Below are 72,089 nucleotides of genomic sequence, written 5' to 3'. Positions count from 1 at the left end.
CCTTGTTGAAGCCTCTGGTCCCCAATCTATTGCTTAAATTACAAAAAGGATGCCTAATTTAATAGCAGAATGATACTATTAGGAAGCTTCACCAATTTTTATTTTTATTTTTTAACAATTATCCAGGGTAACCGAGTACAAAATGCAATCTTAAGCGCTCATGATTGCAAACAACGCTGAGTAGATCAAGCCTATCTTCTTCTATTTAGAGAAAAAATCCACCACCCGAATGTCCACTATAGTTAAACACGATTGAAATCGAATTTGAACTGGTCTCTAGCCTAACTCTTTATGGTAAAGAAAAACAGACTACATATTATACGTGTCCTTTACATGTTTTAATTTTTTGAATATTTACTGTAACATCCCATTTTCTAATTCGATTAATAAATGAAAATAAGAGTTGTTTTGGGTCGGGCTAGTGTTGGGTAAATGAATATGGGTTATGGACTTAGGTTATTAAAAAAGAAGAAAAGACCATGGGCTTAAGCCCATGATCCATAAATATATAAACATTTAATCACCCATTAATCATTCATTTCACACATATTCCATACACCACCAAAACACACACTTAGCTCTCTCTCATCTTGATCTCTCTCTCTAGTCGAAATCACCAAGTAAAACCAATCCCGATCCAAGGTATGATAGTATTTTGTTGTATGAGCTTAAACCCGTTAGATACAGTAACGAAATGACGAGCCGACACCGTTAAACCGTTAACGTCACGAGATCCGGGTGGAATTGGGTATAAACCGAGCCAAAGATGAGCTTAGGGATCACCTAGCTCAGATCTGGATCGAATGGGGCGAAAAACGGTGAAAAACGAGTTAAAACTCGTTTTTCCGGCGAATCCGCGGTTTTCCGGCGATGGCGCCGGAAAATTAACACGAGGTAGGTAATGTCAGGGAATGTTCTAACATTCCCTGACCTAACACTAGTTCACTAACGGGAATTTAGCGAATTAATGGTGATTCGATAATTGATTCGCCTTATGGAGCAAAACGAACTAGCTCTAGTTCGTGTCCGGTTCGTTAAGGGAAAAGGGTAATGAATTACCCTTGATTCGTATTGCCAGTTCGTTAGAAGAAGATAAAGAATTAGATGGACCGATTCGTTACCTGGACTGGTTCGTTATGGACTGATTCGCTAAAAGTCCAGTTCATTAGAGGGATTCAATTCGTTACAGGAACCAGTTCGTACAACAACCCGATTCGTTAAGAATAATGTAACAAATTAGAAGTTTAACATAATGACAAGAACAGTCCCTGGACTTAGTAAAGAATGATTTAATTACAAAGAAGCCCTTGAACTTTTATGTAGCAAACTAATTAATGATTAAAAATGCTAATGGAAAATGTGATAAGACAGTTAATAGAAATAAAATTTTTCCAAGCTGACCTGGCAGCTTAACCCCAGCCAGGGGCATTGCCCCTTGACCCCGCTAGGCGATGCCGTCCCTAGAACCCTGCTGCCAGGGGCGCTGCCCCGGACCCCCATTCGTTGTGGGTTATAATTAAAGTAGAAACGATATGGATAGCGATAGATAATTGATACGTGTAATTGTTATACAGTTAGTTGTTGTAACACCCCGCAACCGCAGTGGAAACGTAAACGAGATGCAACAGATACCTCTGATATCAACCACATTGTTTATAAAGAAAACTGAATACATTAATATACTTCAAATTACATTATCTTGTATTTCATTACCGTCTAGGTGATACACACATCATACAATACGATACATAATTCTATTTATTATAATGTATCCTAACATTCCGCACGCAAATCTTACACACATCAAGCACTTAGCACGTAAGCAATCACTTCATCTTAGTTGTACCTGAAAAGCATGTGAGAAAACGGGTCAACTACGAATAGTTGGTGAGTTTCACAATTTGAGTAAACCGTGATAAATCCATATCATGATATAATATTATCTGGGGACACTGTTAACCCAGTACTGTACTCATTCTGGGGGCAACGTTAACCCAGAAACACTTCCAAAGGCATCTGGGGACACAGTTAACCCAGTAACACTTCCAAAGACATCTGGGGACACAGTTAACCCAGTAACACTTCCAAAGACATCTGGGGACACTGTTAACCCAGTACTGTACCCATTCCGTACGATTCCCGTACAATCAAATATTTATAAATACACGCAAATCCATGCGTTCAGTATGTATTTAAACATTTCAATAGTAACATGCTTCCGCCCCGGGAAAATATTTGAAAACAATTCAGAAAAAGGGGCTCGTGAAACTCACCTTAGCACATACAAGCAGGTAACAACAATCATTATCACTTAACACGTCCAATCTGTAATATGATCCCTACGATCGTTACTATACACTCATTATTAATATAACTTTAACCAAGTTAACCGGTACATCTGGGGACACTGTTAACCCAGCACTGTACCCGTTCTGGGGGCAAGGTTAACCCAGAAACACTTCTCCGGACTCAGATTGTGATGTCGTTTATAGTTCAACAGTCAAATTTTCAACTAGCTTGTTTTCCCCGTTTTGCGTGCCTAGCACGGTTACCCGTTTTTATGTTTCAAAAATGAGTTTGGTCACACACGACCCGAAAATAGTGTTTGATTGATAATTTAGTTTAATTTGTGAAATTTGAGCTCGGTTTAGACGCCCCGTTTGGCCGCGGGACCCGTTTCCGTCTTTAGCGTACCGGAACTGTTAAAATATGTTAAAATTACTCAAATCATCCGAATTATTTTCGGATGATTCATTTTTACTTGTTTAACTCAGTAATATAAAAATAGTTCATTTTTAGGGTTTATATACACCAGTCAGCTCGTTTAAGCGAGCTTTACCGGTTTACTCGTTTTAAGCTTTAAAAGTTCGTTTTTGCACAAATAATTATCCGTTTATTCTTGGATCTTGAAATTTTGCAAAAATGACTTTTTGACAGTGGGGAATTTTATAAAAATATTTCCAGAATTAATTTTTATATTTAAAATTTATTTATCTATTTTTAAACACCATTTAAACACTAAATATGTCGTAAATACCAAACGATCTTAGAAAAATCCCAAATTTCTCCTGGATGTCCCCTGCCATCCACATAGTCCCCTGTAATTTTTCCAGAACCAAAATCGTCTTTTACATGCCATTTTTACTAAAACCGAGCTAGAAAACTCTAGAACTCGTTTAACCGAAAAGCCTACTTAGACTTCTCCAACGGACCTCAAATTTTGTGTGTGACTTATACATGATATAAAAAGCTCATCTGAACTTTTCCAGAATTTTTCATGATATTTAACTATTTTTCACCATTTTTGGCCAAAACAGAGCATTAAATTCACCAAATATTCATCCTTTATCCAAAAATTACCAAAAATTCACAGAACTCATATTTTCATGTGTTTAACACCTCTGTAAAATTTCATGACCTAACTCTAAAGCATCAACAATCTGTCCAAATTTCCCAAAACCGAACATAACCGAATATACCTTTCGTTTTCCGCCACTACAAGCTACAAACTCGTTTTTCCGCCTTATCTACCACTAAATACAGAACCTACATCCAACATACCACAATACCAAGCAAGTTACACTCACGATCAAGCCTCTTACACTATAGTTTCGGTTATGATTCAAAAACAAAGATTTAAACCGTAAAAATTCGTTCTTGGTTCGTTTAACTTATTTCTTGGACCACGATCCCTTGTATAACCTGTATACATCACTTGATCATGCAAGAATCGGTTTTCATCTTTGAAACCTAATTTTCTTGCAAACAAACTCAAGAAACGAAGATGAAAACGAATATAACTCGATCATTACCTTGTTTTTCTTGCTAGAACTCTCGGTTTTTAGGTTATGAACTTGAGAGAAATGAAGATTGTTGAGGGTTTGATGAAGAAAAAAGAAATGAGAGCATGGGGTAACACCCCCTAGACCGATCGGAACAACTAAAGGGGTGGGGTGGGACCCACTTCTTCAATCTTAGCCACATATTCGGATTTCCGTAATCTGGATAATGTTTTGGATAATCTGGTTCAGTTCGTTTTTCGGTTAAATGTTTAATTGGGCTTAAAACGAGGCTAAAACGGTCGTTTTTCGGCTTAAAAATGAAATTTATATAAAACCACTTTACAAAACTTAAACCATGACTTCCATTAACTTAAAATACAATGTTATTAATAATTGCGCATCTTTTTCGGCTTGATCGATTGTCTCTTGCTCGGTTTGGTATTAAAGGTTTCGTTTAACGTACCGACGTTCCATTAAATCGAAAATTTTTTTTCTGTGCCGTACTTTACTTATCCCGAAGCATTAATGCTTCGTAACATCACTAAATATTATAGATATCGTCTATAATTGAACCCTCGATTCGTTCGGGTTTCAATAACTATCGATCGATTGATCGCATATTCAATACGATGAATTATATATTCACGTACAATCAATACAGTGAACCATGTATTCTCGTATAATTACTATGGTAATTCATGTATCCGACATTAAATATGACGTAACTATTATCTACCGATTAGGGTATACCGGGTTTCGTCGGAATCGTTACATTCTCCCCCCGTTAAGAAATTTCGTCCTCGAAATTTTTCACGCTCACTACCCCTTTCCGAGGGAAAGGTGGGGGTTTTTCCTTCAGAATACACCCTCGCGTTACCAGGTATAATCTGGTCCTCGCTGTGAATTCCACTTAATCTTAATCAATAAAGCTTGGTGTGTCCAAACTGTTTAGTTTTCCCGTCTACTATCTCTACGGAATTATTTATGATATCAAATATGACTTCTATGAGTACCTCCATTACTAGTACTTTCGTTGCCTCATCGCTTAGGTACTTTTTAATCCGTATACATGGCAAAACATCATGTATAGTACTTAGCCCCTGGAGTACTTTAATCGATAAACTAAATGACAAATCATGTAGATAGTCTCATGAGGTCCAATATATTAAGAAGCTATTTTCGGTTTTGCCAAACCTCATATCACCTCTCTAAGGTGATGCCTTAAAAATACCTTGTCACCTCTTTCCAGCGACAATGGTTTCCTTTGAATGTTGGCATAAATCCTTTGCCAATCTCGCGCTGCTTTCAACATATCTTAATTATTATAAATCCTATTGGTTGTTTCTCGAATCAATTCAAATCCTATGGCTTGAGTGACGCCCATTTTCAATTTAACAAATTGGTGATGATCACTTTACGCATAGAAAGCTTCAAGCTCTCGATGCTTCCTTCCCCGTCTTCCAATATTGGAAGTAGGATGACTATTTCGATCTGAGATCATTGAAAATGGTACTCCACGACGAGATACCATTTCACCATCAGGAATTTGGGCGAGAATTCATTGTAGTAATCATCATAGATTGGAATGAAATGCGAGGATTGGTTAATCGATCCACGATTACCCAATTTTCCTCATGCCTTTGATATATCTTGGGAATTTGCGTCCCGAAATCCAATGTAATTTATTCCCACTATCATTGGCGCATTTTCTGTCGTTGTGGCGTTCCCAAGGGTTTTCGGTACGTAGCCTTATCTCTTGCATAACTTAAATTTTCACCAACATACGTAACCATATCTTTCTCCACACTCGGTCATTAACAAAATCCTTTCAGATATTGTAGGTTCCCAGCCGGATCTACACGAGATATCACGTACTACGCAGGTGCGGAATCCCTACGTAAGACGTTACGAGTATAGAAAACAATACGATTAACACACGATAATCAAACACGTTGTATACCAACCTTAAACACGTGATACGAAGATCACTTGATTACAGACTCTCTCTGACTCGAATACACGAAAACTGAATGAATGATTAATTTCTAATAAGCCGTAACATATAGCTTATATAATCACGACAACTTCGCCTGGCATGTTCAGGCGAAGTTGTCACTAACTTCGCTTGTCTAACAAGTTCGCTCATATAAGCGAACTTGTTAGCAACTTCGCTTATACAAAACATAAAATATTACAAACGCGATTACAGACACTAGACACTGAACTACTGATATCATGCACCAACAGACTCCCCCTTGGCAGTAGCTTCATCTCTTTAGCTTCAAACACGTGTCTTGTAATCTTCAACCTTGTATCTTCACGCATGCACTCCTTCTCTAACACAAACCGACACAACTCTTTGATATTTCCTTGATTCGTCTTTCCAAGCAGGAATATAAAAGATTTTCTTCTCATTGAGCACCTGCAGATCAGCTTGCGATAAGTTTACCAAATGCATCTGATCGTAAACTCTTAGCACTTCTTGTTCATCCTCGTCTTCCATCACCGCCTCAGCTGTCTCACAATCTACAAACCACCACTTTAGGTCGTTAAGCACATCCTTGGGCATAAGCTTCATCGGTACTTCTTTAAGGCACCGGATCGGTTTATACTTCATGACCATCCAAGGCTTTCCATCAGCTCTCAAACCTCTATCCTTGTCTTCAACAAGTTTTCCCTTTTGTGGCTTCAACAGCTCAAATTTCTTCTCTTTTATAATTTCTTTCCATACAATTTTCCCAATAACTCTAGCCATATTATCGTCACTTCGATTGATTAACCCCAATCTAGCTAAGTCTTTCACTTCACATTCCGGCAGTGTATTCAACGATCTTAACAGTCTTTTAAAATACTGAACACCGTCATACCTTTTAATCACGAAGAGCCTCAACTGCTCATCATAGATCCAGCAAATAATCCCTTTCTTCTCTTCAGCATAGCCTTTAATGTTGTAACTCTTCTTAAACATTGTAGGGACCGCCGGTTTCTTCGTTTTGACGAACCACTGTGCATAGCCTTCCTTCCATCTAGGCTGCTCTTCCCATTCAGACTCATCGCTTCCAATCTGTTTACTCATATCAGCTTTCTCAACATCTGGAATGTCATGCTCCACATTCTCTTCTACTATCTCTCCCTCTTCAATCTCATAATCAATCACAATATCTTCTCCAATCTTCTCTATCACATCACTTGGTAGAATATCATCATCACCAACCAAGTCATCATCCATCTCTTCTACGTCCACCACCACCACATCATCACCACCAGCTGCAGATGTCGACTCCCCCTGAGTTGTGGAAGTTCCAAGAGCTTGAGTAGTTCTTGGTAGCTCACCACCTGCATCTTTCGACGCATTGGGATCATCGTCTCTATCATTTCTTCTCTTGGTCCTCAACTCGTCGCCTTTACAGCTCGTCTCCCCCTGAGATGCCAAGAACTCCTTCAGAGCATCTATGATCTTTCCATGTTCTACCAGCAGGGACGACTGCATCTGATTCTCTGCAACTAGGCGTTGAATAGCCTGGGTCTGGATAAGATTCACCCTTGATTGTTCTGCCACGACCCGTTCAAGTGCTGCTATTCGTTCTGAGTCTGAGAGGGTTGCATCGAAATCGAACCTCATATGTGAAATGTCTTGAGTGTACTGAGGAGGGATTTCCGATGTCACAGGGACCTCAGAAGTAGAAATAGACGTAACCGCAGGTGGTATCGTCACCGATAGCCCTGCAGTGGCCACAACAGTCGACTCAATAAAGCGTGCCACGATCTCCGATGGAGTAACTGTCGGAGGCGGCAACGAAACGATCACGGGAGTCGAAAGTTGGAAAGTAGTGGGTGGTAGGCCAAATGTAGATGAGGTAGCCACTACGGGAACACCCATAGCGCTTGGCCTTGTAACCTGTAGAGATGAGGGAACCATTGTCATACCGGATAGTGCTGGTGGAGTGAAACGTACCACCCTAGAGCTTTCACCAGCTCCTGATCCTGCACCTATCCGTTCCCTTCTTGACCTTCTTATCAACTGTTGTACCTCTTCCTCAAAGTCTGACTCGTCATCATCATCTGTTCTCTTTCTTTTCCCATGTAGTCTTTCTCGAGTCACCATAATCCTTCTCGCCTCTGCCACTTCATCATCAGAATCTGAGCCAGCTACCGTTGTAGCTGCCCTAGTAACATGCACAGTCGAGGCACGTTCAACTGGGACCTGAACGTTCTCCTCTGGATCCACTCGATCCATATCAAAGAATCCTTGACCACCAAATTCTACATCAAGGTCCACTTCCTCCTCCGGTGACACAACAGGAGCAGCAGGTATAGCTTGAGGTGCTCCTGCCTGTTGTGGTGCCGGGTCCCTAAACTCATCCCCACGAGCAGGCACATACTCCGGGTTGATTAAGTACCCAAAGAGTGGAGTATGGCGAGGACGAAGCTCAGGTTTGCTCCTCGCACTGGAGGATCAACACTGGGCGAAGATCCGTTTGTTCACACTCTCTACATATCGGATCGGACGACGCTGAGGAAGTGTTGGAGCAACATGATTCAAGATCATTTGAAGGAATCTTGGATACATGATGAACCGCTCACGCGCCATCGCTCTTCGTTGACGATCAATCTCGTAAAAGACCATCTGACTAAAGCTGAATCGCTTGTTGTATGTCAGAGCAGTCATCGCTGACTGCATGGTCACGCCCATGCCATCAGTGCCCGCCTTTCTCCCTGACATGCATACTATCATAACATGCATGAGAAAGCGCCACTGGTCAAGCAGAAATCCCTTCCTTCTCTGCGAATCCCCCAAGGGACCAGAATAACCCATCCTCAAAAATGCCCCATCGCGGAAAGGAGCTACAAACTCCATCGGGTCATCCCTTGTTTCGTTTCCAAACCGCAGAGCCGCCCGTATATGTTCAGAAGAGAACTGAACAATTTGATTGTTGACGGTTGCGCGCATCACCGGGGGCTCGACTCTACAGTCGTATTCCACGGTCTGCCAGAAATCCTCAATGTTGGGTAAGGATATCGGCAGAGTTGTTGTAATGGCGTGGAATATCCTCGAGCGTAAAAGGAATGTGATGATTTCGCGGAAATCATCAACTCCGCTCGCTTCCGGGTCTAAGGAGATATACATGTTGTGACCCGGGAAGAACTGTCTTTGCTGATCACCTCCGTCATCACCGCCTGCACCACCTGCTCCAGCAACAGCAGCCATATCTGCAACAAACAGGTTAAGTTAGATAAACGTTAAAGCGAATGACAAGTTCGCCTGTTACCATGAGCGAAGTTGTGATCAATTCTGTATAGGCGAAGTTAAAGGTGAGGCGAAGTTGAGAAACAACTTCGCTTCAACTTGAACTTCGTCTGAAAATAGTTAAGTAAAATGGTCCAGGTGAAGTTACGGATAACTTCGCGTAATCACAACATCGCCTCATAAACTGTTTCAAAATAAAAAATCAGGCGAAGTTAAACCTCAGGCGAAGTTACGGATAACTTCGCCTAAACTTTAACTTCGCCGAATTCGAATCGGCAACAGTTAAGGTTGTTGAACGACGTGTAGATGATGATTTCGGAGATCGAGGACTCCGAAATACATGATTTTATGAAGGTTTATACGTTCAAGTGGTTTACTATCACGTAAAAACAAGTTTGAAATCAGGTTTTTAGGTTTCAAATAACCGAGGTCACAAAACGGGTCGTATCGACCTGTGATAATCATTAACGACAATGATTATACGAATATGGAACCCTACACACCTTGAATCGGATTAGAATCGAAGACAAGATAACACAGATTGATTGATGAAATCGAATCGATAAGTTCGCCTAGGTTTCTGTGAGTATAAGTTCGCTTGGTTTTAAAATAAATGAACAGTTTGACCTTTAAAGTCCTTTATATAGGGTCACAGATGTATCGGCGAAGTTGTGGATAACTTCGCCTATAAGGCGAAGTTATGCAGAACTTCGCTGATATTAAAATTTTTCAAAACAAACCCCATAATTTGAACAATTTGCAACTAAGTTAGAAAACATCCTTTAAAGCGTTAAATGAAACAATCAAGACGAAGTAACCAGGTATAAAATCAAACAATTACAAAAGTAACAAAAAGTTGAAAAATTAAAGTAAACGGGATCAAATTTCAGTCTCGACAGGGACTACCATGTTTTAGAAAAGATCCGAACAGGAATCATACTAATTTCGTGACTGTCACACAGATCCGTGTTCAGCTGTATTATTACATAAAGAAACAGGTTGTAAGCAGGTAATATACTTAAAATGGTTTTCATCGTTTCTGTGATACGAGTTAGGTTCAATTAAGCTCAAAACTTAAGTGGGCAACAACTCAGAGATTATGATACCTCCTATCTATTCTCAAAGCGTATTTGGCTTTCCCCAAGTCACTCCGAATTGACCTTGACCCGTAGTGTCTGATTAAGTAGGAATTACTCTTCGATCTTAGACTCTGCTTCCCGTTCACCTTCTTGTGTCTTGATTGATAATCATTATCATTATGAACTCTAAAATTTTTTTTTTTTTTTTTTCAATCTAACATGTATATACACAACTTCAAGTAGAAAATAACTGCAAGTCCCGAATCTGGATCACTGCAGTGTCTTGACACGCTATCTTCACGGGAATCAGAACACTCACGGGCTCGTGTATGACTGGGTAATCGCTTTTCTGCCTATCATACGGAAAGATATGTATGAAGACACACAACTCTTAAGGAGTTTCCACAAAAAATCGAGTAGATTTAGTTAGTATCACTTCTACTTTTACGCACCATAAAAAGCTACCATGACATACAATGACTGTTCTAAAGACTTTTAAGCCTAATAACTTCACTAGTTAAGCACACAGAATCAGTATATCTATCACTTTCCACGGTTGGATCAATTTTCTGTTAAACACAGTAAAGGTACTTCTTACGAAGTAGTAGACTTGAAAAATAATTTCATCTCCCATTTTGATGGGAGAGCATCAAGAAGCTTCTCAACAATCTCATCTTCTTTGTATGCAATTGAATAGTTGCTGAGTTCAGTCATCAGATGATAATATCTGGTGATGATATCATCAAGTGATTCGTTTTTCAGATACTTGAAGACCGAGAATTGGGTTTTTAGAAGTTTAATCTTCGAAGCACGAATTCCCACATTGCCCTCAAAACGGTTTTCAAGAGCTTCCCAAAGCTCTCTAGCAGTCTTATACTTTCTGAAGGTGTGCAAAATCTCTTGTGGAAGAGCCATTGTAATTGCTGCAATGAGCTTTGCTTTCGGCTTCATACATCTTCTTCTCTTCATCTTCCATTTCTTTGTACTTCTTGATCTGATCACGACCTTCATACTCAGTAGTAGGTGGAATGTAACCATCTTGTATACATACCCACATCTTGGCATCTTGATACTTGACATATTGTTCAAAACGATCTTTCCACGCTACATAATCAGTTTTCTTAAGCATCTTGGGTGCTTTTGTAGCCGAACCTGCTTCTACTTCCATCTTTACTAATTCGGTAATGTTTATCGAAGACATCTTTCTCAAAACTCAAAGAAATCCGAAAATCAAAAATTTTATTTTCAAACAGCACAGTAGGCGAAGTTGTGGATAACTTCGCTTAAAGCTTAACTTCGCGTGAATTTGTAACGTCGCTCACTTTCTTAAATTCGCCGGATTGGCGAAGTTGAGAATAACTTCGCTTAAGTTGAGCGAACTTGGGAGGTAGGCGAAGTTGTGGGTAACTTCGCTTGAGGTAAGCGCATTTGAAGAGGTAGGCGAAGTTGTGGATAACTTCGCTTAACCTTATATCTTCGCCGAAACCCTAGTAACAGTGACGGCAACTTCGCCTGATGAGCACGAAGTTTCTGCAGATTAGATTTCTGGGTTTTTCGAGGTTTGTGAAGGTGTTATGGGTTGTTTAAGCTTGTAGGAGATGAGTATGACACAAAAGCTCAGAAAACTCGTCCCGCGGATAGTCGAACGGAACGATTTCTATACCCGCGTGATAATCCCGAACCACACAATCGAGCAAAAGCTCTGATACCAATTGTAGGTTCCTAGCCGGATCTACACGAGATATCACGTACTACGCAGGTGCGGAATCCCTACGTAAGACGTTACGAGTATAGAAAACAATACGATTAACACACGATAATCAAACACGTTGTATACCAACCTTAAACACGTGATACGAAGATCACTTGATTACAGACTCTCTCTGACTCGAATACACGAAAACTGAATGAATGATTAATTACTAATAATGTAGGTTCCCTGGACGGATCACACGAGATATCCCGATATACACAGGTGCGGAATCCCTGTGTAGATCGCTACGGACGTAGAACACAAACACACGAACACACGAATACGATACGAACAAACACACGTTATATTAATAACTCAACACGTGATATAATCACAGTTACAGACTCTCGACCTCACGTCACTTGACTCACGAACAATAACTGACTTACACGAACAACTTGAACAACAAAAACGATAAGCCGTAATCTATATAAATACACGACAACTTCGCCTCAGGCGAAGTTGTCCATAACTTCGCTTGGTTAACAAGTTCGCCTAAGCGAACTTGTCAACAACTTCGCTTGGTTAACAAGTTCGCCTAAGCCAACTTGTCAACAACTTTGCTTTAAACAAACAAATACATAAACAATATTACAGACTCGATTACAGACATTAGACATATGAACTACTGACATTTATGCACCAACAGACTCCCCATTGGCAGTAGCTTCATATCTTGATCTTTCAGCTCTTGTCTCGTAATCCTGTAACTTCAAGCGTGCACTCCTTCTCTAACGCACACCGACACAACCCTTTGATATTTCCTTGCTTCATCCTTCCAAGCAGGAATATAAAAGATCTTTTTCTCGTTAAGCATCTTCAGATCAGCTTGCGATAAGTTAACAAGATGCATCGGATCGTAAACTCTAAGAATCTCTTGTTCATCCTCATCTTCCATCACTGCCTCCGCTGTCTCACAATCAACGAACCACCACTTTAGGTCTTTGAGCACATCATTGGGCATAAGCTTCATCGGTACTTTTTTAAGGCACCGGATTGGTTTATACTTCATAACCATCCAAGGCTTTCCATCAGCTCTCAAACCTCTATCCTTGTCTTCAACAAGTTTCCCTTTCTGTGGTTTCAACAGCTCAAACTTCTTTTCCTTTATGCTCTCTTTCCATACGATTTTCCCTATGACTCTAGCCATATTATCGTCACTTCGATTGATCAACCCCAATCTGGCTAAGTCTTTAACCTCACACTCAGGCAGTGTGTTTAACGATCTCAACATTCTTCTAAGGTACTGAACTCCATCATATCGTTTAATCACGAAGAGCCGCAACTGCTCATCATAAATCCAGCATATAATCCCTTTCTTTGCTTCAGCATAGCCCTTAATATTGTAACTCTTTTTGAACATGGTAGGGACTGCCGGTTTCTTCATTTTGACGAACCATTGAGCGTATCCTTCCTTCCACCTCGGCTGCTCTTCCCATTCAGTATCTTCAACTGCCGTCTGATCACCTACATCGGCCTTCTCAACCTCTGGAATGTCATGTTCGACATTTTCCTCTACTGTCTCTCCTTCCTCAATCTCATTCTCAATCTCAATCTGCTCACCGATCTTCTCAATCACATCACTCGGCAGCACATCCTCATCAAACAATATATCATCGCTGAACATATCATCATCTAGTTCTTTCAACGCATCAATCACGTCATCACCTATATTCTCATCATCAACCAACACCACATCATTACCACCAGAACCACTAGCCGCGTCGGCAGACTCCCCCTGAGCTGTGGAAGTACCAAGAGCTAGAGTAGTTCTTGGCAGCTCACCACCGGCATCTTTCGATGCATTGGGATCATCGTCTCAGTCATTTCTTTTTTTCGTCCTTAGCTCGTCGCCTTTACAGCTCATCTCCCCCTGAGATGCCAAGAACTCCTTCAAGGCATCTATAATTTTCCCATGCTCAACCAGGAGGGATGACTGTAGTTGATTTGCTTCTACTAGGCGTTGAATAGTCTTCGATTACTCTGCTACGATCTGCTCTAGTGAAGCTATTCTTTCTGAGTCTGACATAGGCGTAGGCGAGACATCAGAAGCAGGCGTAACCGCAGGTGGTACCATACCTGATAACCCTGCAGTAGTGACGACCGTTGACTCTACAAATCGTGCAGCAACCACCGACTGAGTAAGCGTTTGAGGTGGTAGAGACACAATCTCCGGAGTCGACATCTGGATAGTAGTGGTAGATGGAATGCCAGCAGATGATGTAGCCACCACGGGAACATCCGCAGCGCTTGTACTTGTAACCTGTACAGAAGTATGAACGATAGACATACCAGACAGTGCGGCCGGAGCGAAACGTACCATCCTTGAAGTCTCTCCAGCTCCCATACCTGCACCTGTCCTTTCCCGTCTTGATCGTCTTATCAGCTTATGTATATCTTCTTCCTCTTCTGACTCATCATCATCCTCCGTTCTCTTTCTCTTCCCAAACGTTCTCTCTCGAGACACCATCAACCGTCTCCCCTCATCCATGATCTCATCCAAATCTGAGTCAGCCATCGACGTAGCTGCTCTAGTAACACTCACACCCGAACCCTGTGCAGCAGAGACCTGCACCTCTTCCAGCGGATCAACTCGGTCTATATCAAAGTAATCTTGACCACCAAATACTTCATCAAGATCAATATTCTTCTCAGCCGTCACAACAGGCACAGCAGATGCAGCTTGAGTTGCTCTTGCCTGTCGCGGTTGAGGATCTCTGAACTCGTCCCCACCAGCAGGAACATACTCTGGGTTGATTAAAAACCCAAACAGTGGAGTATGCCTTGGACGCCGCTCAGGCTTGCTCCTCGCACTCGAAGTGCGGAATTGAGCGAAGATACGCTTGCTCACAGATTCCACGTATCTTATTGGTCGTCGCTGAGGTAGATTCGGAGCCACATGGTTCAATATCATCTGGATGAAACGTGGATACATAATGAACCGCTCCCGAGCCATCGCCCTTCTCTGTCTATCGATCTCGTAAAAGACCATCTGACTAAAACTATAGCGTTTATTGTAAGTCAGTGCAGTCATTGCGGACTGCATGGTCGCACCCATACCGTCAGTGCCCGCCTTCCTCCCAGACATGCAAACTATCATAACGTGCATGAGGAAGCGCCACTGATCAAGCAGAAAACCCTTCTGTCTCTGTGTATCGCCTAATGGACCAGAATAGCCCATTCGGAGAAACGCTCCATCACGAAACGGAGCCACAAACTCAGTTGGGTCGTCCCTCGTCTCTTCTCCAAACCGTAACGCCACCCGAATCTGTTCAGAATTGAACTGAACCTGTTGATTGTTCACAGTCGCTCGCATGACCGGGGGCTCAACACGACAATCGTATTCTACCGTCTGCCAAAAGTCTTCGATATTTGGTAAGGATATCGGCAGAGTCATCGTGATAGCATGAAAAATCCTCGAGCGTATGACGAAAGTAATAATCTCGCGGTAATCCTCAACGCCGCTCGCTTCCGGGTCAAGGGTGATGTACATATTGTGACCCGGGAAAAATTGCCTCTGATTGTCACCATCGTCTCCTCCTGCACCTCCAGCACCAGCTACTGCAGCCATATCTGCAACAAACGAACCAAGTTAGATAAACGTTAATGAATAACACAAGTTCGCTGGTTACCATGAGCGAAGTTGTGATAAACTCTGTATAGGCGAAGTTAAAGATGAGGCGAAGTTGGGAACAACTTCGCTTCAGCTTTAAGTTCGTCTAATTAATATTAAGTAAAAATGATCCAGGCGAAGTTAATGGTAACTTCGCCTCATCACAACATCGCCTCAGGCGAAGTTGAGCCTCAGGCGAAGTTACGGATAACTTCGCCGAAACCCTAAGTTCGCCTGAACTGAAACGGCGACAGTGAGGTTTGAATCAAACATCGGAAAATCTGGGATTTTGGTTAAGTTTGAAGATCAAGGACCCCGAAAAACATGGTTTAGGGTCTATCTTGATGATCAAATCGTTCATGAACACGTAACAACAGGTTTTGAAAATCCGGGTTCAAAATCCGATGGTCCGAGGTTTCGAAACAGTTCGAAACGACCACTGTTTAGCATGAATGAACATGGAGTGTATGATAAATCGACATCTCGAACCTTGAATCGTGAGGAAATCTGAGAAAAATAACTAAGAATCGGATTGAAGCAATAAGTTCGCCGGAGGCTGTATATGTTCGCCGGATATATCTGATAAGTTCGCTGTTTGAAAATAATGAAAAGGTTTGACCTTTGAACATCCTTATATAGGGGCGGAGTTATACAGGCGAAGTTACGGATAACTTCGCTTAGGCGAAGTTATTCACAAGTTCGCCTGTTCAACAACATCGCCTATATTTACAAAATCAACCCTTAAAATTTGAACATTTTGCATTTAACTTTTAAAGGTTTCCTTTAAGGATTAAATAACACGATCAAGTCCAAGTAACCAGTTATAAAATCATAAACTACCTAAGTACGAAAAACTTTAAAAAATTAAAGAATTAAAGTACAAGGGATCAAATTTCAGTCTAGTTAGGGACTACCACGTTTTAGAAAAGATCCGAACAGGAATCATACTAATTACGTGACTGTCACATAGATCCGTGTTTAGCTGTATTATGACATATAGAGACAGGTTGTAAGCAGGTATAACTTAAAGTGGTTTTCATCGTTTCTGTGATTACGAGTTAGGTTCGATTAAGCCTCAAAATTTAAGTGGGCAACAACTCAGAGATTTTGATGCCTCCTATCTATTCTCAAAGCGTATTTGGCTTTCCCCAAGTCACCCCGAATTGACTTCGACCCATAGTGTCTGATTAAACTTGTAAGTATTCTTGATCTGCTTCCCGTTCTTCTCTCTTACTCAATGATTGTGAAGTCTTGATTTTGTCATCTCTAATATGTTTCAATAACTCCAAATATATATATATATATATATATATATATATATATATATATATATATATATATATATATATATATATATATATATATTAATAAACATAGACTTCAAAGTAGAAATTAACTGCAAGTCCCGAATCTGGATCACTGCAGTATCTTGAGACGCTATCTTCACGGGAATCAGAACACTTACGGGCTCGTGTATGACTGGGTAATCACTTTTCTGCCTATCATTCGGAAAGATATATATGAAGACATGCAAAACTCTTAAGTAGTTTCCACGTAAAATCAAGTAAATTTAGTTTGTATCACATCTACTTTTACGCACCATTAAAAAGTTACCATGACATACAATGACTGTTCTAAAGCCTTTTAAGCCTAATAACTTCACTAGTTAAGCACACAGAATCAGTATAACTATCATTTTCCAAGGTTGGATCAATTTTCTGTTAAACATAGCAAATGAACTTCTTACGAAGTAGTAGACTTGAAAAGTAATTTCATTTCCCAGAAAAATTTTGAATTCTATCGCCCCGATCGATTCAAAGTCTTCAGGTAAACAGCTATCCCGAAGATCCAATGGATCAGCTGGACCGACCACATACTAGTATGTGTCCTTCTAACTAATTATGATCGACTAATTTTCAGCGAAAGAATAAAAACTCATCATAACCTCCCCGGTCACTTTCAGTCATCTGATTAATGGCTATCCTCATATTCTATAAGGACCAAACATATCCTAAGACATGTCCTTCAAACTGAGGTAACCGACATAATTTTAAGCGATTAGTGATGTTTTTTTTTTATTTAAATACAAGAAAAGCATGGTTACTCGGGATTGATCATCCCATTTAGTTCAATAAGGTTTTGAAATCAGGATTTGTCAAACGCTTTAGTATATAAATCAGCGAAATTATCAAGCGTATCCACCTTTTCAAGAACAATCAGTTTCTTCTCAGCACAATCCCGTATAAAATGATGACGTATGTCAATATGTTTAGTTTTACTGTGTTTCACGGGATTGTTAGTTACTGAGATAGCAGCTGTGTTATCAATGCAAATAGGAGTAAGTAAGAAATTCAGACCATAGTCGCGCAACTGTTGTTGAATCCAAAGAACCTGGGAGCAGCAGTTGGATGCTGCCATGTATTCTGCTTCACAGGTTGAAATTGCGACTGAAGTCTGCTTCTTGCATTGCCACGACACCAATCTGCCACCAAGAAACTGACATCCTCCAGTTGTAGACTTCCGACTCTGATTGCACCCTCCATAATCAGAATCCGTGTAAGCGACCAGCTCCAAGTCTCCTCCTCTCGGGTACCACAACCCCAGCTTCGGCTTGCCCTTGAGATACCGCAGTATCCTCTTCACACCTTTCATGTGAGATTCCTTTGGGTTTGCCTGAAAACGAGCACAAAGACAAACAGCAAACATTATATCAGGCCTAGAAGCAGTTAAGTACATTAAAGAACCTATTATAGCCCGATACTGAGTTGGGTCCACATCTGCATCACCGTCTGACTCAGCACCCAATTTGTGATTGACGCAGATTGGAGTGTCGAATGGAGTGCTGTCCTCCATCTTGAATCGTTTGAGCACATCATGGACATACTTCGTCTGATGAATGAACATCCCGTCCTTCTTCTGATCAACCTGCAATCCTAGAAAGAAAGTTAGTTCACCCATAGCACTCATTTCAAACCTTTTCTTCATGACGGCCTCAAAATCTTGACACATGGAGACTTTTGATGCAGCAAATATAATGTCATCCACGTAGACTTGCACCAGCAGGAAGTCGCTTCCATCTCTTTTGAAGAACAACGTGCTATCAATTTTCCCTCTTTCAAAACCATTTTCGAGCAAGTAATCTGATAAAGTTGAATACCAGGCACGAGGTGCCTGATGTAATCCATATAACGCCTTGCTCAATTTGTACACGTGATCTGGAAAGTCTGGGTCAGGAAAACCCGGAGGTTGCTCAACATACACAACCTCATCAACTTTCCCATTCAAAAACGCACTCTTCACATCTAGCTGAAATACCTTCATCTTTTCATAAGCAGCAAACGCCAAAAACAATCTTATGGCTTCCAACCTGGCGACAGGAGCGAACACTTCATTATAATCAATCCCTTCTTGTTGATTAAAACCTTTAACGACTAGCCTCGCCTTATTCCTTATAATGATCCCCTTATCATCTCTCTTGCATTTAAACACCCATTTTGTGCCTATAGCATGCACATTCTTTGGTTTTTCAACCAAAGTCCAAACTTCCATCTTCTCGAATTGAGCCAACTCTTCTTGCATGGCTTCGACCCACGAGCTGTCCTTTAAAGCCATTTGATAATTCTTCAGTTCAATCTGGCTTATAAAGCAGGTGTACAGGCATTCATTGATTATTCCTGTCTCCTTAATGCTTGTGTAAACACAGGTGTGCTCATCCAAGCTACGTCTTGTTTGTACACCGGAGGACACATCACCAATCACATTCTCCAAAGGGTGATCTTTATGAATTCTCGTGGTCAGAACAGAACCGACATGCAAATTGTCTTCCAAGTTAGAAGAGAGCTCGTCAATGGTTGTTTCATGCTGAGAGTGAAAAGGATTGAAAAATTCTTCTTCAGTCGAGGCAGCAGGGGTACCGATAGTGTTTGATGAGGAAGGTTGACATTTATCAATCAGCTGTCTTTGTAATAGAATGTCTTCCTCATCAAGGATCATCTTCGTAGCAACTCTTTCTTCTTCTTCAGCAATATCCAAAAACGGTACGTTAAAAGACTTGAAGAGTTTAACATAGTCGAAAAACTCAGCAGGTCCGTTGCTTGGTTTTGGCGGTTGGTAACTTGTGATGTCGGTGTTACACACCACCTCAACCTTGCAGGTCGAAGTATTGAAGACACGTCTGTTTGGAGTCCCAACAACATAACCGACTAAGATTCCTTCATCGGCTACTTCACCAAATTTAGAATTTGTCTTCAAAATCGAACAAGGGGACCCGAATGGTTCAAGACCACTCAAATTGGGCTTTCTCCCATGCATAAGCTCGTAACACGTTTTATTAAGCCTCTTAACCGTTAAGACTCTGTTCAGGACATAACAGGCTGTAGCAACAGCTTCAGCCCAGAACACCACAGGAAGCTTCGAATCTGCCAGCATAGTTCTGGCTCCTTCAATTAAAGTTCGGTTCTTCCTTTCAGCCACTCCATTTTGTTGCGGAGTATACGGAGCGCTGTATTGGTGTTCAATTCCTTTCTGAAGACAGAAGATCTCCATCTCAAAATTCTTGAACTCCGTTCCATTGTCACTCCTGATGAATTTAACTGTTTTACCCATGACGTTCTCAACTTTGGTAATCAAATTCTTCACCATTTGAGCCGTCTCATCTTTCGATTTCAGAAAATATAACCACGAATATCGCGAGTAGTCATCAGTGATCACCAAGCAGTAAGAAGTACCTCCTAGACTTTTTGCATATACGGGACCGAAGAGATCCATGTGAAGCAATTCTAGAGTACTGGCAATAGAGTTGACCTTCTTGGTGAGATGGGATTTCTTGTGTTGCTTTCCCTTCTTGCATGCTATACATTTGTCTTCAAAGTTAAAACTTTTCAAGGGAACGCCCATCACAAGTCCATTCCTGACAATGTGGTTCATCTTCCGAAGATGAATGTGCCCCATCCTCCTGTGCCACAGTTCGGATTCCGATTCGCTTGCTTTCGTCATTAAACATGATTCTTCCGTGGCCATTTTAGTAGACCTCATATCTATCACATAAGTATTTGTATCACGTGGAGCTTTCATCACTATCCACTCGTCTGGTATCTGAAAACCAGGCTTCAACACGATCGCCTCATTCTTCGTGAAATGAACAGTGTACTCCTTATCACAAATCTGCGACACACTCAGCAGATTGTGCTTCAACTCTTCCACAAAGTTCACATTCTCAAGAGTCATTTTTCCATTGGACACCGTTCCGCTTCCAATAATTTTGCCTCCACTTTCACCGGCAAAGCTAACTCTCGCTCCTTGAACAGGTTTTAAGTCGTGCAACAAGTATTTGTTACCCGTCATGTGCCGGGAACAGCCGCTATCTACAATCCAAAGACTGTGGGCAGCCCTGTTCAACTGTTCCTGCACAATAAAGCAAAGGATTAGAATCTAGGGACCCAAGACCAATTGGTCTTGGATCTATACATTCCGTACTTCGGCTTTCCAAAGTTAGCATCTGGATAATTCCTGTCAGTCCTATTAGGAAATCTCCTTGGAAATTGAGTGTGAGGCCTTCCAAACCTATGTGTATTGAAAGTATTATATCTTGCGGTTTGGTTATTAGCATTGTTAAACTGAGGTTTGTTTCTGTGAAAACCTGAATTAGTTACATTTCGGAACTTTGAAGGGTTTTCATTTTTAGCAGTATTAAAATTACCATTAGGCTTATGCTCAGTTTTAATAGGCCTCACACCTCTGAATTTCGGCGTCAGAGGGCAATCTGCAACAAGATGTCCTAACTTATTACACCTAAAACAACACCTATGCTCCATTTTCTTTTCAAAGGTTGTTTTGGATGTCGAGGCTGTGTTACCGGCCATTCGTCTCACATAAGGTGGGACGTACGGGTTGAGTGGAGTACTCTTTTTATAAGTTTTATCTTTTTCTCCACCAGTGGGTAACACTACCTTCTCTTTTGTCTTATCCGATTCGGACAACTTATCCGAATCTGATGAGACTGGACTCGTAACAGAAATTTTCACACTTGAAACAGGCGAACTCGTTTCGCCACTACTAACACTTGGTTCTTTACTCGTAACCTTGATTGGAACTGTCTGAGGAACTTCAAAATCAACAGATTTCTGAACACTAGGGTTAAAAGTGTAATTGTGGTTATAAGGTGGTGGAACCTCGTGATAGCCAATTCCTCCCCTCTTCGCAGAGGAATCTTGACCACTAACAAGATGATCAAGAATAGCTGAGGAATTTCTGAACAGCTCAAGTTTTCGGTTCAGTTCCACCACTTTCACCAGGTGGTCAGCAATCTGCTTTTCTCGTTCAGCAATCAGTTTAGTCTTTTCTTCTAAAACCTCATAACTTAGATCAATTACTTCAATTTTTTCAGCAAGTTTTGTTTTTAAGCTTTTAACATCTTTTTCACACGCTTTTATTTTAACTTTGTAACTGTTTTCTCTTGCTTTCATAAAGTGATGATCTTCTTTAAGAGTTTTAAATTCAGCATCTAAACGAACATACTGATCAGTTATGGTAGCAAGTTGCTCAGACAAATTCTCACATTTAGTACAAATAGGTTTAGAACTTACCTCGGAGAGTTGATCCTTGTTATCTGCCATGAAAGCTTTTTCCTTACCAGTAGCTTTCTCTTCTCCGGTAATCTTCTCACATTCTTCATTCTCAACCTTAGCCATATTTGCCTGCTCACTAGTTTCATTCGAATGCAGGTTCCAGTTGTATTCACCAGCTTCTCTGGACATCATGGCATTGACTTCTTTACTACTCCCAGTGTGCTGTGCAGACCGGCCTAGACCACGTTCAACTCGCTCGTTTCTGCACTCTTTGGCAAAGTGCCCGTTTTGTTGACAGTTATAGCACCTCACCTTAGACTTGTCGAACCCTGGCCTGCCACCAACAAACTTTCTCCCCTTCTTTCTCATAAACTTCTTCACTCTCCTCACTATCATGGCCATCTGCCATTGTAAATCCATTTCCTCCAGATCATCAGCATCGATCTGGTCATAGTCTTCATCCAGCATCGCTGGATCAACAACCTTTCCTTGAATATAGTTTTCATATGAAGCAATAAACGAAGCATAGAGGCCAAACTGCTCTTCAGCAGATTTGACGCTCATTGGCATCTTAGAGTAATTATTGCTTGAGAAACTTGAAGATCCACTACTCTTGCTTGCTGTCTGTTGAGTACCACTTGATCCACCCGCAACAAAGCAAACATCCCCATTTGAGTTTACTGACACATGCCCCTCCTGTGAAGAATTGGCACCCGACTCGCCCTTCGAGTAGTAGGCGGCAGAATCAGTCTTTGAACTTGAATTGGAGTTTACTTTAGCACCGTACATGCCTGGATCTTGAACCTGATCCATAGATGTCTCTTTTCTGACCATATTAAGCTCAAAAGTTCTGAGCTTGTTGACAGTAGTTTCAAGATCATAAGTAGGGAAGTCCTTGTCTTCCCTCATCAGCACAGTATACATCTCCCATTTTGGTGGGAGGGCATCGAGAAGCTTTTCCACAATCTCTTCTTCTCGGTAAGAAATGGAGTAGTTACTCAATTCAGTCATTAGATGATAATATCGAGTGATAATATCATCAAGAGATTCGTTCTTCAAGTACTTAAAGACTGAAAATTGAGTTTTGAGCAACTTTATCTTTGAAGCCCAAATACCTATATTCCTTTCAAATCTGTTCTCAAGAGCTTCCCAAAGCTCTCTAGCTGATGTATACTTTCTGAACGTATGGATGATCTCCTGTGGAAGAGCCATTGTGATTGCAGCATGAGCCGTGCTTTCGGCTTCATACATCTTTTTCTCCTCCTCTTCCATTTTACTGTATTTCTTGATTTGGTCTCGACCCTCATACTCCATGACTGGTGGAATATATCCATCTTGGATGCATACCCACATTTTCGCATCCTGGTACTTAACGTATTGTATGAACCGATCCTTCCACGCGACAAAGTCGGTTCCCTTCAGCAACCTTGGGGCCTTTGTAGCTGACCCCGCTTCAACTTCCATCTTTACAAGCTCCGAAATGTTGATCGGCGACATCCTTCTTGAAGACTAAGAAACCCGAAAAATTCTGAGTAGGCGAAGTTAAAAAAATTTCCTCCGAACAGTACTGTAGGCGAAGTTAAGGATAACTTCGCTTAAATAATAACTTCGCTGGATCTTTCTTAAATTCGCGTGACTGGGCGAAGTTGAGAATAACTTCGCTTAGGGTAAGCGAACTTAGAAAGTAGGCGAACTTGAAGAAAAATTCGCTGAGCTAGGCGAACTTAATGAGAACTTCGCTGAGTTAGGCGAAGTTGAGGAGGTAGGCGAAGTTGTAAATAACTTCGCTTCTCCTTATATCTTATATAATCACGACAACTTCGCCTGGCATGTTCAGGCGAAGTTGTCACTAACTTCGCTTGTCTAACAAGTTCGCTCATATAAGCGAACTTGTTAGCAACTTCGCTTATACAAAACATAAAATATTACAAACGCGATTACAGACACTAGACACTGAACTACTGACATCATGCACCAACAGATATTCGTATCATCAATAGTCTAATCCGATCCCGGATGTATGGAATATTTCGATCTATGAGCTTCGTCCATAATTAATTCACGAAGGTCATGGAGGGTCGGGATCCAAACCCGATTTTTGAAATAGAGAATCTCGTCCACGCGCTGTTCGAAATTCTTCTCGTTGCCGTAAAGTCCCTCCTTTTCCAATTGTTCCTCTTTCAACGCCTCACGTTGAGCGACTCGAATCAGGTCCGAAAGGTTCGACTGGACTATCATCCCCAGTGCTCGCACTCGCAATGGCTTACCCCGATCTTTCCTACTCAAGGCATCGGCTACAACGTTAGCCTTGCCGGGGTGATAACGGATGTCACAGTCATAATCGCTTAACAACTCGACCCATCTTCGTTGCCTCATATTCAGTTCTTTCTGATCGAATATGTGCTGCAAACTTTTATGATCGGTGAAGATGGTGCACTTCGTACCGTAGAGATCTCCAGATTTTAAGTGCGAAGATAACCGCTCCCAGTTCTAAGTCGTGAGTAGTGTAATTTTTCTCGTGTACTTTTAACTGTCGGGAAGCATAGGCTATAACCTTATTATTCTGCATCAACACACATCCTAACCCGCTTCGCGATGCGTCACAATACGCGACAAAACCATCGTCTCCATCGGGGAGACTTAAGATCGGCGCTTGGCACAATTTTAATGGTTTCTATCTTATTTGGATCTATGTGAAATCCTTGTTGCTTTACAACATGTACTTTTAACTGTCGGGATTTTAAGTGCGAAGATAACCGCTCCCAGTTCTAAGTCGTGAGTAGTGTAATTTTTCTCGTGTACTTTTAACTGTCGGGAAGCATAGGCTATAACCTTATTATTCTGCATCAACACGCATCCTAACCCGCTTCGCGATGCGTCACAATACGCGATAAAACCATCGTCTCCATCGGGGAGACTTAAGATCGGCGCTTGGCACAATTTTAATGGTTTCTACCTTATTTGGATCTATGTGAAATCCTTGTTGCTTTACAACATGACCAAGGGATTATGCCTTCTTTATTCAAAATCACATTTCGAAAACTTCACGTACAACTCCTCTTGCTTTAACACTTCCACAATTTTCCTTAACCGTCGTTCGTGCTCTTCTTTACGTTGCGAATATATCAAAATATCATCAATGAATGCCATGACACGTTGGTCAAAATAAAATTTACAGACTGGGTTCATGAGGTCCATGAATACTGCCGGCGCATTTGTTAGCCCAAAAGGCATAACTAAGAATTCATAATGGCCGTAACGAGTCCGAAACGCTGTTGTTGCAACGTCCTCCTCTTGGATTTTTCATTTGGTGATAACTATTTCTAAGATCAATTTTTCTAAAATAAATCGCCCCTTGCAGTTGGTTAAACAGATCATTCACTTCGAAGAAGTGAATACCTATTCTTGATCGTCACTTTATGCAATTCTCTCTAACCAATACATATCCTAACACTTCAGTCCTTCATTTCCCAAATAACACTGGTGCACCCCATGGTGACTAACTAGGTCGTATAAAACCTTATCCAATAATTCTTGTAACTGATTGGATAATTCTTGCATCTCGGACGGTGCAAGTCGGTAGGGTGCCCTAGCAACAGGGCCAGCTTGAGGTATTAAATCGATTCTAAATTCGACCTGTCGGGTTAGCGGTAATCCAGGAAGTTCTTCTGGGAAAACTTGTGGAAATTCGCGTACCATCGGGATATCTTTTATATGTTTTCTTTTAAATACTTTGGCAATCGCGTTTGTTAAATACACCACGTCTTCTTGTCGTAAATATTATAACATCTCAAGATGAGATTAGAGTGGTAACATAATACTGTACACTTTTATCTGTATCAAATCGCTTCATCGTCTGAAGGAGATCTTCTAATCATCTTCTTTTCATATTTAATTTCAGCTTCATGTTGAGTTAGCCAATCCATGCTAACTATTACGTCAAAACTTCTTTACTTTACTGGTCGTAGGTCAATAAGGAAAGGTTAATCGTTCAGAATGATAGGACAATTCCGAACAATTTAGTTAACCATTAGGGGTTTACCGTTAGCGATTCTACAGTATAGGGTTCTATAGTTTCACTAATCGGTATCTTTCCAAATGATAGGAGGTTAACAGGAACTAACTTCTATCGACGACCGTAAAAATATCACTGAAGCCTATTGATTTAAAACTACATCATATTTAATACCACCTTTGGATCATGACGTGCTTCATTCGAATTACTCACAAAAGCACGGCTCCTTGCTTAATCAAAGGTTGATGCTTGTCATGAGGTTCGTCTTCCAACGACACCTTGGTTCAACTTTGGGCAATTTCTCTCGAAACGTTCTGTACTGCCACATTCATAGCAAGTACAACCGTCTGGTATAATTTGGTTTCTTTGGATGGATTGTTATTGAAGTTGTTGGGTTCGGAGTGGTTGTATACGAATGGGTTGGGGTTGCCGGTTCACATGGCTATAATTGGTTCTACAATTGGGGCATTACGTCCATCTTTACCACACCTGTGGCCTACTATCACTCGACATTCTTCTTCCTGCCGATAACCATATTTTCCACATTTAGAGAAGGACCCTTCATGCAGTTCATGTTTCACACCAGAACTAATCTTAGTATAATTCTGGGTTGTAGGACATACCTACTTATTCAAAAGCCTAACTTGCACTACACCTTTATCATTTCTCTTCTTTAACACTCGACGTCTCACCTAACGTCCTTCCAGTCCGCTTCCCATAGAGTCAAATATATTAGTGCTGGTTTGTGACACAACCCTTCCAAAGGTTGTATATTTCACAAGATTGACTATACTCCTTATAGATGGAGTTAGTCCCCAATATAGCGCTCACTTCGCTTAGTTTCAGAAGTAATTAGCCATGTTATCAGACATGACAATTCCTTCAAACGATTAGCGTGTTCTAAGCGATCAGCACACAACATTTCTATCTTCCATAGCTCAGTTTCCAATCTCTGAACTTAATTACTCGAATAAAAGTGCTCTAGCACAAGAATTTTAAACTCTAACCATATCATCTGAGTAAAAATTTTCTAACTATAATTGTGTATCGTCGTGTTCCATCACGATACAACATAATCTACCAACATATCTGTAGCATATTTCACTACACAATGTTCTAGACTCTTACCAATATCCTTAACCATTTCGATCTTTTCTATCCACTTGCTAATCTATTCCTCCCTTTACCATCAGTAAACTATTAATAATTTCCTTAACACAACCAACAAATATATCCTTCATACCGGATCTAATTCATTACGACTACTATTCATGTTTTGTTTATAACTAATACTTGTAGTCGTAATTGTATTCGGTGGGACATTATCACTCTTAGTAATAACACTAAGATTTAAAATATTCATAATCATGTGATTGCTCGATCTATAATTCTGCAATCACATTTGCATCAACACTAGCAGTGATTTGTGATACGACATTCGGTATCATTATCTGCTATCTTTGAGTAATCAACTGAATCATATCAATCTCCATCATTAGAGTTACTCTTTTTATGTCACTCTGCCGTACTCATCCCGTACGCAGTAATCAATACTAATTTCACCGTATCACTCGTTACCAGTTCAATCATAACTGCAGGTACACATACACACCAAATATTATCATACATTTTACACATACCAGTATCTTGTATATATGTCCCACAAATATAATAATATATGGACTTAACCTGACGTCGGTTAACGTTTAAATATGTTTCATAACCCTTGTCACCAACTGACATATAGATCTTTCTCAACAAAGATTAATGTTGAATATACTTGATTTCAATATCCTTCTGCATGTCAGCATAACCGATACATGCTCACCGTGAGCATCAAACGATTACGTACCACGGAGTTATAATATCCGTGTCTATTCGTATATCCGGCATACCCGGTATACCACCTACGAACGAACAACCAACTATGCTATAATGATTCCAACACCTCCTTGTGTATGGGTAATCATTCTATTCGAGTATACCTGGGTATAGGCATCTAACGGATGTAAGGATAACATAGGGAGTTGCAAGGTTCAAGGTAATCGCGCAACATGGGTTGCCTTCAAATATTGTCAATTACTATTATGGGAAACTCTATCACTTGCTCAGTCAATGTCCTCAGGCGTTCTAGGTTCGCTAAAATCGGTAATTCTCGATCTGGTGGTGGTGTGTCTCATATGTTTGTGAGTGAGAAATCCACATATATATTTCTATATATTATTTTTATCTGCTCATTTATTATCAAATTCATTATTATTATTATTTATTTTATTTTATTTTATTTATTTATTTATTTTCCTTAATTGAACAAGAATAGGTTTAGGTACAGGTCCATCCGTACGTGAGGGTCAACGGTTCGGGTGAACATAGGGGGTTATTAGGATATACGGTACCGGTGTTGGTAGGGTAAGGGATTTATCAATTTTGGTTGGGAGTGACGGTTACTCGATATTTCTGGTTAATGTCAAACGGGAGATCTAATTTGGTACTATCATAACTATAGCCCAATAAGTCAGACTTATCATCAACCGATGCTCTAGAAATTTCAGCATCCTCGGTACTTTTATTATTTCATCCCCCGGTTCCTATTTCTCAATACATGTACCCACAAGATACGTACATATATATATATATGCACATTAGCACGTATAAATAATATTATATACTTTACACATATGTTGCCATTTTTACCTATTAATGTACCCCGTGACTTCCCCTGAATTCCCTCGTGCGGACAAGTCTGTTATTATGTTCCGGACCATAATAACTCACTTGTCCATCCAAGTTAATCCAGACCTCGTCACTATAAATTATTAGTTGATATTCAGATCCTATAATACTTGAGCTACTGGTTATATTTTAGGTATCTTTTAAAGACATCCTAATTCTTTTATAACCAATGGCTCTGATACCAAGTTCTGTAACACCCCGCAACCGCAGCGGAAACGTAAACGAGATGCAACAGACACCTCTGATATCAACCACATTGTTTATAAAGAAAACTGAATACATTGATATACTTCAAATTACATTATCTTGTATTTCATTACCGTCTAGGTGATACACACATCATACAATACGATACATAATTCTATTTATTATAATGTATCCTAACATTCCGCACGCAAATCTTACACACATCAAGCACTTAGCACGTAAGCAATCACTTCATCTTAGTTGTACCTGAAAAGCATGTGAGAAAACTTGTCAACTACGAATAGTTGGTGAGTTTCACAATTTGAGTAAACCGTGATAAATCCATATCATGATATAATATTATCTGGGGACACTGTTAACCCAGTACTGTACTCATTCTGGGGGCAACGTTAACCCAGAAACACTTCCAAAGGCATCTGGGGACACAGTTAACCCAGTAACACTTCCAAAGGCATCTGGGGACACAGTTAACCCAGTAACACTTCCAAAGACATCTGAGGACACAGTTAACCCAGTAACACTTCCAAAGACATCTGGGGACACTGTTAACCCAATACTGTACCCATTCCGTACGATTCCCGTACAATCAAATATTTATAAATACACGCAAATCCATGCGTTCAGTATGTATTTAAACATTTCAATAGTAACATGCTTCCGCCCCGGGAAAATATTTGAAAACAATTCAGAAAAAGGGGCTCGTGAAACTCACCTTAGCACATGCAAGCAGGTTACAACAATCATTATCAGTTAACACGTCCAATCTGTAATATGATCCCTACGATCGTTACTATACACTCATTATTAATATAACTTTAACCAAGTTAACCGGTACATCTGGGGACACTGTTAACCCAGCACTGTACCCGTTCTGGGGGCAAGGTTAACCCAGAAACACTTCTCCGGACTCAGATTGTGATGTCGTTTAGAGTTCAACAGTCAAATATTCTACTAGCTTGTTTTCCCCGTTTTGCGTGCCTAGCACGATTACCCGTTTTTATATTTCAAAAATGAGTTTGGTCACACACGACCCGAAAATAGTGGTTGACTGATAATTTAGTTTAAGTTGTGAAATTTGAGCTCGGTTTAGACGCCCCGTTTGGCCGCGGGACCCGTTTCCGTCTTTAGCGTACCGGAACTGTTAAAATAGGTTAAAATTACTCAAATCATCCGAATTATTTTCGGATGATTCATTTTTACTTGTTTAACTAAGTAATATGAAAATAGTTCATTTTTAGGGTTTATATACACCAGTCAGCTCGTTTAAGCGAGCTTTACCGGTTTACTCGTTTTAAGCTTTAAAAGTTCGTTTTTGCACAAATAATTATCCGTTTATTCTCGGATCTTGAAATTTTGCACAAATGACTTTTTGACAGTGGGGAATTTTATAAAAATATTTCCAGAATTAAGTTTTATATTTAAAATTTATTTATCTATTTTTAAACACCATTTAAACACTAAATATGTCGTAAATACCAAACGATCTTAGAAAAATCCCAAATTTCTCCTGGATGTCCCCTCCCATCCACATAGTCCCCTGTAATTTTTCCAGAACCAAAATTTTCTTTTACATGCCATTTTTACTAAAACCGAGCTAGAAAACCCTAGAACTCGTTTAACCGAAAAGCCTACTTAGACTTCTCCAACGGACCTCAAATTGTTTTTGTGACTTATACATAATATAGAAAGCTCATCTGAAATTTTCCAGAATTTTTCATGATATTTAACTATTTTTCACCATTTTTGGCCAAAACCGAGCATTAAATTCACCAAATATTCATCCTTTATCCAAAAATTACCAAAAATTCACAGAACTCATATTTTCATGTGTTTAACACCTCTGTGTAATTTCATGACCTAACTCTAAAGCATCAACAATCTGTCCAATTTTCCCAAAACCAAACATAACCGAATATACCTTTCGTTTTCCGCCACTACAAGCTACAAACTCGTCTTTCCGCCTTATCTACCACTAAATACAGAACCTACATCTAACATACCACAATACCAAGCAAGTTACACTCACGATCAAGCCTCTTACACTATAGTTTCGGTTATGATTCAAAAACAAAGATTTAAACCGTAAAAATTCGTTCTTGGTTCGTTTAACTCCTTTCTTGGACCACGATCCCTTGTATAACCCGTATACATCACTTGATCATGCAAGAATCGGTTTTCATCTTTGAAACCTCATTTTCTTGCAAACAAACTCAAGAAACGAAGATGAAAACGAATATAACTCGATCATTACCTTGTTTTTCTTGCTAGAACTCTCGGTTTTTAGGTTATGAACTTGAGAGAAATGAAGATTGTTGAGGGTTTGATGAAGAAAAAAGAAATGAGAGCATGGGGTAACACCCCCTAGACCGATCGGAACAACTAAAGGGGTGGGGTGGGACCCACTTCTTCAATCTTAGCCATATATTCAGATTTCCGTAATCTGGATAATGTTTTGGATAATCTGGTTCAGTTCGTTTTTCGGTTAAATGTTTAATTCGGCTTAAAACGAGGCTAAAACGGTCGTTTTTGGGCTTAAAAATGAAATTTATATAAACCACTTTACAAAACTTAAACCATGACTTCCATTAACTTAAAATACCATGTTATTAATAATTGCGCATCTTTTTCGGCTTGATCGATTGTCTCTTGCTCGGTTTGGTATTAAAGGTTTCGTTTAATGTACCGACGTACCATTAAATCGAAAATTCTTTTTCTGTGCCGTACTTTACTTATCCCGAAGCATTAATGCTTCGTAACATCACTAAATATTATAGATATCGTCTATAATTGAACCCTCGATTCGTTCGGGTTTCAATAACTATCGATCGATTGACCGCATATTCAATACGATGAATTATATATTTACGTACAATCAATACAGTGAACCATGTATTCTCGTATAATTACTATGGTAATTCATGTATCCGACATTAAATATGACGTAACTATTATCTACCGATTAGGGTATACCGGGTTTCGTCGGAATCGTTACAGTCGTGCACAGCTCAAGAAAGGAATAACTATAAACGGTGAACGTAGGGGATTTCAAGTGAGTTTCTAGCCCCATTTCTTGTTATGTTTTCGGGACTGTGTGCATACTCGATGTGATTAGTTAATACACTTACCTTAAGTGGTAAGAGTATGCTTTATATGATTATGTATGGATGAGTGCTTGACGGTGCGTGGACGATCTTCGGATATTGCATGTACCATAGGGTGATAGTTTGAAGACATGAACGATACGTATATACAGTGAATGATTGCTTGTCGGTACGTGAACGATCTTCGGATATTGCACGTACTGTCAAGTTATAATGTTATGTATAATGTACGAATGACACGTATGTATGTTACGAAGGAATGTAAGAGATAGCCAGGTACAGAAAAAAAGGACTGAGCCCTAATAATACTCAAGGTAGAAAAGGGACCGAGCCCTTTATAATCTCAAGGCAGAAAGGGACTGAGCCCTAATAATACTCAAGGCAGAAAAGGGACCGCACCCTAATAATATCCGAGGCAGAATAGAATAATGTAAAGTAGAATTTAGAATAAAGTATGAAGGTAAGTATGTATGTTATGAACGAATTATGAAAGTATGAGGTACGTATGGAAGTACGTAGTTATGAATGTATTGAATGTTGTATGATTAACTAGAACTCACTCAGCGTAGCTGACTTTTAGTATGCACGCAGGCTAATCGATTGAGACAGTTGGCTTGAGGAAGACACATGGCAGGATCCGAAGAGGCTGGCATCTGGAGATTTGTCGTGATGTAGAAATACTATGTTTTATATTATGTTTTTGAAAGACAAGTTATGGATGTTTGTAATGAATGGTTGACTTCTATATTATTCCGTGAAAGTTTTTATTAACTCTGATATTTAGAACAGCGTTTATGAGTAAATCCAACGTCAAAAGTGAGGCACCGGTAACGGGGCTTTACAAGTTGGTATCAGAGCAAAGTTCGAGAGATTTAAGCATCCTACATGCTTAGACTCGAACAGAGAATGGGATTAAAGTAAGAAAAAAAAGAAATGCCAGTACGAGAATGTCATGTGTCACTCAAGCAAGCTAAGTAAAGGTAAAGTATATGATTAAGTTCACATGTATAGTAGAATAATGAATGAATGTTTTTAGGATTGCTAAATAAAGAATGTATGAATGCTAGCTTAAATTTCTAGGGATAGGAGTATGTGATGATATGTACGGATTGATTGTTTAGCTGTTAGAAGTAGAACTAGCACAAGTGGACTCACAAAGGGAAGTGTATAGGACACGGAGAGTAACGTGATCAGCTAATCACAGTTGGCCACTGTTATTACCTGTTAGCCTTACTATCCTTGTACTAAATGGTTCCTTAAGTGATGGTGTTTGTGTTTCCTTATAGAATACAAATGGCTGGAGCTAAGAAAGTTGCTGGAAGAGGAGGACGTACGGTATGTCGTGGTAGGCCACGCGTTGTCCGAGAACCGTCAGTAGAAGAAGCTACTAACGCTGAGGGAGAAGGAAGTGCAGTCGGTGGAAATCCGAGTAACAACGAAGGGTATCAACTTGACCCTGCCGTTCAAGCTGCCATTGCTGAGGCGGTAGCGGCTGCTGCAAAGAACTGGAATCCTGAAAAGTCTGCTGAGAAGTCGGGGGAAAAGAGTAAGAAGGATGATGAAGAGGAGAAGGAGGAATCAAGTGTGGTTAATTCGGTAAAGGTCGATGACAGGAAAAGAGGCCGAGGTGGGTGCAACTACAAGTTGTTTAAAGGTTGTGACCCGCCGAAACTAACTGGCTTGGGAGACGCAATCGCTACTCTCCAATGGATAACCACGATGGACAAGGTTATCCGAATTAGCGAATGCCGTCCCGACCAAGCTGTGGGTTTTGCCACCCAATCATTTATTGATGAAGCAATGTACTGGTGGGAAACTGTTGAACAGAGGAAGACCCGGGAGGAGATCAAAGCTATGCGGTGGGATGATTTGAAGGAGTTGGTAATGAAGAGGTTTTGTGCTGATGCGGAGGTCGAGAGGGTTGAAATGAAATTTTTGAGTCTGAAGGCGGGTAAGATGACACACCGCGAATACACGACAGAGTGCAACCGCATGTCAAGATTGGTGCCAGACTTGGTGAACACTGAGGCCAAGCAGATCAAGTGTTACCTTAGGGATCTGCCGCAAAATGTTCGCGTCTTAGTCAAGGCTGGTAGACCAGGTAATTTTGAATCCCCTGTAGGACTCGCGGAAATGGTTTACGAAGACTTGCCGACGGATGATGTGGTAGTGGAAGAGAAGAAGGATAAGAAGTGGGTCGCTCCTGCTAAAAGACCTGGTACTCAGTTGTGGAACCCCAAGAGCAAACATCTGAGAGTTTGGGAGAAGAGGTCGTGTAAGACCTGCGGAAAGATGCACGGTAGCGAGTGCAGGTGGAGTAGGGTTCAGACGTTTGTTATAGGTGTGGGAAGAGTCATGCTGATGAGTGCAAGTTTGGTACGAACGCTTGCTACAAGTGCGGAAAAGTGGGGCATTATGCTCCAGATTGTACTGCAAAACCCGCATGTTACAGGTGCGGCAAGACGGGTCACTTTGCTAGAGAATGCACCGAGGGTGAGGCTGGAGGAAGTGGGAAGAAGGATGGTGATCAAGCTAGGCCAAGGACTAGAGCCTATATGTTGACTCAGGAACAGGCTAAACAAATTCCGGATGTTGTGACTGGTATGTTTTTAGTAAACGGTATTTCTGCTTCAGTATTATTTGATTCGGGTGCTAATAAAAGTTTCGTAGCTACACCATTTAGTAAACTAGCTAAAATGAAATGTTGCCGAGTGTCTGAAACCTTTACAGTAGAAACCGCTAGTGACACTTTGGTTAAAATAATAAAAATGGTTAAGAATTGCTAGATAGAGTTAGAGGGACATGAGTTCCCTGTTACTTTGTATGTTATGACCTTGTGAGGGTTCGATGTAGTTTTGGGAATGGATTGGTTGTCTGAGTATGAAGCTCAGATAGTGTGTAAAAGTAGGATAATAAAGATAAACACTTTGGATGGTAGTGAGGTGACGATTTATGGTGATAAGGAAAGTTCAGAGCTTAACGTCATTTCGATGATAAAAGCCGAGGGGTTATTAAGACGAGGGTGTGGTGCCTACCTGGCGTATGTTGTCAATGCTACGGCCGAGACGAAAGAAGTGAAAGACGTTCCTATCGTGCGTGACTACCCAGAAGTATTCCCTGAGGATCTTCCTGGGTTGCCACCGGAGCGAGAGATAGAATTCCAGATAGATTTAGTACCAGGAGCCCAGCCCGTCGCGAAAGCACCTTACCGTCTATCGCCATCCGAGATGAAAGAATTGATGTCCCAACTGCAAGAACTCCTCGACAAAGGTTTCATAAGACCAAGTGTTTCCCCTTGGGGCGCGCCAGTGTTGTTCGTGAAGAAGAAAGATGGAAGTATGAGGATGTGCATAGACTATCGTGAGTTGAACAAGCTTACGGTGAAGAATAGATATCCTTTGCCCAGGATTGATGATCTGTTTGACCAACTGCAAGGTTCAAGTTGGTTCTCACGAATAGATCTCAGATCAGGCTATCATCAATTGAAAGTGAAAGAGGCAGACATCCCTAAAACAGCGTTTTGGACGTGGTATGGACACTACGAGTTCCTCGTGATGTCATTCGGTCTAACAAATGCTCCTGCAGCATTTATGGATATGATGAATTGGGTGTGTCGGCCGATGTGGGATAAGTCAGTTATCGTTTTCATCGATGACATATTGATTTATTCAAAAAGCAAGTCTGATCACGCCGAGCATTTGAGAGAAGTATTGGAGACTCTGAAGAAAGAGAATTTATATGCTAAGTTTTCGAAATGCGCATTCTGGTTGCGAGAAGTGCAATTCTTAGGTCACATGATTAATCCTGAAGGGATTACCGTGGACCCAGCTAAGATTGAGGCGATAACAAATTGGAAGACTCCGCAGAATCCGACTGATATACGAAGCTTCTTAGGGTTAGCTGGCTACTATAGGAGATTCATCGAAGGTTTCTCCAAGATAGCCTCACCATTGACCGGTATGACCCGAAAGTCGATACTATTCAGTTGGGGTAAGTTTCAGGAAGAGGCTTTTGAGGAGTTAAAGAAGAGACTCACGCAAGCTCCAATCCTTGCTTTACCCGATGTAACGAGGATTTGGTTGTTTGTAAAGATGCTTCGCATCGTGGGTTAGGTTGCGTGTTGATGCAACGAGGGAAAGTGATAGCTTACGCGTCTGGACAGTTGAAAGTCCATGAGAGTACTTATCCGACGCATGATTTAGAGCTAGCAGCAGTAGTGCATGCCCTAAAGATAAGGAGGCATTATCTGTTTGGTACCAAGTGTACCATTTACACAGATCATAAGAGTTTAAAGTATTTCTTCGAACAAAAGGAATTAAACATGAGACAGAGAAGATGGTTGGAGTTCATTAAGGATTACGACTGCGACATTAAGTACTACCCTGGTAAAGCTAATGTGGTCGCCGACGCGCTAAGCCGTAAGAATGAGGAAGTCCTTGCAATAGTGAAGTCATATCGTTGATTATGAATTCAAGTCTTTTTGAAGAAATTATCAAAGTGCAATCAGAGGTGTTAGTAGATGAAGGGTTAGTGAAGAAAGAGAGGATTTTCGGTCAGCAAGACGAGTTGATGGAAAACACTCATGGTGTTAAGACTAGGTTTGACCGTATGTGGATTCCACGCCATGGAGATCTCAGAGGTCGAATCTTAGATGAAGCTCATAAGTCAAGATATTCGATTCATCCAGGAGCTACTAAGATGTACCAAGATTTGAAAATATATTATTGATGGTCGGGAATGAAGAATGATGTAGTAGATCATGTCAGTAAGTGCTTAACTTGTTTACAAGTCAAAGCCGAACATCAGAAGCCTTATGGAAAGATGCAACCGTTGAAGGTACCAGAATGGAAATGGGAACACATCACCATGGATTTTATAACTAAGCTACCTCGTACAGCTAAGCATCATGATACCATTTGGGTGATAGTGGACCCTTTGACCAAGAGTGCTCACTTTCTGCCTATACGAGAGGCTATTTCGTCAGAGACGTTAGCAAGCTTGTTCAATAAAGAGGTTGTATCTAAGCATGGAGTGTCGTTATTAATCGTGTCTGATAGAGATACTCGGTTTACTTCGAGGTTTTGGAAAAAGTTCCATGAAGTTATGGGAACAAGATTGAACATCACTACGGCGTATCATCCTCAAACAGATGGACAGTCTGAAAGGACGATCCAAACCCTTGAGGATATGTTGTGTGCTTGTGTTTTAGACTTTGGAGGAAGTTGGGATGATCATCTGCATCTGACAGAGTTCTCTTATAACAACAGCTACCATTCAAGTATTGGTATGCCACCATTCGAGATGTTGTATGGAAGACGTTGTAGAAATCCGGTATGTTGGGGAGAGATTGGTCAAAAAGAGATGGGAAGTTTGGAAGTTGTTCAAGAAACTTCTTCAAAATTTGATCAAATTAAAGCAAGGATAAAGGCTGCTCAAGATTGACAGAAGTCGTATGCCGATAAGCGACGAAGACCGATTGAGTTTAACATCGGTAACAATGTGATGCTCAAGGTCTCACCTTGGAAGGGAATCATTCGTTTCAGGAAGAGAGAGAAGTTGAGTCTGAGGTACATTGGACCGTTCAAGATTCTAGATCGAGTAGGTGAAGTGGCTTACAAGCTGGACTTGCCAGAGGAGTTGGAAGGAATTCATTCCACATTTCATGTCTCTAATCTGAGAAAATGTCTAGCCGATGACACGTCTCATGTGCCATTAATGGACATTGAGGTTGATGAACAGTTAAACTACATTGAACAACCAATCGAGACAGTTGATCGCAAGGAAAAGCAACTCCGACACAAGGTTATACCCTTAGTGAAAGTGATATGGAAGCATCGCAAGGGTTCAAATGATACTTGGGAAGCTGAGGATGAGATGCGCAAGTTTTACCCAAATTTGTTTATGTAATAGTTAGGTTTCGGGGACGAAACCTCTTTAAGGAGGGAAGACTTGTAACATCCCGTTTTCTAGTTCGGTTAATAAATGAAAATAAGAGTTGTTATGGGTCAGGCTAGTGTTGGGTAAACGGAGATGGGTTATGGACTTGGGTTATGAAGAAAGAGGAAAAGACCATGGGCTTAAGCCCATGATCCATAAATATATAAACCTTTAATCACCCATTAATCATTCATTTCACACATATTCCATACACCACCAAAAAACACACTTAGCTCTTTCTCATCTTGATCTCTCTCTCTCAAGCCGAAATCACCAAGTAAAACCAATCCCGATCCAAGGTATGATAGTATTTTGTTGTATGAGCTTAATCCGTTAGATATAGTCATGAAACGAAGAGCCGACACCGTTAAACCGTTAACGTCACGAGATCCGGGTGGAATCGGGTATAAACCGAGCCAAAGATGATCTTAGGGTTCACCCTATCTCAGATCGATCGAACGGGGCGAAAAACAGTGAAAAACGAGTTAAAACTCGTTTTTTCGGTGAATTCTCGGTTTTCCGACAACGGCGTCGGAAAAGTTAATACGAGGTAGGTAATGTCAGGGAATGTTCTAACATTCCCTGACCTAACCCTAGTTCGCTAACGGGAATTTAGAGAATTAAGGGTGATTCGCTAACTGATTCGTCTTAGGGAGCATAACGAACTAGCTCTAGTTCGTGTCTGGTTCGATAAGGGAAAAAGGGTAACAAATAACCCTTGATTCGTATAGCCAGTTCGTTTGAAGAAGATAACGAATTAGACGGACCGATTCGTTACCTGGACTGGTTCGTTATGGACTGATTCGCTAAGAGTCCAGTTCGTTAGAGGGATTCAATTCGTTACAGGAACCAGTTCGTATGACAACCCGATTCGCTAAGAATAATGTAACGAATTAGAATTTTAACATAATGACAAGAACACTTAGTAAAGAATGATTTAATTACAAAGAAGCCCTTGAACTTTTATGTAGCAAACTAATTAATGATTAAAAATGCTAATGGAAAATGTGATAAGACAGTTAATAGAAATAAAATTTTTCCAAGCTGACCTGGCAGCTTAACCCCAGTAGTGGCTCTGCCCCTTGACCCCGCTAGGGGCTGCCGTCCCTAGAACCCCACTGCCAGGGGCGCTGCCCCGGACCCCCGTTCGTTGTGAATTATAATTAAACAAGAAATACGATATGGATAGCGATAGATAATTGATACGTGTAATAGTTATACAGTTAGTCGTGTATAGCTCAAGAAAGGAATAACTATAAACGGTGAACGTAGGGGAGTTCAGGTGAGTTTCTAGCCCCATTCCTTGTTATGTTTTCGGGGCTGTGTGCATACTCGATGTGATTAGTTAATACACTTACCTTAAGTGGTAAGTGTATGCTTTATATGATTATGTATGGATGAGTGCTTGATGGTGCGTGGACGATCTTCGGATATTGCATGTACCATCGGGTGATAGTTTGAAGATATGAACGATATGTATATAAAGTGAATGATTGCTTGTCGGTACGTGAACGATCTTCGGATATTGCACGTACTGTCAAGTTATAATGTTATGTATAATGTACGAATGACACGTATGTATGTTATGAAGGAATGTAAAAGATAGCCAGGTACAGAAAAAAGGAACTGAGCCCCAGTAATACTCAAGGTAGAAAAGGGACTGAGCCCTAATAATACTCAAGGTAGAAAAGGGACCGAGCCCTTTATAATCTCGAGCCAGAAAGGGACTGAGCCCTAATAATACTCAAGACAGAAAAGGGACCGGACCCTAATAATATCCGAGGCAGAATAGAATAATGTAAAGTAGAATTTAGAATAAAGTATGAAGGTAAGTATGTATATTATGAACGAATTATGAAAGTATGAGGTACGTATGGAAGTACGTAGTTGAATGTATTGAATGTTGTATGATTAACTAGAACTCACTCAGCGTAGCTGACTTTGAGTATGCACGCATGCTAATCGATTGAGACAGTTGGCTTGAGGAAGACACATGGCAGGATCCGAAGAGGCTGGCATCTGGAGATTTGTCGTGATGTAGAAATACTATGTTTTATGTTATGATTTTGAAAGACAAGTTATGGATGTTTGTAATGAATGGTTGACTTTTATATTATTTCGCGAAAGTTTTTATTAACTCTGATATTTAGAACCACGTTTATGAGTAAATCCAACGTCAAAAGTGAGGCACCGGTAACAGGGCCTTACGTTGACAATTAAAAATTTATTATTAGGGGAGATGGATTAGATACAAACAAAAGAAACATGTTAATCGTGCGAACCAAGTGAAATCACGATGGCAAATTCGTAATTAATATACAAAATCTAATAAGTGAAGGAAACATGTAAATTAACTAATGGCAAAGCCTAATTTGTAACTAAACGTTCTTTTTCAGATAAAATCGACAAATCATAAATGACCATATCTAATTTGTTTATCTAAACTAATTGGTCATTGAATAAAATCGATTAAATCTTATTCAAAACGATCAAATCATATTCACATAGCTAACATAATCGATTAAATCTGATGAACTGAAGCTTTTGTTGGAGAATTAAAGCTTGCAAATCATATTCGATTATTTAATTCAGTCTTGCGATCTAGATTAAACTATCAATTTGTAGTTACAAAGTGAATTTTGAAGGTGATTGAGCAACTAAAGCTTTTTGCCAATGGAATTGATTTATGATTTGAAGCTTGCAACTAATATTTTCAAAAACAACCAAAAAATCAAAAAACAGAGTATGATAAAAGCTGAGATAGTTATCAGCCAATTCGTTAGTTGGGACCACAATGAGCCAAATATGATAGTTAGAATATAAACCATTGCACCTAATTATTATAGCACTTTGCTTTTCTTTCCCTTTTCTTTTTTTTTTTACGTTGCAAGTTACACAAATTCATTCTTAGCATTTTTCAAATGCTTTTTGTCCTCTACAAACACAAACGAAAGGGGAAAATATGCTTCTGTGATTCCACATCAGTCTAAAAAGATTGGAAATACCATTAAAGTTGGCGTTCCACTTTGTATACACACTACCAATGTTCACGTCATGTTGAGCGTAATTATAGAGCCTACCTTGGAATTAGGCTTCCAAGGTAGCCCACAAATAAGCAAAGGTGAATAAGAATGGGGGAGGCCCAGTAAAAGCCCAACAAGGAAGGCCCAGGTGAAAGGATAAAAATAGAAGAGAGCAAGGAACAAACAAACCAAGTATGGTCAAGTCTTGAGGTCTCCCAAGAACACTATTCGCTGGACCAAATGGGAAGGGCTCGAGGGAAACATGTTTCTTGGCCTAAACTAAGGCACGTCGGGTAAAAGCCCGAAAGATGAAGACTTAAGGGTAAAGGGAAGAAACCGGAGGGTAATGCTCGGTTGGCTAAGATTTAGAGATATGTATTGTGTAAAAGGAAAGATCTCATTTTCTATGTATGAAGGATGAGGATCAATTGTGATAAGGCAAACACATGTATTCCAAACTCTTGAATATTCATCATCGTTCTCTTTAAAGCATTACATTGAATCATTACAATCACACCACACGTTTATTAAGGGCTCCAACAATAATAGTAGTTGTTTCCCATTAAAGCTCACGCAATCTCATTAACTTTTATGAACCAAACCTGGAAAACTAGTCAAACAAGTTTAATCATGTAATGTCTTTAATTTTAAAGTCCAATATGATAAATATAACCTCTAAGTAAATATTCATTTTTACTTGTGTGTGTGAAATATATGTTTTATCTAGAAGTTTCTATCAAAAACAAATACTCGTATACTAACCAGTAAAAGCTCTCGTTGTGGGGCGTCATGGTGAGCGGAAAAATGACATGACAAGGCTTTAAAGTCTGTAACACCATGTCGGGGCTTTAAAGCGAGCCGATAAATAGGTGGGGTACTATGTTGAAAGAGGTTAGAGATGGGGCCGGCTCATGTTTTCTAAGGTAAGAGAGTTAAGCTTTAATAAATATAATTTATGTTAAATGATAACGAGCTTCAAGGGAATTGAGCTTTAAAGGTCTTACTACCTATGTGATAGTAACGTGGCACCTTAGAGGATGTGTTGGATTGCTTATTTTAAGTAACTTATTGACATATGAAAAAGTTAAAAGGTGATTGATATTGTGTGTTATTATGAAGGGATAAGTTAATAAAATATAAAGTGTAACTTACGAAAAATGATAAGAAAAACACCCACTAATATCGGGCCTTTAAACCCCTCCACAACAAGTAGTCTATGGGGTGTTTGGCCTGGCTTTTATTTTTTAACTTATGCTTATATTTTAAAGCAGCTTATAGATTATTTTCTATTATTTTACAGCAGGTATAACTTTTGCCAAATTTCACTTTACTAAATTATAATCTCCTCCCTCATCTTGGGTGCTAGCCGAGTCATCTACCGTCGTCTGTTAGTTAAGGTTAAAATAAATATAATCCAAACCCACCCTACATTATACCTTATTATTATTATTATTATTATTCAATTGGAAACATTTGTAGATATATATATTAGGGGTGTTCAAAAGTATATGAATCCGTATCCGAATTATCCGATAATCCGTATCCAAAATATCCGAAATTTTGGATATCGTAAATATTAAATTTAATATATGTTTTTAATTTTAATGTATACATTATAATATTAAAATTTGAGCCGGGGTCTCACCGGAAGCAACCTCCCTATTAGACGGGCACAAAAAAACCGGTTTCGGACCCGACCCGGAACCGGTTCCAGGTTGTACCCGGTGTACCCAAAACCCGGTTTGGGTATTTATATACCCGAAAGCCCAACCCAGTTCTTTATATTATATCTCAAAACGGTTCCTACCCGGTTCCTGTTCCAAACCGGTTCCGGTTCCTTACCCAGAATAACAGGTTCCACTGGGTATATGACATTTAATGCTGCTGCAGCTCAAAATATAGTTGTTGGAACCGGTTTTTAATGTTTAAAACCCATATAAATTGATTATTTAACCATTGTTTCAACACCAAACTCAAAAACACTCAAAAATACTTCTCGTTTACAACCTCGACCAACCTACGCCTCTCACTTCCACCACTTCTTAGTTGTTACTATGGCAAGCATCAAAAAGTCTAACAACAAGGCTAACAAGAAGACTACTCCATCCGTTTTTATTGACCCGGTTCATGTTGAAGATGACCCCGAAGTTGTTGTGGTCCTCGATCATACCCGCAACAAAGAAGTATGGAAGAATTGGGATTTGTTTATATTTACGAGTGGTGATACTAAGGCTCGTTGCAAATTTTGTGGCACTTTCTTAAAGCACGTTTCTAACTCGACTTTAAAAAAACACATCGACAACAAATTTTGCAAGGTCTTGAAAGAAGTTCATGCAACCGACCAAGTCGAATTGGGTCAAGATGGTACACTCTTTCGTTACAACACGAACCGGGTTCAAGATAGAATGCCAAAGTTCGTTATTCAACAAGGTTTGACGTTTAACCACTTGGACAACCCGGAGTTGACGTCCTTGATTTGAGAAACTCTACAACCGCGATACACACATGTAAGTCGTACTACCCTTAGACGTCATTGTATCAAATTGTGGGAGTGTGCAAAAAAAGAGTTAATAGACTTTTTTCAAACTTTAGAATCGATGGTGAGTTTAACTAGTGATGTTTGGTCGGCACCAAACAGGTTACCCGAATCATACATTTGTGTCACCGCTCATTGGGTTGATCCGGTGTCTTGGCAATTGATGAAACGCACCATCGCTTTTGAAAACTTCATGTACCCGCATACCGCCGAAAAATTGTTTGAATTGGTGGATGAGGTAATAATGACGTATAACTTGAGAAATAAAATATTTTCGATGTCGTTTGACAACGCATCAAACAGTTTAAAGGCGGCCGAAATATTTATCATAAAATATGCACCACCTTGTTACGGGAATTTTTTTCATGTTCGATGTGTTGCATATATTATCAATTTGGTTGTTCAACAAGGTCTCGCAATGAAAACATGGGTCAAGGTTTGACTTGCTTTCAGGGGCGAAGGTTAGTGAGGGCCGGGGGTCCCCTCCGGTTTTTTTGCGTAATAGTGTAAATTTATCTATTTTCGTCCGAAAATTTTTATACATAGTGTAAATTTAGCCGTTTTCGGCCGAAAATTTGAGCCCGCCCCCCTCTATTTTTGAAATTCTTTATACATTTTGAGTCACCCCCCCGGTGTCTTAGTCCAAGCTTCGCCACTGCTTGCTTTAGACTTATGTTACAAGATGTTATCAAAAGTGGTAAAAGAAGGCATCTTGAATATAAGAACTATTGCAAATCAGTTGAATGAAAATATTGGGGCCGAATTGGGACGTTCCAATCCGTTGGAACTCAACTTGTCATATGCTCAAGTGTGCTTTTGCCCAATGCCAAACTTTACAAAGTTTTCATAACAATCTTGTTGATCGATGTATGGCCGATATACTTCCCGACAGTGTTTGGGTCAATGTCGATTATTTGGTGGAGTATCTTGATGTTTTCAAAACAGCAACAACTAAGTTTATCGGGGGTTTCTTATCCTACTAGTTGTTGGGTTTTGCAAGAATTGTACAACATGTACTTGAATTTTAGAGAGTTTGGTATGCTTGAGTAGGGTGGAGTTCGACCCCGCTTTCAGAAACTTGAAACAATACTTGCACTGGGGCATCTCTTGTGAGTCAGTCATGACACACAAATCATAATGAACCCAAACCTCGGGGCATCGTGTTGTTTCGCTGACCATAACAACATCGTCGTTACTTGCCATTGATTGCCGGTTTAAGCTTAATTATGATTTAAAGTGTTTTTTAGATTTTTGAAAGTGGTTTAACAAGTTCTACACACCACCTAGCTATTTATAGTATGTGTGTAAGGTGTATATGGTTAAAAACCGGTTCCAACGGTCAAAAAAACGGCTATATAGCCATTGAAACCGGTTCCTAACGGCTAGAATGTTTAAAATTCAAAAAAATCCCGTGTACCCGGTTTTTACGTATAAACTGGGCTTGGTTCCTACCCTACCCGGTTCCACTAGATTCACATATCAATCCAACGGGTCGGGTCGGGTCCGGTTCCTGACTGAAACCGATCCCATTCTGTATCCAATTTGAAAAAAACTGGTTTTGAACAAGTTTCGGGTTTTAAAAATACCTGATTTTGTACACGTCTCCTCCCTGTTACAATGGGATAAAGATAAACCTGTCTACAACTTCCCATAGCAGGTATGACGAGATTTACCCGGAGTAAGATTATTTATGACTTATAATGTTATTATCCCATCCATAATCCTTATAACCCTCGTTCTGTCTCACAGATCAAGACTCTAACCACTCTTCCCTCACCGTCACCACTCACCACCTCCGTCTGCACCAAATCACCACCACCTTGATAGGTATGTTAGAGTATTATTCAATTGGAACCATTTGTAGATATATATATATTCTCTCTTCTCTTATTAGGTATTGAAATTGGCTGAGCTATGGAGGTAATGCTAGTGGTGACTTTGATCATTGGATTCTTGTTCAGTTTCTTCTTTTTACTCCCTCGATTAATCATCAAATCAGGTAATAAACAAACCTCTTCTTTCTTTCTTTATTGTTTTATCTTCTTTCTATTCTTATTATTTCAATCTTGTCTGGTTTTGTAATGCTGCTGCAGATCAAACCAACAAGCTTCATTCAGATGCTAACGCTAAGGTACTTACTTACTTACTTCATTCAACATTCATAATGTTTGTTTTTTTAAGCCACTTTTTAGCTCATAAACCAAACTCAAAATCTGTCAACTTCATACTTCCCGAAATTCTCTAAAGACTAGTTAAAAATCAATCTTTTATCAACCACAAAATATCAATGTTATTATGGATCTCAAAGCCCTAGATTTTATTTTTTTACTATGTATGTGAAAAGCCCCCAGCTACACAATGACTTGTCAAACGGGTCGGCGTTTTGATAGTCATATGGCCCTCCCTGTATGATAGGGTGAAAAAACTCATACGAGGACTAAATCATACGGCCGGCCGGAAGACCATTTGACTCACAAACAAGTGACTGACGCGTATGATGGGGCGGAAAACCGTCTTCTCAATCTGGATGTAATGATGACACGTTATATCAGAATGTAGCTTAAGGTTTTATATTGTTCATGATTTAGCAAAATGTGAATGAACATTATAGTGTCATGTATATTTTAAATGCAGGTTATAAAAGCATACAACAAGGCTGCAGTTTCCTTGCACAACAAGAGGACAGATTGCTGGATTATCATTAAAGAGAAGGTTCTGTAGTTCATTTAACCTATTGTTTTGTTTAATTATTTTCAATATGTATAAATGTCAATAGAAAAAAATGTTTATATGGTTGACTATGAATCGTAGGTATATGATGTCACACCTTATGTAGAAGAACACCCTGGTGGTGATGCAATTCTTGCTCATGCTGGGGATGACTCAACTGAAGGATTTTTTGGGTGCGCTGTCTTTTCACTTGTTCATTTAATAAGAGAATCTATTGAAACTGATATGCATGTCACAATCTGCCTATGATATATTGTTGCAAGCAGCCTATGCTTTCCTTTTGGCTGACTATCTGTTTTGTTGTTATTTTTCACAAACTCTGGTGATGGTCAACATAGTAAGACTAGCAAACTAGGTGGTTTGGGTGGCTTCTGGTGACAGGTCAAAACGGGTTCGGGTTGAAACATGTCTGAACAAAATGAGTTCTGGTCAAAACGGGCAGTTTTTAAATTTTTTTGTCTCAAGACTCAAGAGGTAAGGTAAGGTATATTTAGGTACAACATTTATGTATAAGGTATATTTATGAAGTCTTTGTTTGAAACCGTTACATCTCTGAAACCTAATTGTGACTGTGCATTAGGTATACTTGACTCGTGTAATATTATTTATAGTTGAATTATGTATTTTGTTGATTGCTATTTGACTCATCAGCTAATTATGACATTTATGTGTGCAGGCCACAGCATGCAACTCGAGTATTTGATATGATTGACGATTTCTATATTGGAGAGCTAGAGAAATGATGTGTTCATTATGCAGGATTTGTTATTTTGTATTCATGATTATGACATAGATTTTTTTATAATTGTTCTTGATTTGAAGTTTGATTATTATTAGATTCTGTTGTTGTTTTGTTATACAATTGGGATATAAAGTTTTGAGGGTATATTTTGATGTTTTAACATGAAGGGAGTAATTAGGATATGTTATTTTAGATGATTATTATTAATCTATTTATTTTATTTTAATTGATGTATTGAATAGGCATGCATGGATTCTGGTTTTTTCTATGTTACCAATCATGGAATCAGTGAGGAATTTATGAACCATGTCTTCACACAAAGTAAAAACTTTTTTCATCTTCCATTGGACACAAAAATGAAGCTTCTTAGGAACGAAAAGCACCGAGGCTACATGCCTGTTCTCGATGAACTTCTTGATCTCGCTAATCAACTCCACGGTTCGTCGTTCCAAATTCATTTCTTGTGTTTCATAATAATTATTATTATTGCTGTTATTTTGTAAAACCCTGTTTTTTTGTTAATTCATATTGTAGGTGATCACAAGGAGGGGTTTTATATAGGTATTGAATTGCCTGAAGATGATCCTGAAGCTCAAAGAACATTTTGCGGGCCAAATTTATAGCCCAACTCAGGGAGGGGCTTAATATTACGTTTTATATGTATCACAGTCACTAATATCATTTTGTATTAACTTTGATAGACAAGTATTCTGGTTGAAAAGGCTCGTAAGAAGATATGGCTTGTGGACATTAGGGGTTAATTGTTAGCTCTCTCTCGTAAAGAATCACTTCAGCACTTTAAGAGACCATGGGCTCATGATCACGAGCCTCTTCAACTCTCTTAGAAGCTGTCAAGGTGCGACAGTTTATTGATTTTTTTCGCTATTCTAATGATCAAAAATCCTTTACCAGTATTGCATGGCATTTATTTTCGTTTCCAATAATCATCAGGCCATTAAACCATCTGTCTTGATTGGAGCATCTGGAGTGGGACAAACATTTTTCAAAAGATGTGGTTCAGGCCATGGCAGCCGCCAACGAGGTTCTCTCTCTCTCTCTCTCTCTCTCTCTTTATATGTATAAAAGCAACAAGTTGGATTTAGAGACCGATTATTATGGCATACGTATATTTCTCTCTAAACTAACGAATGTGTTGGTGTATGCAGAGACCACTTATTATGGCACTCTCCAATCCAACCTCACAAGCCGAGTGCACTGCTGAACAAGCTTACACGTGGACCGAGGTAACTAATATTAACTACTTTCTGCTTACAAAAATAATTCACATAAACATACATTTAATCGATTATCGTGTAGGGTCGTGCAATATTTTCCAGTGGTAGTCCTTTTGATCCTTACGATACAATGGCAACCTCTTCATTCCTGGCCAGGTTATACTCTATTATCAAATCTTGGAGGATATCACTTACTCAAAACTCATTATTTTTGTCTTCATTTATTTCAGGCAAAGAATGCTTACATTTTCCCTGGACTTGGTTTTGGGTTGGTAATCTCTGGTGCTATCCGTGTGCATGATGAGATGCATTTGGCAGCATGTAAGTACTGATTATATCTCTTACCAGTTACCACAAATATTGCTATTTTTGTGAATTTGTTTAGACCGATGTGAATTTATGCAATATGGATCACCTGTGTCATTGTAGAACTAAATTAGTTTTTTTTTTTTTTTTTTTTTTTTAATTTCTGGTTACAGCTGAAGTATTGGCTAATCAAGTAACACAAGAGAACTATGATCAAGGGATGATTTATCCTCCACTCACTAACATCAGAAAGATTTCAGCCCATATCGCTGCAAATGTTGCTGCTAAAGCATATGACCTTGGTGAGTCGCGTTTTACCATTGTGTACAGCTGGCAATAATGGTCGTGTCAGACAGGTTTGGTAATGGCTGAAAACAGTTTAGGTTAAAATGACTAATTTTTGCACACATCGATACAGTTCTGGTTGGGTCAGACCGAAACACTTTTTTTTCCAAAATTTTGTGAACTTAGATATTACAAATATTTGATTATATCAGTAATAATCCAAAGAACTGAAAAAAAAATGAATGGTAAGGTCTTATGCATTAAATAAAAACTTTGGGTGGTTTTCGCCCAGCTTTTCAAGGCTATTTTTTATGTTACCCGATTGACTAGAGGTGGAAATCATGACCCATTCTTCAAAGAATGGGCTGATTTGGGCAAAAATAAATTGTCTATGGGTTGATTTGGGTCAAACCTTAAATTAGTCAACGGGTCAAATTGGGTTACCTTAATGAGTCAACAGGTCACAAAACGGGTAACTATTATAAAAGTTAACTTAGAAAAGGTCAAAATGGGTTAGCACTGCCATCGACATTTCACCACCACCGCCACTGTGTCCATTGGTGGGTTGGGGGTGGCTGGGTGCTTTCTTTAACGACTCATTACAACCCTGGGTCGACCTGTAGAGATAAAACATTATCCCTGGATCGACCCATTCAGAAGTAAATGAGATCTTGCTTGACCTTTGGAGATAAAACTTTATCCCAAGATCGACCAATTTAGAAGTAAACGGGTTGAAAGTGCCACCTATGAAAAATAATAATTTGTGACCCGTGTTCTTAACTGAATGAATGTATTTCAGGTTTGGCAACACGTCTCCCCCGCCCTACTGATCTAATGAAGTATGCTGAGAGTTGTATGTACACACCCAACTACGGAAGTTTCGACCATAATTTGACTGTGTCTATAGTTTATGGTTTATAGGGTTAAGAGTGTTAACTCATTAATCCATTAAAGGCTTGGTCCTCTTAAATTAGTTTTTAGTTTATTGTTTTAAAGACCATTTGTATTTAATTAGTTGTATATAGAGGGCTTAGGTACTTAGTTAATAACAGGCCCAACTCATGATTATTGTAAATATGTAAAACAGTTTTAGGGTAAATGGTAGATAGGAAACAAACGGCACTTCAACAACAGTCGCGACTTTTCCTTCATGCCTCTTCATCTCTATAAATACCGATCTTAGATATCAATTGTAAACATTCAGTTTGTTAATAATAATTCTGTTTATTGTTATTCTCTCTTCTACTCTTTCATTCACTATTACAAATCTTAAAATTGTTAATACGAAATATGAAGCCACAATTAAAATTCAATCGGAAGAAGATCCAGGGGATGTCATATTCTAACAGTGGCATCAGAGCAAAGGTCAGAGGCGATTCACTTTACGATTGTAATGCCACTGGGAGTATTGCCGAAAGCCTTGAACATCGATGTTCTGGCGGTGATTCAAAACTTGGTTTTGGGAATAAGATAATCACGAGGGGCTTGGCAGCCATGTATATCGAATCATGTCCAAGAGAAGGCACATGGAGAAAACAAACCCATAATTCTGGAACTGTGAGATCCTTGGCAACCCGGAAATCAATCTCGAAAGCAAAAGGTATTGATAAGGTTGTGTACAAGGGTAATTCAAGTTCTAAACAGAATATGAAACGGGTTAAATGTTATCGGTGTCGTATTCGCGGTCATGTGGCAGCCAATTGTACGAGTAAGTCTCCTCAATTATATTCGTTTGATAACAATTATCCCAAAGATTACTTGGTTAAGGGAACCGAGTTTGGAAATTGGGATAAAATATGGGTTGTTGATCCTTTGTTCAAAAAGCATATGACCGGAGACGAGTCAATGTTTAAAAACTTGAAAAGTTGTTTTTCAATTGAAACAAAGGGCAATGATAATGGAATTCTATATTCCCGTGGGATCGGTGAAATAGAAATTTCTATGAATGAAAACTCGAAATTGATTCAAGTGTTAGGTTTGTACCAACTTTTAAAAGGAATGTTTTGAGTTTGTCTCAATTAAATGATCAAGGATTTGAAGTAACATTTGAAGGGGATAAATGTTACATAAACAGTATGTTTGACACATTGGGGGAACCTAGTAATAATGTTAATTCTGAAAATAATTATGTCCCTAATTATTTTGATGCCTTAGATGATCAAACTATACTTGAATTAGAAAAGGGAAAATTGGAAGCCGAAATTGAAGGATGGTTTGATCATAATGCTAAGAATAATATGGTCACTTTGGTTGATGATTTTGATGTGGATCAAGGAAAACCAAATAAACAATCCAATGAAGGTTGGGTAAATTTTTTAGATTCCCTTCACATACCAACCAAATTATGTGATGTTATGTAAAGAATCACTACGTAAAGAATTCGCTAAATTTGTAAAGTGGTTCTATGAGGATCGTTTCAATCAAACCAATAAGGAATATCCACCTAAACTTCCAAATGGGTAATAAATTGATCTATTCGACTTATACTTATATGTCGAAGAGGCCGGTGGATATAAGAAGGCAACAACGGATGGAAAATGGTTGGATATAGTGTCAAAATTGGGTTTGCAACAAAGTTATGCTGCAAATCTAATGATGATCTATACGGGTGTCACACCACGACTTAGGGCCTAGGCGTGTGACAACAAGTTGGTACCTGTTTTGTAAATATATCAGAGTTGCGGGTTTGTTTTAGCGGAAGTCTTTAGTAAAATATTATTATATTGAAAACTTATTAAAAACTCAGGTTTAATTACCCGTTTAACATAACTCTTTTATAATATTTCCAAATAAAATATCTGAGCCATCAGATTGCATCTAATGACTATAACTCCAATCTTTTATTCCTTCTTGCTTGTCTGTTCTAACCTTTCTTGTTTCCCTGTAACATGGGTGGGAAAATACGTCAGCACAAAGCTGGTGAATCACTGACTCTAAAATATGTTTTCAATACCTTTGTGAAACCAACAATAATACCTTTGTGACTATTCATTAGGCACCTAACTACATTGGGATCAAATTACCCTAAATAGCATGTACAATTAATTATATACACAATATCATTTCTCTGAACAGTCCCGTAGACCTTCAGAGGCATGTTGATGATATGCATGGCCTCGGGGAAATGCCGAGTCACCATGTATGTTTGGATCCAGACACATGTATACTCTTAATCAGAGTGTCCGTTTCTTATTATTGTACACAAAGTTTTAAGGATTTGTAAATCCTACGCAAACATTCTGACTCAATATAAAAAGGTTTGGGGCGTATTCACCTTGTCTGTTTATAATCAGTTTCTGATACTGATTCCTGTTTTCTGACTTCTGCTTCTTGTTTAGTTACCTCAGACCTGTAGTACGAGAATAACATTTTTGTATAAATATCTAGATCAACGATCTAGCTTTAGACCTTTAGTCTCTTTCGTATAACTTTAATCTTGATGAAAACATTTGGACTTTTAGTCCTTTTCTTTATTTACCATTTATTTGCTACGTTTCTTCTTCAGGAAGAAACGTCTATTCTGAGTTTCTTCTTCAAAAAGTAACATTAATTTCATAATTATAATCTCTTGTATTATATTTCTTAGTCATAAAGAAATACTATTTTTGACTATAACCTTCGCTTAAGAAAAGTTATATAACACTTAATTGTAATCAAGGTTCGGCTATATCTCCGACTATGGTCTAAGCCATTTATAATAATATAATAACAACTTAGGCAGAACCCCTTACCTCGCACGGGTGTTCGGAGTTAAATATTCCTAAGTTTGTACGGGCTGCACTTCTACTCTATATGCACGTTTATCTAGGCGTTCTTGATCAACCTTCCTTGGCACACAAATCGAGGCACTGTGTAGGTGTCGCCGGGTCGTGCACGTACTTCGAGACGAAATGTCAGGTTATCTTTGGGTGGCAGGCACTTCAAGGAACACGTCGAGTATTTGCACGGATTACGAGCTGATGATTGTCGGGTTGGTGGCACCAAAATGATGCTTGGCACGCAAACCAATGTAGAGAGAGTAATTCTAGAGAGAGAGTGAATGTGAGGTGTGTGGGGAATGAACTCGTGGCCTCCCCATTTATAGCTGATTTTGGATCCAATCGCGTACCGCGATGGGATCCTCTTTCAAATCCGTCGCGTAGCGCGACGCCGCCATTTCTACATGAACGCCACGTGGCATGCCACGTGTCCTGCCCTGCTGCCACGTGTCACCTGAGTGTGACACGTGTCCCTGAGTCATCACGGTCCATCGCGGTACGCGATGGCCGTCTTCTTGGACTCATCGCGTAGCGCGATGGATCCCTGGATAATATTTTTCACTTTTAGTCCTTCGTCTTGATAGCTTGTCATTTCTAGGTCTAAATCTCGTTGTCCAAAAATACTAAGGCGGCTCTCAAAGCGGCTCGTGGAAAGTGCGCCATCAAAGCGCCACATTGTGCCCAACGCCCTTCACCGTCGCCGTCGCCGTCGCCATCGCCATCGTCCTCGTCCTCGTCCGAGTCCGAGCCCGTGCGCGTGCGCGTCGAGTGCTACGCACCCTCCACTAGGACTACTTGGTGCATGGCATTCATAAAAGAATATAGCTATGGAAATTCTATCTCTTATAAAGAGCTTCCATTTCTTTACCACTTTCCATGTGGGATGGATTCCATCTTCCTTATTTATACCTTAGTGGAATGCTTCCACTTTCTTACATCTTCCAATGTGGGATGGAGTTTTATTATTTTCCTTCATATAAGAATACTTAACTTAGGAAATATTTTTATTTCCTTATTTTTCTTATAATTCCTTATTTAATATTTTCCCATTACTTATTATTTTTGAACTCTCAACTTTCCTAAGTTGTCAAATTTGGATCCAAATTTTGGGGATGTTACTTCCTCCCCACCTTGAAATGAATCTCGTCCTCGAGATTCGTTGTTTGAAGTGCGAATGACTCTTACGTTTGATTGATGATTAGATCCTATCTAATCTGGTTCTTTTTGTTATAATCTAAATGTGGAGTTGATGAGGTTTTCTGTTTTTGTGGTTAACTTTACATCCTTGAATGATGTAACCAGTTAATAGTTTAGAATATCATTAGTTAATATATATTGATAAACACAGTGATCAGTTGTGTTTAACTATTTACCTTACCGTTTGTATTCTAAACATTCACTGATGTTAACTACATTGTTGTTTGGATTCAGTCTGTCGAATCTATTCCACCAAGTTGTTATTTAGATTTAGTCTATCGAATCTATTCTATCCTTGATCTTGATCAATGATGTTCTGTATATTCTAACGGTACTCTTGTACTTTGGCTTAATTTCATTTGCTATACTTAGCGATCGTGTTCTTTGAATATCTTCGAGCTCTTTTCTTTGACTTTTTGATCAACCTTTCTAGGTAATATAATATTCCATCAGTCGTATTTCTTGTATTTCTTGAACGAATTCTTTTCGATGATATACTGTCCTTGTATTTCTTGAACGATATTTTCCAATCATCTTCCTAGATGATAGGTTAAAGCCTTTTTCATTTTAAGTTCCGAATAAAACTTTTCGGTGTCCAGATCTCTTATTGTCTTTTCGAGGTAATGAATATAAGCATTTTTTGTGTATTAACACGATCTATATGCTAATATTTCATTTATAACTTAGGGAATTAAATACCCTTCTTTGATTACAAAACTTCTCGTTCAAGAACGAGTTACAATTAATATACAAAAGTTAGCTAGTCTATCTTGACATTTCTTTGATGTGATCTTGTCATTCATTAATCTTGACTAGCTTTTCTTTTCGGGCATTCAGTCTTAAAGTGACCCGTTTCTCCACATGTAAAACATACTCCTAGCTTCTTACGACATTCTTCTATTGTGTGTCCTGCTCTCTTGCAGTATGTACAATTGTTTGTATTTTCTAGTCGACACTTTCCAGTATGTTTTCTTCCATAAGTCTTACATGCTGACTCGGTAGTACTTTCTTCTTTCTCTAATTTTCCGGAATCTTTTGCTTTCTTGGTTTCTTTGTCTTTTTTCTTTTCTTCTTCTTGATTCCTTATCATACTGTTGATTAAATATCCAGCCAATTCCATAGCCGATTCAACTGTTTCTGGCATATTGGATCGTACCATGTCTCTTATTTCTCTTGGTAGTCCATATATGTAACGAGTTACTTTATTATATTCCGGAGTTACTAAATGTGGAACCAATCGGCAGTACTCTAGGAATTTAGTGTTATATTCCCTAAGATTTGTGCCAATAACCTTGTGATTCCATAACTCGATTTGAATTCGATCCATTTCATGAGTTGGCAAAATTTCTTTAATATGAGACCTTTGAATGTTTCCCAACTTAAGTTAAACATGGTTTCTCGACCCTTGGTTTGAATCAGGGTGTTTCACCATTCAAGAGCTTCTCCCTTGAACATTTGTGAAGAATACTTGATAGCTTCTTCACCAGTGCATTTGCTTATGGTGACGATTGATTCTTGTTCCTCTAGCCATCTCAAAGCAGCTGTACCATCCGAGTCTCCATAAAATTCTTTAGGATCATAAACTTTAAAGTTTTTAAAGTTGCATCCTTTTTGGATCTTTCGTTTCTTTTTCCTTGAATTATTATCAGTTGTAGAGCTATCATAAGCCTCTTCCTTTCTAGATTTACTTTTACTTCTCTTGTTGGACTTTGGTTGACTTTGACTTGTAGATATGTCCTTGATTGCGTCAAGAACAGGTTTCATAGCTTCCTTAACCATCTTTTGGATTCCATTTATGTATTGGATGGGAATTTCATTATCCTTATCTTTATTATTAATGTTTTCTTCGTTTCCTGATTTCTTGGGAGGACTGTTGTGAGAGTTTGCACTTTCTTCTCTTGACATATGAAATTTTAAAAGATAAGTCCAATATTCGAAGAACTTAAAACATATCTTTTATTCATCTTATTATAGTTACAAGAATGCATATTATTTTTGTTACAATTATACTCTCTACTAAGGTTCTATTTCTTCCATCGAATGACTAATTTCTTAATCTTGCTATCTTTCTTGCTATTCTCCTTTTCTTTTTCTTCCACCTCTATTTCCTTCATTGCTTCTTCATTTTGAATGTGAATAAAGTAAGGATCATGAGTTGCCGGAAAAATTAAAATATTCTTGTTCGTGAGGATATTCTTCCAGATAAGTCATTACTTCTTTTTCCTTTGGCATCATTGGTTTCTTGGATCTACTTGAAACGTCTCCATACATATTTTGATTTTGAATAATCCGAGCTAGGGGAATGTTAGAATCAAATAAATCTGAATCTTCCTCCATTTTTATTTGGCATGTACTTTCATCGCTAGATATAGGAATTGGGAGAAAAGATGTTCCCATAAATCCTTTTCCTTTACCAAATCGAGGCTGACATGATCCTTGGCTAGATTGATAATCGGACATCTGCGCGAGGTTAGATTTTAAGGATAGGAAGACGCTCCTACCTTATTTGTTTTCGTTTATATCCGTATCAATTTTGATTGAAATCTAGATACTTTTCGACTAAGTATCAATTTGAATCAGTATTTTGTATAATAAGTTTTCCAAAACTTATCCTTAATAAAGCCTAAGTATAATTAAATACCTAATTCGCTAAGATTGATGGCTCTGATACCAACCTGTCACACCCCGACTTAGGGCCTAGGCGTGTGACCACAAGTTGGTTCATGTTTTGTAAATATATCAGAGTTGCGGGTTTGTTTTAACGGAAGTCTTTAGTAAATTATTATTATATTGTATACTTATTAAAACTCGGGTTTAATTACCCGTTTGATATTTCAAATACATTTTTTGGAAAACATAACTCTTTTATAATATTTCCAAAATAAAATATCTGAGCCATCAGATAGCATCTAATGACTATGACTCCAAACTTTTATTCCTTCTTACTTGTATGTTCTAACCTTAATTGTTTCTCTGTAACATGGGTGGGAAAATACGTCAGCACAAAGCTAGTGAATAACGCTGACTATAAAATATCTTTTCAATACCTTTGTGAAACCAACAATAATACCTTTGTGACTACTCATTAGGCACCCAACTACATTGGGATCAAATTACCCTAAGTACAAGGTACAATTAATTATATAACAATATCATTTCTCTGAACAGTCCCGTAGACCTTCAGAGGCATGTTGATGATATGCATGGCCTCGGGGAAATGCCGAGTCACTGATGACCGTCGTTTTAGTCATTCAAAAACCCAATTAAACTAAATAGTTATAAGTGAGGTATCGTATCCACAAGGAGCATGTGATCAGTATTACAAAGTTTGTTTGATTTTTAATATAAAATTAACTAACTAAGATAGACAAACGATGTCAAGCGAAAATTATAAGATTGATTTTAAAAAAACAATTTAAGTAAAAAAGCAACCTCCTCCAGGTTTCACACAAAACTCGTTTGATCAATTGGACACCACATAGACATGGTATTGGAAATTAGTTAAAGTAGATATTGAGACAGGCTTTTATCATCAACCCTATAGAATTCAATTACCCAGTCTAATAGTATCAAGTCAACTCACTTTAGTCACCCAACCCACTTCTAGGTTTTGTCATCAACCGAATATGGTTGTAAAGAAAGAACTCAAAACACCAAAAAAACTATTTATAATTAACTAATACTTCAATTTGTTACATGTTTGTCATCACATAAACAAATCCAATTCATAGCAAATAAAATTAAGTGCTTAACCTATATGAACCATTCACCCGGAGAAAGTTACAAAGAGATTAGCCCTGTCTCATCATGGTAATTGCTTCTTGATTTGTGTGCCCCATAGCCTAAGGCAGCGCTCCTTCTGTCTTGTGCGCCGTCCCCCAGCCAAAAAAATATTCCCCATCTAACAACCGAGCCCTCCCCAAAGTCAATAATCCTCTTGTGGGCCGTGATGCCTAGTGGATAATTTCAAGCCCACTTTAAAATTCATCACAATGTTGTTAATATAATTTGAAGTCCACGTGACTTCCTTCTAAATGGATGGTAATATTCTTCATTTATATTTAACTTTCAATTTCCTCATCTTTATCAAGTGAAGTACAACTTGATCTTCAAAATTACACTGTCTCGCTTTAACTCACTTATGACCCTCATTTAAGCTTTCATCACCTACATTTACAAAATAACACAAAGTCATTGTATTTTAAACAACAAATAAACTAAAAATACAATATTATTAACAATTACTCACAACCAAACAACCACTCATCAGTCACCATGCATGTTTGGATCCAGACACATGTATACTCTTAATCAGAGTGTCCGTTTCTTATTATTGTACACAAAGTTTTAAGGATTCGTAAATCCTACGCAAACATTCTGACTCAATATAAAAAGGTTTGGGACGTATTCACCTTTCTGATACTGATTCCCGTTTTCTGATTTCTGCTTCTTGTTTTGTTACCTCGGACCTATAGTACAAGAATAACATTTTTGTATAAATATCTTGATCAACGATCTAGCTTTAGACCTTTAGTCTATTTCGTATAACTTTAACATTGATGAAAACATTTGGACTTTTAGTCCTTTTCTTTATTTACCATTTATATGCTACGTTTCTTCTTCAGGAAGAAATGTCTATTCTGAGTTTCTTCTTCAAGAAGAAACATTAATTTCATAATTATAATCTCTTGTATTATATTTCTTAGTCATAAAGAAATATTATTTTTGACTATAACCTTCGCTTAAGAAAAGTTATATAATACTTAACTGTAATCAAGGTTCGGCTATATCTCCGACTATGGTCTAAGCCATTTATAATAATATAATAATAACTTAGGCAGAACCCCTTACTTCGCACGGGTGTTCGGAGTTAAATATTCCTAAGTTTGTACGGGCTGCACTTCTACTCTATATGCACGTTTATCGAGGCGTTCTGGATCAACCTTCCTTGGCACGCAAATCGAGGCACTGTGTAGGTGTCGCCGGGTCGTGCACTTACTTCGAGACAAAATGTTGGGTTATCTTTGGGTGGCACGCACTTAAAGGAACACGTCGAGTATTTGCACGGATTACGAGGTGATGATTGTCGGGTTGGTGGCACGCAAAATGATTCTTGGCACGCAAACCAATGTAGAGAGAGAGAGAGAGAGAGAGAGAGAGAGAGAGTGATTCTAAAGAGAGAGTGCGAAGTGCAAAGTGCGCCACATTGCGCCCAACGCCCTTCGCCGTCGCCATCGCCTTCTTCCTCGTCCTCGCCCGAGCCCGAGCCCGTGCGCGTGCTCGTCGGGTGGTACGCACCCTCCGCTAGGACTACTTGCTGCATGGTATTCATAAAAGAATATAACTATGGAAATTATATCTCTTATAAAGAGCTTCCATTTCTTTACCACTTTCCATGTGGGATGGATTCCATCTTCCTTATTTATACCTTAGTGGAATGCTTCCAATTTTTTACATCTTTCAATGTGGGATGGAGTTTTATTATTTTCCTTCACATAAGAATACTTAACTTAGGAAATATTTTTATTTCCTTATTTTTCATATAATTCCTTATTTAATATTTTCCTATTACTTATTATTTTTAATCCCTCAACTTTCCTAAGTTGTCAAATTTGAATCGAAATTTTGGGGATGTTACAACGGGTTACTTGGAATTGCTGGCTTGGAGATACGGTTTGGCAAAGATCGAAGAAGGAGAAACAAGTACAAATGTGAAAGAAGGAAATAATGCTGTGATTACTAATAAAGATGATAAAGCTTGTGAAGATGCCAACAAAGATACCAAGATAGAAGATAATCAAATGAATGATATTGTTAAAGAAGCGTTTTTACTAGATGCTGACAAAGATGAAGAATAAAATGCATTGGAGGACCTTGAAGAAATTGATGACTTCTTCCTCTGGTTGGAGGCATTCTCGTTTTTCTTAAAAGAGAACGAAAATATATCAAACTTAGCGCATGTACCCTGAGCACATAATGTTCTTATCCTTAGTGTTCACTAGACATTGTGTGACCCGTGTTCCTAAGTGTGTGTGTGGTTTTTCTTGGCAAAATATTTCATGCGATTCCCCTACGGTTATAGTCTAGGTTAAAACTTCTTTCCTAATTCGCTATAACCAGTGCTCTGATACCAATCTGTCACACCCGGCCCTAAACGGCGGAAACAGCCGGGAGCGCGCGAGTGGGAATTGATAATCAAGCACGGGTCATTGCAAACATTCGAATAAATTTTTCCATTGCGCATGAAATGTCTAGTACAAAATACATTACATTGTTTAGAATTACATATAAAAACATCCACATATGAAAAACGTTGAAGATTTCCGCGCCATATCCCCTTACACGGCGGGAACAACCACGCGTGTGGAAGGGATAGAACTAAAATCTTCCAAAAACCATTTTTATAGATGTTCTGCGTGAAGTGCTCTATGTGTGACTCCTTGCGCTACTATTTATCACCTGAAAGACACGTAAAAACATTTGAATCAGTATAAACTGAGTGAGTTCACAAGTTTTGGTGACTTGATAAATCGTATTGCATCATATCCTTGATAAAACCATATTGAAACATATTTCTGATAACATCATTAAAACATATGCTTGATAAAGCCGTCCCGCGGGTTACGCGCGGACATTTCTGAAAACCGTGCTCGTCCATGCAAAGTGGCGCTGCCACTACGAGCGAAAATAATACCGTCCAGCGGGTTACGCGCGGACGTTGTGCTCGGAAAACTAGGCGCTCGTCCATGCAAAGAGGTGCGACCCCTACGAGCGGGCTTTACAACCAGTAGTACTACCCCATGACCATACTAGGCACTCGTCTATGCAAAGAGGTGCGACCCCTACGAGCGGGTTGATCAAACACAGTAGTCCCTACCCTTAGAGTTCCATTGACGAAGTGATCACTTTCTTGTTCTTGCGCACTCACATTGAAAACCAAGATAAACACCATGAACAGATAATCGTTTGCATTGCTTGTAAATATACCATGATAAAACATAATTTAAACACGTGTCCCTCGCCCCGAAAACAGTTTAAAAACAGTGAAAATAGGGGCTGTGAGACTCACCTGTGATTCTTGTTAAGTGATGGTTTAGAGAGAGATTAAACGAGATTCGGGTTTCCTGATGTTAGCCTCGAAATTGGAAGTCTAGAATATGTTTAAATAACAAGAATTATGTGTATTAAGACCAAGTAATCGAAGAATATAAGGCTGGTCAGAAAAGTAAATCTCAAGACTAAAGTTTCGGCTTACCTAGCGATGGAACTGGAAACGGATGCTTGGGAGATGGTTAGTGCAGGATTACAGGTTTAAGAGAGGAGTTTGAAGTGTGTTTGTGTGATATTTTTATTCAAGAATTGATACTTATTTATAGGCAAATTCAAGGGAACACAATCCCTTGATTTAGGGGATTGAAATCTTATCATATTGGGTGTAATGATGACAAGGTATGGGGTTTATTATTATTTATTTTAGGGATGGGGGTGATGGTCCTAGGGAGTGGTTATAAAGATTCTGATGGATTTAACAGTACATGCAGGACTGTGGTTGGTGAGAGTAGGTGCGGCTGACAGCTGACATTTCGTGTTACAGTATACTTTTCCTGGTACTGTTGTCAGTGTGCAGTCAAAAGGTAAAAATCTCTGAAACACGCAACTGGTTCTTTCTGGGCGGGGGTAATCCCCTTACATCTGAAGAATAGACTAAGTGTTTTGTGCGTGTAGCCTTGCGCGTATAGCCTTCTGCGTGAAGGCCATTTCTTTGAACGTTGTGGGTGCGTAACCTTCTCGTAGTCAGGGACGTTGAGTTTCATTTGTAGATTCTCCATGAGGTCTTGGTATTTCAACATAGTGATCAGTTATGTTGAAGTCAATTCCATCTTGGAGCTTCAAACAAACTAGCTCTCAATGTTCCCGCCATGCGGGGAGGTTAGTTCCCTTTTTCCGCGCGCGCATAAATGATTTGGGTCTTAATTAGGAAATTAGGATATTGTTTGAACATAGTTTTACTTATGGATCATTGAAGAGGTATGCAACCCGTTAGACAGAAACGACATAAAATCAAGTTGTCATGAAAACACAACAAAAACCTGTGCGCGTGGCGCATATAATATATGCCCGCGCTGATCATAACATGGCGCGCATCGCATCCGCGCATGGCGCATATAACATATGCCCGCGCTGATCATAACATGGCGCGCATCGCATCCGCGCATGGCGCATATAACATATGCCCGCGCTGATCATAACATGGCGCGCATCGCATCCGCGCATGGCGCATATAACATATGCCCGCGCTGATCATAACATGGCGCGCATAATATTCACAATCACCTAATAATTAGGTTGATTACTTGGTTTATGGGATTGGGAAATTACCGGGTGTCACATTCTCCCCCTGTTAGGAGAATTTCGTCCCGAAATTAGGAGGTGTCGCTGGTAGGAGCTATCATTTGGAAGAGGTATGGGTACTTTTTGCGCATTTGGTCTTCTCTTTCCCAAGTGAATTCAGGTCCACGCTTTGAGTTCCATTGAACCTTTACTAACTTGATTCGGCTTCTTCGCAACTTTTGTTCTTTCCAATCGGTTACTGCTATAGGCTCTTCCACGAAGTGTAGCTGTTTGTCGATATGAATCTCGTCCAATGGTAAAATTATCGTTTCATCAGATAAGCACTTCTTGAGGTTGGACACATGAAACGTGTCGTGAACTCCACTAAGTTTGGCGGGTAAATGGAGTTTATAAGCAACTGGACCGATCCTTTCCAGGATCTCAAATGGTCCGATGTATCGCGGATTTAACTTTCCTCGCTTGCCGAAACGGGGGACTCCTTTCCATGGAGAGACTTTCAAAAGTACTTTATCCCCTACTTGAAATTCCAACGGTTTTCTTCTCACATCTGCATAGCTTTTCTGTCTGTCGCGCGCTGCCTTAAGGCGATCCCGTATCTGGAAAATTTTGTCCGTCGTTTCTTGGATCAATTCTGGACCAGTCATTTGCTTGTCACCCACTTCAGCCCAACACAGTGGGGACCTACACTTGCGCCCATACAAGGCTTCAAATGGCGCAGCCTTGAGGCTTGTGTGATAACTGTTATTGTATGAAAATTCAACCAATGGGAGATGAGTATCCCAGCTACCCCCGAAATCGATTGCGCACGCGCGCAACATATCTTCTAATGTTTGAATGGTTCGCTCGCTTTGTCCATCTGTTTGGGGATGATAAGCCGTACTCATGTCAAGAAGAGTACCTAAAGCCCCTTGTAACGATCTCCAAAATCTTGAGGTGAAACGACTATCTCTATCAGAAATGATGGATACCGGAACTCCGTGTTTTGAAACTACTTCTCGAATATACAATCGGGCTAACTTTTCCATCTTATCGGTTTCCTTGATCGGCAGGAAGTGTGCTGACTTAGTTAGCCGGTCTACAATAACCCAAATCGTGTTGTAACCCCCAGGTGTCCTTGGCAGTTTGGTAATGAAGTCCATGGAGATTTGTTCCCACTTCCACATGGGAATTTCTGGCTGTTGAAGCAACCCCGACGGTTTCTGGTATTCAGCCTTCACCTTCGAACACGTCAGGCACTTACTGACATACGTCGCGATGTCGCCCTTAAGATTGGGCCACCAATACAGCGCTTTAACATCTTGGTACATCTTGTCTGCGCCAGGATGTACGGAATACCGTGTTTTGTGAGCTTCGTTTAACACTTGCTCGCGCAATCCTCCTTTGAGAGGGACCCATATGCGGTTAGCAAAATATCGAGTATCGTTCTCTTTGAGCTCTAAATTCTTAATCATACCCCCAAGGGATTCGTTCTTGACAAACTCTGATTTCAAGGCTTCTTGTTGAGCTTCTCGGATGCGGGTAGTGAGGTCTGCGCGAATGGTCAATCTTAGAGCCTTAACTCGTAGCGTCTTTGCTCGCTTTTTCCTACTTAAAGCGTCTGCTACCACATTCGCCTTTCCAGGATGATACTTTATTTCACAATCATAATCATTCAATAATTCAACCCATCTTCGTTGCCTCATGTTTAAATCCTTTTGATCAAATATATGTTGAAGGCTCTTGTGATCCGTAAAAATCAAACACTTTGTACCATAAAGATAATGGCGCCAAATCTTTAGCGCGAAAACAACTGCTCCAAGTTCCAGATCATGCGTTGTATAATTCCTTTCATTGACCTTGAGTTGACGAGAGGCATACGCTATGACTTTGTTTCTCTGCATAAGGACACATCCGAGTCCTTGATGTGAAGCGTCGCAGTAGACGACGATGTCGTCCGTCCCCTCGGGTAGCGACAAAATTGGCGCACTACATAACTTTTGCTTTAACATTTGAAACGCTGCTTCCTGGTTTTCGCCCCAATCAAACTTCTTATCTTTCTGAGTTAGCGCAGTCAGAGGTAAAGCTATCTTGGAGAAGTTCTCAATGAAACGTCGATAGTAGCCAGCTAGTCCTAGGAATTGCCTCACCTCAGTTGGTGTTTTTGGCGCTTCCCAATTCTTGATGGCTTTGACCTTGGAAGGATCGACGTGTATTCCTTTCTCGTTTACAACGTGACCGAGAAAGTGAACCTCTCTATGCCAAAACTCACATTTAGAAAACTTTGCATACAACTTTTCTTCCTTCAGCAACCCCAAAATTAATCTCAGATGTTGTTCATGCTCAGCTCGGGTTCGGGAGTAAACCAGAATATCATCTATAAATACAATCACAAACTTATCCAAGTATGGTTTGCACACACGGTTCATCAGATCCATGAATACAGCCGGCGCATTAGTTAGCCCGAAAGGCATCACTAAGAACTCATAATGGCCGTATCTAGTTCGGAAGGCTGTCTTCGGCACGTCTTCCTCATGGACCCTAAGTTGGTGGTAACCTGACCGTAGATCTATCTTCGAGTAATAACTGGATCCCTGCAACTGATCAAATAAGTCGTCAATCCTCGGTAAGGGGTACCGATTCTTGACTGTCAGCTTGTTCAGTTCCCTGTAGTCAATACACATTCTAAATGAACCATCCTTCTTCTTTACAAAAAGTACTGGAGCTCCCCAGGGTGAAAAGCTTGGGCGTATGAAGCCCTTATCCAATAGTTCCTGCAACTGATTGGATAGCTCTTGCATCTCGGATGGAGCTAGTCGATAGGGTGCTCGAGCTACTGGTGCAGCCCCTGGAACCAAGTCGATTCGAAACTCGACTTGTCGCGGTGGCGGTAATCCGGGCAAATCTTCAGGGAAAACTTCTGGAAATTCGCGCACCACTGGTAAGTCTTCAATCTTTCGTTCATCTCCTTTCTTCTCTACTACGTCCGCCAGGAAGGCGTAGCATCCTTTCCTCAGGCACTTGCGCGCCTTTAGACACGAAATGAGTTTTGTCGCAACTCCACTTCTTTCCCCTTGAATTACCAAGGTTTCTCCGCTCAACAGTGGGATCCGAACCTGCTTCTCATGGCAAATAACTTCCGCGTGGTTCTCGACTAACCAATCCATGCCTACCACAATGTCAAAGCTTCCCAAGTCTATTGGCAATACGTTAATATTGAATCCGTGACCTCCCATGACCAATACACATTGCTCAGTCCTCTCGTTCGCGCGTATCTGCCTACCATTGGCTAGCTCTATAGTATAAGGCGTGTCTAGCCTACTGGTTGCTAGGCCTAGGGAGTTTTTAAACTCAGTGGATATGAAACTTAGGTCAGCGCCAGTATCAAATAAGACAGATGCAAAATGGTCGTTAAGTAGAAACGTACCGGTTACCACATTCGGTTCTTCTTTTGCTTCGCCCGCGACGATCACAAAGGCTCTCCCGCGATCTTGGTTTCTCTTTTGCGGGCAATCCCGACTGAAATGTCCTGGCTTCCCGCATGCGTAGCAGTTGTCGTTTGCTCCAGCTTCCTTATGGCAGTTTATCGCCTTGTGCCCTGGTCTGCTACATTTGGCGCATACGATGCTTGCGCATTCACCCTCGTGGTGATACTTGCATCTGCTGCACCATGGGCGAGGCCCATTGTACCCTTTTCGTGATGGCTCCAGGGCTTGTATCGCGTAAGCCCTTACGCTCTCCTGTTTCTTGAATGGTGGTTGCTTGGAGTCGGACCCTTGGTGGTGAGAGTTCCATTTTCTCTTGGGGTCAGAGGTTCGCTGCTCGTTCCCGCGCGATGTCAACATGCCCGCACGGACCGTATCTCTTGTAAGAGTGATGGCCCGCGCCACTGCCTCATCAAAGGTTGGAGGCGCTGCGGCATTGAGCGGAACTCTGATAACATGGGGTAACCCAAAGATATACCTCTCTACCTTTTTCTCCTCCGTGTTCGCCATATCCGGCACCATCTGGCAAAGTTCGTTGAATCGGTTGTTGTAGGCGTCAATATCAGTTCCTATCATGGTGTGGTTCCAAAATTCCTGCTGTAGACTCTGAATTTCGGCGCGAGAGCAGAACTTTTTCATCATCATTTCCTTCAGCTCTTCCCAGGTCTTGTGGAGAGCAACTTCTCGTCCAAATGTTTTCACTTGAAGCTTCCACCAAGACGAGGCGGCTTCTTGGAACATGTAGGTCGCGTAAAGGACCTTTTGATTTACACTACACCCGCTAATGGAGAGAACTGTCTCCATTTTGTCGATCCAGTTGTAGAGCCCAATGGCCCCTTCGGTGCCCTTGAATGGTCAAGGCTTACAGGCCATAAATGTCTTATAGGAGCATCCTTTGTCCAAAGCTCCTGATTCGGGTTCTGGGGTTTCGGTCTCTTGACGACCCTGACTTGATTCGGCCTTGCTGGCCTCATGCGTTGCGATCGCCTGTGCGATTATTTCTGCGAGTTCCTCGGGTGTCATGGTAATTCCCTTGGCTCTGGTTGGAGGCATTCTCGTTTTTCTTAAAAGAGAACGAAAATATATCAAACTTAGCGCATGTACCCTGAGCACATAATGTTCTTATCCTTAGTGTTCACTAGACATTGTGTGACCCGTGTTCCTAAGTGTGTGTGTGGTTTTTCTTGGCAAAATATTTCATGCGATTCCCCTACGGTTATAGTCTAGGTTAAAACTTCTTTCCTAATTCGCTATAACCAGTGCTCTGATACCAATCTGTCACACCCGGCCCTAAACGGCGGAAACAGCCGAGAGCGCGCGAGTGGGAATTGATAATCAAGCACGGGTCATTGCAAACATTCGAATAAATTTTTCCATTGCGCATGAAATGTCTAGTACAAAATACATTACATTGTTTAGAATTACATATAAAAACATCCACATATGAAAAACGTTGAAGATTTCCGCGCCATATCCCCTTACACGGCGGGAACAACCACGCGTGTGGAAGGGATAGAACTAAAATCTTCCAAAAACCATTTTTATAGATGTTCTGCGTGAAGTGCTCTATGTGTGACTCCTTGCGCTACTATTTATCACCTGAAAGACACGTAAAAACATTTGAATCAGTATAAACTGAGTGAGTTCACAAGTTTTGGTGACTTGATAAATCGTATTGCATCATATCCTTGATAAAACCATATTGAAACATATTTCTGATAACATCATTAAAACATATGCTTGATAAAGCCGTCCCGCGGGTTACGCGCGGACATTTCTGAAAACCGTGCTCGTCCATGCAAAGTGGCGCTGCCACTACGAGCGAAAATAATACCGTCCAGCGGGTTACGCGCGGACGTTGTGCTCGGAAAACTAGGCGCTCGTCCATGCAAAGAGGTGCGACCCCTACGAGCGGGCTTTACAACCAGTAGTACTACCCCATGACCATACTAGGCACTCGTCTATGCAAAGAGGTGCGACCCCTACGAGCGGGTTGATCAAACACAGTAGTCCCTACCCTTAGAGTTCCATTGACGAAGTGATCACTTTCTTGTTCTTGCGCACTCACATTGAAAACCAAGATAAACACCATGAACAGATAATCGTTTGCATTGCTTGTAAATATACCATGATAAAACATAATTTAAACACGTGTCCCTCGCCCCGAAAACAGTTTAAAAACAGTGAAAATAGGGGCTGTGAGACTCACCTGTGATTCCTGTTAAGTGATGGTTTAGAGAGAGATTAAACGAGATTCGGGTTTCCTGATGTTAGCCTCGAAATTGGAAGTCTAGAATATGTTTAAATAACAAGAATTATGTGTATTAAGACCAAGTAATCGAAGAATATAAGGCTGGTCAGAAAAGTAAATCTCAAGACTAAAGTTTCGGCTTACCTAGCGATGGAACTGGAAACGGATGCTTGGGAGATGGTTAGTGCAGGATTACAGGTTTAAGAGAGGAGTTTGAAGTGTGTTTGTGTGATATTTTTATTCAAGAATTGATACTTATTTATAGGCAAATTCAAGGGAACACAATCCCTTGATTTAGGGGATTGAAATCTTATCATATTGGGTGTAATGATGACAAGGTATGGGGTTTATTATTATTTATTTTAGGGATGGGGGTGATGGTCCTAGGGAGTGGTTATAAAGATTCTGATGGATTTGACAGTACATGCAGGACTGTGGTTGGTGAGAGTAGGTGCGGCTGACAGCTGACATTTCGTGTTACAGTATACTTTTCCTGGTACTGTTGTCAGTGTGCAGTCAAAAGGTAAAAATCTCTGAAACACGCAACTGGTTCTTTCTGGGCGGGGGTAATCCCCTTACATCTGAAGAATAGACTAAGTGTTTTGTGCGTGTAGCCTTGCGCGTATAGCCTTCTGCGTGAAGGCCATTTCTTTGAACGTTGTGGGTGCGTAACCTTCTCGTAGTCAGGGACGTTGAGTTTCATTTGTAGATTCTCCATGAGGTCTTGGTATTTCAACATAGTGATCAGTTATGTTGAAGTCAATTCCATCTTGGAGCTTCAAACAAACTAGCTCTCAATGTTCCCGCCATGCGGGGAGGTTAGTTCCCTTTTTCCGCGCGCGCATAAATGATTTGGGTCTTAATTAGGAAATTAGGATATTGTTTGAACATAGTTTTACTTATGGATCATTGAAGAGGTATGCAACCCGTTAGACAGAAACGACATAAAATCAAGTTGTCATGAAAACACAACAAAAACCTGTGCGCGTGGCGCATATAATATATGCCCGCGCTGATCATAACATGGCGCGCATCGCATCCGCGCATGGCGCATATAACATATGCCCGCGCTGATCATAACATGGCGCGCATCGCATCCGCGCATGGCGCATATAACATATGCCCGCGCTGATTGGCGCGCATAATATTCACAATCACCTAATAATTAGGTTGATTACTTGGTTTATGGGATTGGGAAATTACCGGGTGTCACAATACCTTTGCTGACCGAACTTGACCCGATTCTGACCTCTTTGATTAAATTGTGGCACCGCAGGCACAAACTCAGCAAACTCATCATATTCATATTGGTTTTGTGTTTGAGGATGTGGTAGGTCAAAGTTTGAGAATTCTTGTGTGAATGGTACGTCTGGCAGGCCACCCGGTGAACTTTGATTACTATAATAACTCATAATCGAACTATACGTATGCTGTCGACTCTATAATAAAATCCTGCACAAGCAATACCAAGCGTAATACAGAACTTAAACAAAAAGAAATAAAAAGAAAAATATTTTTGTTTTTTTTAAATAAACATATTTTTATTTATTTTATTTTATTTTTAATCAAACAAGTAACGCAACACTAAGCGCACTAGCTCCCCGGCAACGGCGCCTTTTGATGACCGTCGTTTTAGTCATTCAAAAACCCAATTAAACTAAATAGTTATAAGTGAGGTATCGTATCCACAAGGAGCATGTGGTCAGTATTACAAAGTTTGTTTGATTTTTAATATAAAATTAACTAACTAAGATAGACAAACGATGTCAAGCAAAAATTATAAGATTGATTTTAAAAAAACAATTTAAGTAAAAAAGCAACCTCCTCCAGGTTTCACACAAAACTCGTTTGATCAATTGGACACCACATAGACATGGTATTGGAAATTAGTTAAAGTAGATATTGAGACAGGCTTTTATCATCAAACCTATAGAATTCAATTACCCAGTCTAATAGTATCAAGTCAACTCACTTTAGTCACCCAACCCACTTCTAGGTTTTGTCATCAACCGAATATGGTTGTAAAGAAAGAACTCAAAACACCAAAAAAACTATTTATAATTAACTAATACTTCAATTTGTTACATGTTTGTCATCACATAAACAAATCCAATTCATAGCAAATAAAATTAAGTGCTTAACCTATATGAACCATTCATCCGGAGAAAGTTACAAAGAGATTAGCCCTGTCTCATCATGGTAATTGCTTCTTGATTTGTGTGCCCCATAGCCTAAGGCAGCGCTCCTTCTGTCTTGTGCGCCGTCCCCCAGCCAAAAAAATATTCCCCATCTAACAACCGAGCCCTCCCCAAAGTCAATAATCCTCTTGTGGGCCGTGATGCCTAGTGGATAATTTCAAGCCCACTTTAAAATTCATCACAATGTTGTTAATATAATTTGAAGTCCACGTGACTTCCTTCTAAATGGATGGTAATATTCTTCATTTATATTTAACTTTCAATTTCCTCATCTTTATCAAGTGAAGTACAACTTGATCTTCAAAATTACACTGTCTCGCTTTAACTCACTTATGACCCTCATTTAAGCTTTCATCACCTACATTTACAAAATAACACAAAGTCATTGTATTTTAAACAACAAATAAACTAAAAATACAATATTATTAACAATTACTCACAACCAAACAACCACTCATCAGTCACCATGCATGTTTGGATCCAGACACATGTATACTCTTAATCAGAGTGTCCGTTTCTTATTATTGTACACAAAGTTTTAAGGATTCGTAAATCCTACGCAAACATTCTGACTCAATATAAAAAGGTTTGGGACGTATTCACCTTTCTGATACTGATTCCCGTTTTCTGATTTCTGCTTCTTGTTTTGTTACCTCGGACCTATAGTACAAGAATAACATTTTTGTATAAATATCTTGATCAACGATCTAGCTTTAGACCTTTAGTCTATTTCGTATAACTTTAACCTTGATGAAAACATTTGGACTTTTAGTCCTTTTCTTTATTTACCATTTATATGCTACGTTTCTTCTTCAGGAAGAAATGTCTATTCTGAGTTTCTTCTTCAAGAAGAAACATTAATTTCATAATTATAATCTCTTGTATTATATTTCTTAGTCATAAAGAAATATTATTTTTGACTATAACCTTCGCTTAAGAAAAGTTATATAATACTTAACTGTAATCAAGGTTCGGCTATATTTCCGACTATGGTCTAAGCCATTTATAATAATATAATAATAACTTAGGCAGAACCCCTTACTTCGCACGGGTGTTCGGAGTTAAATATTCCTAAGTTTGTACGGGCTGCACTTCTACTCTATATGCACGTTTATCGAGGCGTTCTGGATCAACCTTCCTTGGCACGCAAATCGAGGCACTGTGTAGGTGTCGCCGGGTCGTGCACTTACTTCGAGACAAAATGTTGGGTTATCTTTGGGTGGCACGCACTTAAAGGAACACGTCGAGTATTTGCACGGATTACGAGGTGATGATTGTCGGGTTGGTGGCACGCAAAATGATTCTTGGCACACAAACCAATGTAGAGAGAGAGAGAGAGAGAGAGAGAGTGATTCTAAAGAGAGAGTGCGAAGTGCAAAGTGCGCCACATTGCGCCCAACGCCCTTCGCCGTCGCCGTCGCCTTCTTCCTCGTCCTCGCCCGAGCCCGAGCCCGTGCGCGTGCTCGTCGGGTGGTACGCACCCTCCGCTAGGACTACTTGCTGCATGGTATTCATAAAAGAATATAACTATGGAAATTATATCTCTTATAAAGAGCTTCCATTTCTTTACCACTTTCCATGTGGGATGGATTCCATCTTCCTTATTTATACCTTAGTGGAATGCTTCCACTTTTTTACATCTTTCAATGTGGGATGGAGTTTTATTATTTTCCTTCACATAAGAATACTTAACTTAGGAAATATTTTTATTTCCTTATTTTTCATATAATTCCTTATTTAATATTTTCCCATTACTTATTATTTTTAATCCCTCAACTTTCCTAAGTTGTCAAATTTGAATCGAAATTTTGGGGATGTTACAACGGGTTACTTGGAATTGCTGGCTTGGAGATACGGTTTGGCAAAGAACGAAGAAGGAGAAACAAGTACAAATGTGAAAGAAGGAAATAATGCTGTGATTACTAATAAAGATGATAAAGCTTGTGAAGATGCCAACAAAGATACCAAGATAGAAGATAAT

General features: G+C 39.7%; 1 protein-coding gene and 1 pseudogene across 2 annotated transcripts; both read left to right on the top strand.

The window, feature by feature from the left end:
* The first annotated feature begins 45,477 nt into the window (after positions 1 to 45,477).
* On the top strand, positions 45,478 to 47,264 carry LOC143588077 (cytochrome B5-like protein). The gene is made up of 5 exons (XM_077069209.1): positions 45,478 to 45,592; positions 45,687 to 45,724; positions 46,228 to 46,305; positions 46,405 to 46,496; positions 47,000 to 47,264. Exons 1-5 carry the CDS (start codon positions 45,508 to 45,510, stop codon positions 47,064 to 47,066), a joined length of 360 nt encoding a protein of 119 aa, XP_076925324.1. The 5' UTR covers positions 45,478 to 45,507; the 3' UTR covers positions 47,067 to 47,264.
* Positions 47,265 to 47,644: 380 nt separating this feature from the next.
* On the top strand, positions 47,645 to 49,812 carry LOC143586143 (NADP-dependent malic enzyme-like; annotated as a pseudogene). The gene is made up of 8 exons (XR_013144666.1): positions 47,645 to 47,704; positions 47,767 to 47,921; positions 48,017 to 48,107; positions 48,232 to 48,309; positions 48,383 to 48,456; positions 48,531 to 48,621; positions 48,780 to 48,908; positions 49,691 to 49,812. The product of XR_013144666.1 is annotated as an NADP-dependent malic enzyme-like (transcript).
* The last annotated feature ends 22,277 nt before the right edge of the window (positions 49,813 to 72,089 follow it).

Source organism: Bidens hawaiensis, unplaced genomic scaffold, assembly GCF_021521415.1.
Source record: "Bidens hawaiensis isolate Kalapana, Puna unplaced genomic scaffold, B.hawaiensis_p1.1 tig00000190_1, whole genome shotgun sequence".
NCBI classification, from domain to species: domain Eukaryota; kingdom Viridiplantae; phylum Streptophyta; class Magnoliopsida; order Asterales; family Asteraceae; genus Bidens; species Bidens hawaiensis.
This window is presented reverse-complemented; position numbering and strand designations above follow the sequence as displayed.

What these genes read in the sequence shown, in the direction of transcription:
- LOC143588077 (XM_077069209.1), top strand. Translation starts at nt 45,508, where the DNA reads ATGGAGGTAATGCTAGTGGTGACTTTGATCATTGGATTCTTGTTCAGT. An exon ending in GGATTATCATTAAAGAGAAG is followed by an intron (nt 46,306 to 46,404) that starts GTTCTGTAGTTC and finishes TATGAATCGTAG; the next exon opens with GTATATGATGTCACACCTTA. An exon ending in TCAACTGAAGGATTTTTTGG is followed by an intron (nt 46,497 to 46,999) that starts GTGCGCTGTCTT and finishes TTATGTGTGCAG; the next exon opens with GCCACAGCATGCAACTCGAG.